General features: G+C 35.9%; 1 protein-coding gene across 8 annotated transcripts; it reads right to left on the bottom strand.

Moving 5' to 3' along the window:
- Window positions 1-28,603: 28,603 nt before the first annotated feature.
- POSTN (periostin) lies at window positions 28,604-63,044 on the bottom strand. Of its 8 annotated transcripts, XM_069602219.1 has the most exons (23): window positions 62,695-63,041; window positions 61,313-61,411; window positions 58,127-58,191; window positions 55,969-56,126; window positions 53,142-53,306; window positions 52,116-52,262; window positions 51,432-51,573; window positions 50,087-50,299; window positions 49,100-49,234; window positions 47,865-48,013; window positions 45,696-45,832; window positions 44,999-45,129; window positions 44,355-44,485; window positions 44,153-44,255; window positions 43,978-44,045; window positions 42,944-42,989; window positions 39,963-40,043; window positions 37,277-37,366; window positions 36,502-36,591; window positions 35,599-35,676; window positions 35,131-35,214; window positions 30,603-30,644; window positions 28,604-29,398 (listed from the first exon to the last, which is right to left on the bottom strand). In XM_069602219.1, the coding sequence occupies exons 1-23, from the start codon at window positions 62,811-62,813 to the stop codon at window positions 29,361-29,363; spliced, it is 2,511 nt and encodes an 836-aa protein (XP_069458320.1). In that variant the 5' UTR covers window positions 62,814-63,041; the 3' UTR covers window positions 28,604-29,360. The 8 variants fall into 8 exon arrangements, with proteins under 8 accessions (XP_069458320.1, XP_069458323.1, XP_069458324.1 ...); XM_069602222.1 differs by lacking the exon at window positions 35,131-35,214; XM_069602223.1 differs by lacking the exon at window positions 37,277-37,366.
- Window positions 63,045-72,089: the final 9,045 nt, after the last annotated feature.

Genomic DNA, 72,089 nt, shown 5'->3' with positions numbered 1-72,089 from the left:
AGAACAGAAAACTCAGAGCCTTATGTGACCAAATCACTGATGTCTTTTTTTTTTCTTTTGCTCCCTTAACTCTCCCCCTAGCTATGTATCATGACAGAAAATTTATATTCACAGTTTTGTGTTGATTTTAAGACCCCAAAAGACTTTCTTTCTCTGCCAAATATTTCAATTTCACTTAAAGTTTCTGTTTGGCACATGGTTTTCTCTTCCCTGATGTAATTATCTTGAGACTAAAGACTGTATCTTATTAATATTATCCTGGAATGCCTACCGCTGCTGCTGAACACGTAGTTGGTTCTCAGTAAATTAAAATTTAATTGCTGGTGGACAACATGCAACCTTGGCAGTATTCTCTGTTTATCAAGATCTGAAGCATACTACATATGGCATTCCATAAGCAAAGAGAATATCCCAGGTACAGGCTGTTGCAAGCAAAAGTTGAAGTGAGGGAAAAATCCAACACAACTCACATGGAAAAAAATCCAATAGCTCTGACTTTAGTTCACAAAAATATTCCTGTGAGAAAATGACAAGAGGCAGTTTCTTTTTTTCTTATTTTTATATCAGAATTTCATATAGTGGCTTCAGCCTGTGCAGACAGAAAACTTCTCCATCCTTCCAGATTATACAAAGATGCCCATGGCCCACCAATCCATAGACTCTTACTGTGAGAATATTTTGTTTTCAAATTATGTTAAAATTATAAACAAATTATAAACACATCTGTGGTATTTGATTCTTTTTGCCTAAACCCAATTGGTTTTAATTTCAGTGTCTCTTAGTCAGCTTACAACAAGTAGTAAGATTCTATTTTTTTATTTGGTGATGAGCAAGGATGATTCAGATTGCTGACTAAATTAATCAAAGGTCTGTGTGATGCCTTGGAAAAGAATGAGAAGAAACTTGGAAAACTTGAAGAACAGAAAAAAATTCTACCCATAGGAGCGAAGTTAGATATGTAAAATTTTAGATAAAAAGAAGGCCATGAGCCAAGATGTGTTTTAATGTCATGAAAGTAAGAGATAAGAGATAGCCTACTGTAACTGGCTTAGGCTTGGGAGTTAGAAAGCAGTGGCTTAAGTAGAAGTGATGCACACAACACTCTTCCTTTTTGTGGAAAAGCCAATGACCCATTCTGGAGGTATGTGTATATTTAAAAATGTATGTTCCTTTCCCAGCTCCCTTTTTTAAGGCTCTAATTTGCTGTTCCTGTTTCAAGTCACCTTGTTATACTCATGTTACATCCCTCCCAGGGGTGGTCCTTTGCTTCTCACTTTTCTTAGTTCTTTATTGTAGTTCTTCCTCATATGATTTTTCAGGCTAATTGGGAAATCTCAGACCATAGCAGGATCAACCACCAAGAAAATAGTGGTGGGCTTGAGCAGTCTCTATAGTGAAGAAGCATAAACTTCAAATACCAGAGTCTTTATGCTCAGCAGGATATTTTGTTCCTTGTTACTGAAAAGGAACTCAAGATGTTTTTGTCTTCAGAGATACTGAGATGTTTTAGTCCTCACTGATACCTATGGAGAAGAAAGCCTAACAGCCTTTATTATGTGTTCTGTGCAATAGAGGTGATACCAAGTAAAAACTCAGCCGTGAATTGAGATCTTGTTGTGAATAGCCACATTGACTAAAAAAATGAACTTCAAGTTAATATGATGGAAATCAATATATGAGTGCTGAATATGTGAACCAAGAGAAGGGTGGGTGGCAGTGAAGAGTTGGAAAGATACAAATAAACTCAAAGGTACAGATAATTGTACAGTGTAATAAAGAATTAGAAAATGATGAGTTTGGGTTATTTACTGTCATTGTTTTTAATGCAACTTATTTAATTGTGGGTTTGTACAGTTTATTTTTGTTGCTGCCTATTTTTAACAACCAACACTTAAAATTCCTGAAAATGAAACAGTGGGTTCTCCCAAGCTGATATCTGCCAGCACTAGCCTACTCCTAACTCTGTCTACTTTCTTCTGTACACCGATCATGATCTATTAATTGTGCCCCCATCCTTTATGTTTAACATGGTCAGGATTAAGTCACCAAAACTTTGTGTACAGGCTTAGTCACTCAGTTGTGTCTGACTCTCTGTGACCCTATCTACTTTAGCCCGCCAGGCTCCTCTGCCCATGGGATTCTCCAGGCAAGAATACTGGAGTGAGTTGCCCTGCCTTTCTCCAGGGAATCTTCCCCACCCAGGGATCGAACCCACATCTCTTATGTCTACCTGCATTGGCATGTAGGTTCTTTCCCACTAGCGCCACCTGGGAAACCCCTACTATTAATATATAACTTTAATACTGCATGTAAGAGACACATAGAGGGGTCAGTTATATGAGGAATATAATATTTTTTAATAAAAAGGAAAGGCTCTCTGTGTAAATAAATTTTAGTAACAAAGTGGTCATAAGTGGCCCCACAAATTAGGACATTGCTTAATATTACTATATGAAGAGCAACCGATGCACAAATTCTATAATAAATAGCACTCAAACTATTGAAGGCTAGGTCAACTATAAACGAAATTTAAAATAATGTCTGGCTAGCAACTCCTTACCATTCATTTATTCAAACATTTTAAATAGATACTGTACTTCACTATTATAAGTCCTCTGGTGGAGAAATACAGGTGCTGTAGGAAGACAGAGGGCTTGAAGTGAAGAGTTCTAACCTGCATCTTCATCAGCACAGACTCAATCCTGCCGCTTATGCCAGCAGACAGCCTTTGGCTAGAATAAGACCAGAGTAGGAGAGAGCCAGATTGTAAGCAAAATAAATGAGAGCACTCCAGATAAACCAGGCTGCAGTTGAGACAAGGCATTAAAGTGAAAGTGAGAGTGTTAGACTCTCAGTCGTGTTAGACTCTTTGTGACCCTGTGGACTGTAACTCACCAGGCTCCACTGTCTGTGGAATTCTCCAGGCAAGAGTACTGGAATGGGTAGCCATTCCCTTCTCCAAGGGATCATCCCTACCCAGGGATCAAACCCTGGTCTCCTGCATTGCAGGTAGATTCTTTACCATCTGAGTCATCAGGGAAGCCCTTGTTCTTTAACAGATCCTCGTATCTTTTGCAAGTTCAGTTTCTGTGTAGATGCTTGGAGGTGTACTTTCAATCTTATTGATAGACTGTTTTCTAAGATGCGTGTCATTTGATGGAATCTTTTTCATTGCCCTTCCCCTAGAATATAATACAATACCTTAATCTTTGTGCTTAGGTACTGTTTTTTAAACTTGGGCATGTTTTCTGCACTGTATGTTAATTATTGAGTCTGGTTCAGTTGCTCTGTTTTCCTACAGGAGCGCTGTCATTCTTAGTTTGCACTTCCATTTTCCATCCTCCATTTATATTATTGATTTTGGGCTTTTTTCCCTTTTTGTATAAGTCTTGTGTATCATTTTATACTTATTTTCTACATCACAGTTTTATTTCTTAAAAATAACCGTCTATTCTATTTCAGTCCAAATTTTTTTCCTACTATGCAATAGTTTCCTTGAAATCCTTAATTTATCTTTATTATTGCATCTATGAACTGTCCAAACTGGCCCATTCACTTGAAATACTTTTTCAACTTATATTGTTTTTATCAATTTGCATTTTGAAATTGTCCTCAAAATTAGCCCAAATCCAGTCAACTATTCAATAAACTTCCCTGGTGGCTCAGATGGTAAAGCGTCTCCCTACAGTGAGGGAGACCTGGGTTCGATCCCTGGGTCAGGAAGATCCTCTGGAGAAGGAAATGGCAATCCACTCCAGTACTCTTGCCTGGAAAATCCCATGGACGGAGGAGAGTAGTAGGCTACAGTCCATGGGGTCGCAAAGAGTCGGACACGACTGAGTGACTTCACTTTCACTTTCATTCAATAAATCAGATCTAACTGTGTAAAATTTAGGATGAGCCCTGGATTTTTAAGAAAGTATAGATTTTGTGTGTGCTGGGGCTCAGTGATCTCTGACTCTTTGTGACTCCCCCAGGGAGGAACTGTAGCCCCTCCAGGCTCCGCTGTCCATGGAGTTCTCCAGGCAAGAATATTGGAGTGGTTTGCCATGCCCTCCTCCAGGGAATCTTCCCAGTCCAGGGATCCAATCCACGCCTCCTGCATCTCTGCATGGCTGGTGAATTCTTTACCGTTGAGCCACCTGGGAAGCCCCAACAGTAAGAAAATACTAGGTGAAAATATCTGCATACCGACAACTGATTCTGTGTACTTACCCAATTGTTATCGTAGTCTCTCTTCCTTTTTTGGATGCAAATGGTTAAACCAAGCACCTTTCCAAATTAGAAACACAAAATACCATTCAGATAAGTCAATTTACACTGTGTTCTGCAAAGTAATTTGTACTTTCTCACTGAGTAAAATTTATCACTCAGCGATGTGGGAAAATAGCTCCTACTTTTGAAACTCAGCAGAAATACAATTTATTTTGGTTTAGATTCAACCTGAATACCCTGGTATGTTAATTTTATCCCTAACTTAATTTTTGCTCATATATGGGAAAAACATAAAAAATTTTTATGAACTGAAGACTCTCAACCATGTAGTCGTTAAAACTGGGCATAAAAACAGTCACACATTGATTGAATATTGTGATTCAGTGAAAAATATTTTGATATTGACCTCATGCTTTAAAAGTTGGCTCATAAAAAACATTAAACATCTTATGAAGTACATTTTTATCTTTCTGCTTTTATATAGAAAGCACATTAATTTCTTTCATTTTTATTTTGTCCCTTCCCATCTCAAAGGGCTGGGAGTCAGGGCTTGAGAACCCTGGTAACCTTTCCTCTCTCTTCTGAGGGTTGAGGGGCTGGCCTTTGTTATCAGGCAGACTTAGATTCAGGTCCTGCTCTGCAATTTATAACATGTATAGTCTGAGCAAATTATTTATCCACCCTCAACCATAATTACCTAATCAATAAATGAGGCACTCTAGGACTTGTTAAGTTGCTTCTATAAAGTAGAAAGGACTTTGACTGACAGGACTGTCGTAGAGCAAGCACATGGTTGTTGTTTAGCCACTAAGTCATGTCTCTTTGCAACCCATGAACTGCAGCACACCAGGCTTCCCTGTCCTTCACTATCTCCTGGAGTTTCCTCAAACTCAAGTCCATTGAGTCAATGATGACTGTGCTTATTATAGTATTCTCTCCTGTTGCCATGGAAATTCATCCCTTCACACAGTTTCTCTTCATAACCTTTGATAATTCCCTCTCCACTTTTCCATCCCACCTTTGAACATACCTCAGTCTCTCCTGTGATTAAAAAAGACCTCATGATCTTGTTTTTCCAAATGTTTGTCCTAGTTTTTTTTTTTCATCCACTTAAATGGACTTCACACCCCCACCCCATATAGTTTACATCTGCTATCTCCCCTTGTAACTTACCCTTTTATTTTATCAAGGTCTGTATATTGGATACTTACTGCTATTATTACAAAGTATCACAAATTTAGTGGCTTCAGTTCAGTTCGGTTCGGTTGCTCAGTCGTGTCCAGCTCTTTGCGACCCCATGAATCACAGCATGCCAGGCCTCCCTGTCCATCACCAACTCCCGGAGTTCACTCAGACTCACGTCCATCGAGTCCGTAATGCCATCCAGCCATCTCATCCTGTCGTCCCCTTCTCCTCCTGCCCCCAATCCCTCCCAGCATCAGAGTCTTTTCCAATGAGTCAACTCTTCTCATGAGGTAGCCAAAGTACTGGAGTTTCAGCTTTAGCATCATTCCTTCCAAAGAAATCCCAGGGCTGATCTCCTTCAGAATGGACTGGTTGGATCTCCTTGCAGTCCAAGGGACTCTCAAGAGTCTTCTCCAACACCACAGTTCAAAAGCATCAATTCTTCAGCACTCAGCTTTCTTAAAGCAATACAAATGTATCCTCTTATAGTTCTAGAGATCAGAATTCCTCCAGAGATTCTAGGCGAATCTTTTCCTTACCTTTTCCACCTTCTAGATACCACCTGCATTCCTTGGCCTGTGGCTCCACGTTTCAGTGACCCCTGTTTCTAATGTCACAGACAGCCTCTCACACTTACCCTCTTGGCTTTCTCTTACAAGAATCTCTGTGATTATATTGAGTCTGTCATAATAATCTAGGGTCATCTCCCATCTCAAAACCCATAACTTTGTCACACTTGTCAAATGCCTTTTGCCATGTCAGGTTACATATTCACAGGTTTTGGGGATTAAAACCATCCTTGACCCCTTTTCTTTCTCTAGGTCTGGAAGAATTTGGTTTTTGTTTATTCTGTGTACATGTATGTATAATTACAATTAACAAAGAATCAAAATATGCCCATGTTCATCTGTAATTATAGTAAAGCATCTGCTATGGGAGTATTACCAAGGGAACCAAGAATGACTTAAGAGCCAGACAAAAGTTCCAAGAGAATGTGACCTTTAAGTGGATCTTATTCACCTTCCTTGTGTAAAATCTTTTAATGTCTAGTTATTGTCTAGATAACTAGATGGATTCTAGGCTAAAGAGTGAATTCTACAGCTTTCCAGCTTAGCTCTCAGGGCTAAGGACTGTGTTTTTGTACACTCTGATTAGCAGCGTATTAGACATGTAGATGTAGTAGACAGAGGAATATTCATTGGAATATTCACTAGAAGGACTGATGTTGAAGCTGAAGCTCCAATAGTTTGGGCCCCTGATGCAAAGAACTGACTCATTGGAAAAGACCCTGATGCTGGGAAAGATTGAAGGTGGGAGTAGAAGGGGACGGCAGAGGATGAGATGGTTGGATGGCATCACCGACTTGATGGACATGAATTTGAGCAAGCTCTGGAAGATGGTGAAGGACTGGGAAGCCTGATGTGCTGCAGTCTATGGGGTTACAAGGAGTTGGACATGACTGAGCGACTGAACAAAAGACAAAGGAAGGGCTTCTCTTGTGGTTCAGTGGTAAAGAAACTGCCTGCCAATGCAAGAGACTTGGGTTTGATCCCTGAGTTGGGAAGATGTTCTGAAAGGAAATGGCAGCCCATTCCAGTATTCTTGCCTGGGAAATCCCATGGACAGGAGCCTAGGGGGACTGTAATACATAGAATCATGAAGAGTCAGACACGACTAAGCCACAGAGCACACAGGCAGTCAAAAGAAAGACCCTGCAGCTTAGCATTTGTTAACTTTGCAGTCAATATACCTCTCTCAGAAATTTGACACTTTCTCTTGCTTTTGTTTTCAATTAGAATTTAGTGAAGATTCTAACTGAGGGTATTTTCCTCATTTAGAATCCTCAACAAACTTTTGTTTTACAAAAATATTGAATTATCACTAGTTCTCCCACAGTGGTATTTGTCTCAATGTCAAATTTTTTTCCCCTCTGCTTCCTTGACCCAAACAAGACAAAATAATGATAAATGTAATACTTTGAAAACATTTAAATGGAAATTATATGAAATGTCTGTAGCACAAAGCGGTTCAAATGAGGAGCGATGAATGTCACACACGTGAGACATGAAGCAGCAACAATTTTATCATAAGGGCTGCCTGAGCGATAGTGTCTATAAGGCACCAGTAGTTACAAACTGTGCTTTGATTTCAGAATTTCAGGGAAATTAAAATGTGAAGAATATGTGCCTCTTAGAAGTGATGAAATATGGCAATTCTCTTTTTGTGTTGGATTCACAGTTTGATTTTTTTTAATTGAAACTGACTTTTTTTAACTTTAATGACTATTGATTAAATAACTCAGAATAAAAATGGAAACCAAAATAAACTTTCAGAGGAGGACACAAGAGCACTGGCAAAACGGGTAAGGGTAGTGATTCATTTGTGTTGTATTTTAATATCCCATGAAGAGGAAGATGACAAAAACTGAGAATAAATAATGTTCTTACTAAGTGGAAACTAATTAAAATGCTACTTTGGAAATATTAGTACTCTCAGGGAAAGGTGTTAGTTCATAATATGTCATAAAGTAAAAAATATTTTTAACAAATGCCACATTATGATTATATATTTTGTGGAAATACACATATAACATACGAGTAGCAAAAAACTGAAAATATATAGACCAAAAATGTGTGAACCCTGAACAGTTGGATAAATTTATGGTTAATGTCTTAAATTTTTTCTTTTAATATTTACAGCATTATTACTCTGTAGTTTTCCTACCATTTAAAAGGTTTTAATTGAAGTAAATTGGGATATACAAACGTAATCAAATTGTTAAGTGTGTAGTTTGGAGGCTTTTCACAAATTAAGGACACCAGTGTACCCAGCATCCAAATTAAAAGATATTATGCACCCCCTTCCACCCCCATCCATTCACTAGTTTGTAATAATTTAAGGGTATTAATATCAGTCATAGGCAGAGGCCTGTGTGAAGCATATGGTATTATGTTAATATGCAAATCTCTAAATTCTCTTCGTGGTTATACTCAAACCTGTGCAGTACACCAAGTTCCAATTGAAATGACTCAATTGAACTGGCTCAATTGAATCAGTATCTGTGAATGTTCTTTGTGAACCTAAAATGCACAGAGCAAATGCTAGTGATTATTATTTTATATTTCTCTGACCTCATGAGCAAAGACCATTGACTGACATTGCTTATGATTTTCTTCCATTTTTTCTTAGTTAACTGATATTCATTTGCACACTCTCAGGTTGATCATATAGTTCCTAGAATCTAACAGAACCTACAACTCAAGGCTCCTTAGAGGATGGCTTTCTCCTGTTCCAACATAGCGACTGAAGATTTGGTCATTTTTGTCTAAGTGGATGACTAGGCTGCAAAGAATACAGTTTAGTTTGGATGCTCTTTTCCTAAAGAGTCTGTGCTTGTCAGCTTCCCACACTGATCAAGCCAGAGACCAAGTCCTCATGAGACTGTGCACACAAGTAAATGATATTTGTAAAGGATTTCAGAGTTAATGGGTATGAAATTTGTAACAGTCTCTCAACTGGGGACTAGTCTTCTGGACAGATGGCAGTTTTACCCAGTAATTACTTCTCCTGATTTCCCCAGTTCCTCTAAGAGCAGAGTATTTTCAAAACTGGAAAACAGCCATACATTATTCGAAATCATGACTCTCAAAGTTTGAATTAACAAAGTACAACTAAAATAAGTTATGCCAATTTTGAAAATATATTAAATTATGATATGTGATAAACATGAAATCAGTTATGGGACGATTAAAGATATTGACCACCAATAGACAAGCAAGCCTATTCTTTCACTTCCTTCTCTAATAAAAATTTAGTATTAACCAATCAACTATGGGGCCAGATTTGTGTCAAAGAAGAAAACTTCTACAGAATTTAGGAGGCTTTAAAAGAATGAAGTAGTGCTACATGTGCCAATGTGGAAGATGTTCACAATATATTACTATTCCAAAAAAAATTGGCACAGGAAATAGGATTAACATGTTACTTTTGATGTATAAGATGAATAGGTAGATGACAAGTAGAGAGACATATAGAGATAGACCTAGGTATGTTCGTATATGCATAGCTTATTTTTTTAAGCTAGCACAGGGAATTTGGAAAGAATGGCAAGGAATGGAAAGGAGGTTTACTTTCTAAAAGTACAGACCTTTGTACTTTGTATTTTATGCCATATATGTTCATTACCTCTACAAAAACATATTTTGAAAAAAGAACACAGAGTGTTCTTAGAACACTTGGAACCCTGAGAACAAAACCTGTCTATAAACCCTTGATTCAAATATTTAAACCCTGCTCTCCAAGGAAGCTGACTTTTTCCCACTTTATCAGAGGCCACAAAATTTTCATATAACATATTTATTGATTTCTTCCCTAGTGCTTTTCCAAATGCGTATTAATTAGTGCCTATAACCAATCACTTATGTCACTTTTCAAGTCTATGAAAAGTCAGTGGACTCAATTAATGAACATGCTTTGGACCCACAATAAGGTTTTTGTTTCAATTAATGTCAGAGCCTGCATACAAAGGTCAATATATCAATCACTTAATCAGTTTATACTTGTTTCACATGTGTTATGTTTCATAGAGAAGCAGTTGGTATTTCCACGTCTTATAGGCTTTATTCTGGATTATGGTGAAAACTTTGGCATTAGTCTTTGATGGTTGGTATTCTGCTATGTAAGAGCCCCTGTTTTACACAATCAGACTTATTTTATTAGAAATTTTATTTACTATTTCTGGATTATTTATTTAGAACACAGAGAAGATTCAATAAAAGATAAATTACCTAACCTAAACAAAAAATTTTAATTTAAGAGATCATTGAAGTGAAACGCAATTGAAACAGGTGTTAATCTGAATTTTAACATAATTCTAATTGTCACCAGTTGGTTCCATAGAGTAGGAATTATATTTTTAACAAATGCACTCAATTTTATGATGTTATTTTTCCCCCTTTCTAGATTCTAAAAGGATGTATTTAGTTAGCTTCAACTTAACTGAATATTTCTGAAGAATTAGTTTTTATTTTGTAGCTTGAACACACTCTCCAAATTTATGCCAAACTGTTAACTCTTCCTGCTCTCTCACTCACTCTTGTGAGCCTTATATTTCTACTTCATTGAGGCCTCCTTTTTTTTTTTTTTTGTAGAATCTGGCTTCTCATGCAGCTCTTAGTTTTATTTCAAGTAAACAAGAAGGCCTCAAGGATGCAGACAGGATAAGAAATGGACTCATCCAGATATTTTAGAAGTGAGAAACAAGAGATGTGATAATTGATTGGCTTCATTTTATATTGAAAATTTTTTACATGGTTTTAAAAATTAAAGTTTACTTGATTTCTAATATCATTTAATTTCAAGTGTATAGCAGTTATTCATGTATATATATATATATATATATATATATATATATGTTAAAAAACTATAGCATCTTATTGCCCAAGAGGAGCTAAAATTTCCAAGTGTTTTACTATGGTTTTATTCTAAGTTTTCTCATATCAAGATGGATGTTCTTTCAGAAGCTAACAGCACAGGAAACATACATCATGATGGTAAATAACTCCCCAAACACAAGTTTGGGACCTAGAAACTAATCAGAAGATAACACAATAAGAAATACAACATACACTTTCTTTTTCTTTATCCCTTTCTTGCAATCTGAGGCTAAGAAACAAATTCTGAGTGTGTCTGTAGCAAGATTATTCAGTTGCCTATTGTTCACTTGCAAAGAATACAAGTTATGAAGAGATACTGCCTGAGTGAGAAAACAGAGGTGAATGGAACATATATTTTGAAGGGTTAATCAGTTTCAAAAATGTACGTGTAAGACTGTGTCAAAGGATAATTTGTTATTTTGCCATATTATTTAAGGGGTGAACTACCTTGAAACAATTTTTTTTTAAATAGTAAGACCAAAAAGTATCCTGCATCAAAATCTGCAGTGATTCTTTCACTTGATTTAGCCAAACCATAAGGAATACTAGTGTTCTTCAAAAATGTGCAGCCTATTTTGAGGAAAATATGGTTATTATTAGTGTTACTTTTTATCTTTCTCCAATCTTCTATCTGGTTCCAGTAGTGAATTTTACATTTTTGTTTGGTAAGTTTGTTGCAAATGTGCCAAAATTTGACATCTGCAATTCTTAGGATATGTTAAGAAAAACAAACTGTTCTTTTAATTAGGTATGATTTCAAACTCGTAAGCAAAACAATGAAGTAATTTTTTCCTTTTGCTTCCCAGGAACAGATAGTCAATAAGATCGGTAGTTCTCAAATAGGTTGGCATAGTGGACTTAATAATATTCAGCTGGGGGATATCTATAAATCGTAAATCCCCTTTTCTCTCCCCGGTACTCTTTCCAGTTTCCTTCCAGCTATTTTGCTATATTCAATTTTAAGAACAGTTGCCAGGCATTATGTTATGTTCAGGATAATAAAGTTCATGAACCCTTTCTCTTTCCTTCAAGGACCTTATGTTTTCTGCCGGTTTTGGCAAGAAAACCATGATACAGTGGGTTGAGTGTTATAATTGGTAAAATTTGCTTTATGGAATCAGAATCTAAAACAAATGAAATAAGGAAAGCTTACCACAAGAAGTGACATTTGAGTTGACAGTTGACAGATGACTAGATAATAGCTCGATATAAAAGGGTTCTTTAATGTGTAAGAGTATGTGTACTTATGGACATGGCTTGAGTACTGTGATTACTGCAGAGAACATTCTAAGCAACTGTGTATTCTAAGTGTATACAAAAGTCTGAAGCAGAGAGTTGGAATATGTCTATTTGGGAGAATGATGCATGATGGATGAAGTAGAAGATGTTCAAAAGTTTCAAAATGTAGGGGCTGATTTGCGGAGCTAAAGTAAGGAGTTCAGCCTTTGTTCTGAAAGCTTATGGTTGACTTTTTTTAATGGTAAGACATAATTGTGTTGGGGATTTTGGAAGATTACTGATAACAGAGAAGTAAAGGTGGGCTTCCCCTGTAGCTCTGCTGGTAAAGAATCTGCCTGCAATGCAGAAGACCTGGGTTCAATTCCTAGGTCAGGAAGATCCCCTGGAGAAGGAAATGGCAACCTGTTCCAGTATTCTTGCCTGGAGAATTCCAAGGACAGAGGAGCCTACCGGGCTCCCATCCATGGGATCACAAGAGTTGGACACACTTAGCAACTAAACCACCAAAACTAGAGGAAGTGAGAGGCTAATGTGGTAATCCAGATGAGAAATTATAGTAGAAAACATCATATCTTAAGACTGGTGGTGAAAAAAATAATGATGTAAACAAAATATTTTGAATTCATATTTACTTCAACTGGATGTGTAGAACATTTTCATGAGGTTTTTAAGATACATTTTAAGCTGTCTACCTCACAAAAAATTCTAATTGACAGTTTGTAATACAAAACATCTTGCTTTCTCTAATAAAGGATTGTTACTGAACCATTTCAATAAAAATATAAAAATAAAAGCTTTTCCTTAAGAAATCACTTCCCTTGACTCTTCAGCCCTCTCCAAGCACTGCCTCAATTTCAGTCCCCTCCAAAGACAATATTTTTCTCAAGAAAGTTGTATATTTCTGCTGCTTTCCTTCTCTTACTTTTCATTTTTTGTCAGTCTACTCTTGGCTTGTACTTCCAGTCCTGCTCTTGCCAAGACTCACAATGACATCTTGTTGGAATATTTAATGAGCTCACTCTGCCATCCTCTTTCTTACCATCTTCAGTTCAGTTCAGTTGCTCTGTTGTGTCTGAGTCTTTGCGACCCCATAGACTGCAGCATGCCAAACTTCCCTGTCCTTCACCATCTCCTGGAGTTTGCTCAAACTCACGCCCATTGAGTCAGTGATGCCATTCAACCATCTCATCCTCTGTTGTCCCCTTCTCCTCTCGCCTTTAATCTTTCCCATCATCAGTGTGTTTTCCAATGAGTCAGTTCTTTGCATCACGTGGCCAAAGTATTGAAGTTTCAGCTTCAGCATCAGTCCTTCCAATGAATATTCAGGACTGATTTCCTTTAGGATGGACTGGTTGGATCTCCACACTGTCCAAGGGACTCTCGAAAGTCTTCTTCAACACACCACTGTTCAAAAGCACCAGTTCTTCAGTGCTCAGCTTTCTTTATAGTTCAACTCTCACATCCATACATGACATCAAGAAAAACCATAGCTTTGACTAGACGGACCTTTGTTGGCAAAGTAATGTCTCTGCTTTTAAATATGCTGTCTAGGTTGCTCATAACTTTTCTTCCAAGGAGCAAGCATCTTTTAATTTCATGCAGTCACCATCTGCAGTGATATTGGAGCCCCCCAAAATAAAGTCTGTCACTGTTTCCCCATCTATTTGCCATGAAGTGATGGGACCAGATGCCATGATCTTCGTTTTCTGAATGTTGAGCTTTAAGCCAACTTTTTCACTCTCCTCTTTCACTTTCATCAAGAGGCTCTTTAGTTCTTCACTTTTTTGCCATAAGTGTGGTGTCATCTGCATATCTGAGGTTATTGATATTTCTTCCAGCAATCTTGATTCCAGTTTATGCTTCATCCAGTCCAGCTTTTCTCATGATGTACTCTGCATAGAAGTTAAATAAGCAGGGTGACAATATACAGCCTTGACATACTCCTTTCCTGATTTGTAAACAGTCTGTTGTTCCATGTCCAGTTCTAACTGTTGCTTCCTGATCTGCATACAGATTTCTCAGGAGGCAGGTCAGGTGGTCTGGTATTCCCATCTCTTGAAGAATTTTCCAGAGTTTATTGTGATCCACACGGTCAAGGGCTTTGACATAGTCAATAAAGTAGAAGTAGATGTTTTTATGGAACTGTCTTGCTTTTTGGATGATCCAGTGGATGTTGACAATTTAATCTCTCAATCCTCTACCTTTTCTAATTCCAGCTACCATCCTGCCATTACCATCCTACCATTGATCAATGCATTCCTCCACACTGTTTTTGAAGCAACCTGCTTCCCGTGAAACTACCATCCTGTTTTTCCTCCCATCTCTGTCACCACTCTGTCTTAATTAATCTCGTTTCCTAACTCCCCCTCTTCCAACCACCTCCAACTACTGAAATTCTTCAGGGTGCATATCTCTTCTTTCTTTTCTCTAACATGTCTCCTAATCTAATCCATTTTTTTTTTTTAAATTTCAAAAAACAGCATGTGACAACACAGGTATAATTTTTATCTCCTCTAGTTAAGAGTATCTGATCTGAATGCTAAATTCCTTTGTTCAAGAATCTATTTGTTATATCTATTTGTATGTCTTAGAAGTCCCAAGAGTTAATCAAATCCAAAATCCATCTCCTGATCTTTGTTCTCCCAGACTTTCCTATTTTATTAAAGCGCATCATCACTCACCCAGTTGCTCAAGCCGGGAACCTGGGGCTCATCCTTGATTTCTTTCTCTTTTTCTGCCACACAGCAAATGCATCACTAAGATCTGCCATTGCTACCTTCAAAATGTATTTTAAAACCATCATCTTCTCTTAATATTCATTACCACTACCTTTGTTCAAGCCACCAGGATTTCTGATCCGAATTGCCTCAATAGCTTTCTAACTGGTTCATTTTCCCTTTTACATATTGTAGATTGTATGTCAGATGTTCTTGCCTCGGCTCCATCCACAGAAAGCCTTAATGAAACTTTGCACCCATGTTCTGCTTTTATAAGGACTTCTCTTGTGGCTCAGACATTAAAAGAATCTGCCTGCAGTGCAGGAAACCCAGGTTTGATCCCTGGGTCTGGAAGATCCCCTGGAGAAGGGAATGGCTGCCCACAGCAGTATTTTTGCCCAGGAAATCCCATGGGCAGAGGAACTTGGTGGGCCACAGTCCATGGGATTGCAGAATCAGACACGACTGAGTGACTAACACACACACACACACACACACACACCGTACTTGTCTTCATAAATAGAAATAGTACCTGCTCTTCTTATACCTTCCTTTTTGTTAGTTGGAAGAAATATTCCCTATCTGTCTTTACCTCTGCCTTCAAAAGCATCACCAATCATTCTTTCATACTTGGATGGAGTACATATAAATATATTAGAAAATGAAATTAAATAGCTAAAAATATGCCTTATAGTAAAAATTTTGCAACAGAAAAGTATAATTTTATAACTAAAGATAATTATTTTTAAGATATTTTCAAAAGTTTTATTTTTGCCTCAGTTCAGTTCAGTTCAGTTCATTCGCTCAGTCGTGTCCGACTCTTTGCGACCCCATGAATCGCAGCACGCCAGGCCTCCCTGTCCATCAACAACTCCCGGAGTTCATTCAGACTCGCGTCCATCGAGTCAGTGATGCCATCTAGCCATCTCATCCTCTGTTGTCCCCTTCTCCTCCTGCCCTCAATCCCTTCCAGCATCAGAGTTTTTTCCAATGAGTCAACTCTTCACATGAGGTGGCCAAAGTACTGGAGTTTCAGCTTTAGCATCATTCCTTCCAAAGAAATCCCAGGGCTGATCTCCTTCAGGATGGACTAGTTGGATCTCCTTGCAGTCCAAGGGACTCTCAAGAGTCTTCTCCAACACCACAGTTCAAAAGTATCAATTCTTCGGCACTCATCCTTCTTTACAGTCCAACTCTCACATCCATACATGACTACTGGAAAAACCATAGCCTTGACTAGACGGACCTTTGTTGGCAAAGTAATGTCTCTGCTTTTAATATACTATCTAGGTTGGTCATAACTTTTCTTCCAAGGAGTAAGCGTCTTTTAATTTCATGGCTGCAAATTTTACTCAAATGGATCCCTGCTGTATATTATTTGTAGTAACCTGTTGTGTAACAGATTATTCTATCGTTTTTCTGATCATTCTTCCAGTTTCTTCAAAAAAATTGTATCAAAACCTCATTTGCCTGGATATTATTCTAATAGCCATAATCTAACCGTTCTCTTGAAGTCTGAAGTGAAGGTTATTTCCTCTATATTACTATAATATATATTTATAATATTATAAATGAACCTGTACCAAACATTTTAACAAGTGTTTAGTATTGTTCTCTGATTACTTTCATCAAATAAATTATTGCAAGCTGAATTACTGGGCCAAAGTATTGGCATGGTTCTAACTCAAAATGATCCCTAGGAAAGCTGGTCCTATTTATGCTTTTACCACCAGAATATGAGGGCACCCAGGTGAACTGTCACGATACAAGTGAGAGAAAACAACCCAGTAAAACCATCTTGCACAGAATGTTAACATGGTTCTAAAACAATTTGTGACTTCTATAATAGAATTAACCTAGTTATCAGAAAATTAGCTATTGTGTTAGGTATGTGGTGACCATAAGCCATAGGTTTCAGCGCTAATTTTTAGGGAAAAAGTCTAAAACTCATTAGAAGCAATAATATCCTATCAAGCAGATACTTGCTGATGTGAGTCGCAACCTGTGACATAATACAGATTTGGTAGTTCTTCGGAAATTCGCCTCTGGTCAATAAGGTAAATTTCATGTTTTTGATGATAAGGGTTGAAAATAAATTCCAACAAGTATTTTCTAAACTAGAAGAGATCATTTCCTCTTGAAACTACATGATATAATCTATTAAAATATCTTATAGCTGGAAGGATAAAAGAAGTTGATAGTAATTTTTTTTTAGATCACCTGGGTATAAATAAAGAACCCCTAGGTATGAAAAGGACTCAATAAGGCCTTGATGATTTTTCATAATTAATGTATGTTTTCATGTGGTTCTTATATTTGGAGGGGTGATTTATGTTCTAAAAGATTAAATTTTGCTTTAGAAGATATGAAGCATAATTCTTAAATGAATGTGAGAATGAAGAAAAAGTTCCGTGGCTCACATTTCCTTCCCTGAATCAAGGAAGCCTGTTTAGAAAAAAATCAATGAAGGCAGGTTCAAAGCATGTCAGGTAAAGAGGCTGTTGCTGTATAGGATAGGAGCAAACTCTACAAGGACAAATGGGGGAGGAACTATGGAAACCTCCAGCACATTTCATCTCCTCCTTTGAGAGAATTTTGAACTATCATTAATCCTTTCCAATTTTACCTAACCATATGAGTTAAAAGGGTACCACACTATCAAGCTCCCATGTTGCTCATCCAAACCTCACACTCTCTGCGAAGCGTGGACTGTCCTGATTACTCCCCTGTGTTGCCCTGCTCTTTCTCTGCTGACTTTAGCCCCAAAGTCCCCAACATGTTGCACACTGTTGTCACTGTGGGAGCTTTTTGTTGGGAGAAGTTATGTGCATTCTTCTTCCCACATTGTCCTGCCCACAGGGACTGGTCCAAAGAGTGAACACATCTCATGGAAGATCAATTGGTCTCCTTCCTAGGCACTGAAATATAAAACCATTCTTTCTTCTGCGGCTTCTAGAGTAATATTATCAGTAACCATGTTCCATACCATGGGTACAACCAGAAGCAAAAACAAAAATCCAGTACAAGCTGAAGCTTATTCACATTGAGTTTCGTATTCCAGTTCCTAAGGTTTTGGTCTGAAACTCTTTCTTTTTGAAACTTGCAGGTTATTTATTTATATTTGCTACTATATAAACTAATAATTTTATTATAAATGGTCTTTCTGTTGTTTACAAGCTAGTAAATCTTGAATAATATACACATGAAAATTAAAAAACACTTACTCCTTGGAAGAAAAGTTATGACCAACCTAGATAGCATATTCAAAAGCAGAGACATTACTTTGCCGACTAAGGTCCGTCTAGTCAAGGCTATGGTTTTTCCAGTAGTCTTGTATGGATGTGCGAGTTGGACTGTGAAGAAGGCTGAGTACCAAAGAATTGATGCTTTTGAACTGTGGTGTTGGAGAAGACTCTTGAGAGTCCCTTGGACTGCAAGGAGATCCAATCAGTCCATTCGGAAGGACATCAGCCCTGGGATTTCTTTGGAAGGAATGATGCTAAAGCTGAAGCTCCAGTACCTTGGCCACCTCATGTGAAGAGTTGACTCATTGGAAAAGACTCTGATGCTGGGAGGCATTGGGGGCAGGAGGAGAAGGGGATGGTGGAGGATGAGATGGCTGGATGGCATCACCGACTCAATGGATGTGAGTCTGAGTGAACTCTGGGAGTTGGTGATGGACAGCGATGCCTGGCATGCTGCGATTCATGGGGTCGCAAAGAGTCGGACATGACTGAGTGACAGAACTGAAAATTAAAAATGAAAAAATTTAGTTTAAAAGTAATATAAAATATTCAATTAGAAAATGTGAGAGCATAACATTTAATTTTTTTCCTAACTCCAATTTGTAGTGATCTATAATATTGAAAGAAATGGCATATTGTATTGCATTAAACTTAATATCATTTTGAATTCTGTGTTCATGCATTTGTATGTACTCTATCCACAAACCAGACTAGTATTTACTCTCAGGAATAAATAAAGTATTTACTGTTATGAATAAATAACAACTGCAGTATTTGAAGACTAAAATTTTACAAACTTCAGAATTGTCAGGAGCTTGTATTTGTGATTAGGTCTGTGTTAGTGACATATGTTTCATAACAGGGCCATCATTTTTGCCAAATGTAATTGTTCACTAACAATACACTATTAAAAAACAAATAATCTCTCAAAACCCCCAAATGGTAATTTCAAAGTAATATTTTTGTGGAAACTTTTCTTTTTTCTGAAGGAAAAAAAATAGGCCATCTGGAGTTCCCCAAACTGGGTTCAATCTGACATTGATCATGAATTTTTTCACTTTATCAACAGAAAAATGAGGAATAAGATTCGGCCAGAAGCCAAGGTCTTGTACATGGGAAGAACTAGTATACACAGGGTCCCATGATGGTTTGACTAATACAGAGAGACTATGAAGGAGTACCTAAATAAAACTTGTAAACTCAGATATTTTCCTATGACTAATAATGACCAACAGATGTGTGCAGATGAACAGCAGCTTGGGAAGATTCTGAGACCACTTCTTCCCTCCAGATGTCTTGTTTACAGCCTTAATTGTCTAAAAATGGCTATTAAAGATGGAGAGAAATTGGACTAATTCACAACTGGAAGCACTATAACTTTGATTTAGTAGAAATTGTTGACAAGTATTCAGTAAAATTTTGAGCAAATAAATACATTTATTTCAATCATCATTCACTAGATATAACCTATGAGAAATACACTTATGAAAAAAAGTAGCACTTTCTCTAAAATCTGAAGTTTTGTAGGAAAGTTGGCACAAATATGTAGCTTTATGTTTGCTGAATGAATGAATGCAGGAGAGATACAAGGTTGGCTATAACATGTGACAAAAGAGAGATTCCAATAAAGTCGTATAGGAAATCAGAACAGGAAGAGAAATTTTGCTGGGCAAATCAAGAGGGGTGCCATGGACAGTATAGGACTCAAGCTAAGCCTTCAACATGAGGAGGAAAGAAACATAAATATTTAGGAGTAGTGCAGTCAAGTTGGTATATCTAGTGTTTGTCAAGGCTAGTGTGAGGTTAGGTTAATTTGAAGGGCATTGTGTATGCCTGCATAAAAGTTTAGACTTCCATAGTTAATGAAAGTGCTCAAAGTGGCTAAGCAATGGAGTGATGCTGTCAGAGTTGAGTTTTAGGAATAAAAACATTTAAAAATTTTAAATATGAACTAAGACAAAAAATGCTAGTAGTAGGATGCCCAGTTGAAAAACTAATGGTGTTCAAGACCAGATTCAGGGAAAACTAAGAAAAGAGATTCAGTCTATCAAATCATTTAGAGCTCAGACTATAAAGCCATACTATGTGGACTCAAATCCTATTTCTGCTTCTTGCTAATCTGAGCATATTATTTAAACTCTCTGCGATGCAATGTCCTCTTCTCTAAAATATAGAAAACAATTATATCTCCCTCCTAGAATTGTCAGGAGTGTTTGTACAAAATGCTGAACAGGTTCTGTCATATAGTAATGCCGAATAGGTGTTATTTATTTTAAAAATCATTCTTATTATTGTATAACTTCTGGTTTCCAGTAGAAATGTCGGATTGTCTGGGAGGTGGTTGCTTATAAGTATGAAGTAGAAAGTCATAAGAGAGCTGTTGTGAGTTCATTGAGAAAAAATATATATTAAATATAACCAAGTGATGAGTGAGAAAAGTGGAAACATTAGAAGAAAGGCATGAGATGATGACACAACAGTGAAAGAGGCAGTGAGTATATGACCAGAGAGGCCAGAAGAATGAAACAAAGGATTCATTCAGAGCAGATGATGTAAGGCATTTTGGGAAACTAAGTCCAGGAATTAGAGATAGCTACTGGCTATCCCCCCTTTGACGTTGATCTCTTGTGCAAGAGCATGTCTATCTTCTTTAAGGTCTGCAAAGCTCCTAGTTGAAAATACAGGTAATTAAGGAGAGTACACTTCATCATGACCCCTAATTTTTGCTTTTTTTTGGTAATTATATTGTCTATACCAGCCCTTATGTAAGGCAATGATCGTACACACGTGGCTAAAACAAAGATCTCCTTCTTGATCAGGAAGTGTGAATGGTTTATGTCATGCAGACTCTGGGATGAGAAATTACAGCATGGAAGTGTGTTGTATGGTTTGTGTAGTGTAGGCAGAGGAGGTTGAGTGAAGCAAAAAAAAAGTGTGTGTTCAAAGGAAGAAATTATTAGAAGGATATGTGAAGAGAAGACATTGCAGGTCTAATATGAGGGGAAAAAATGAGAGGAAAGGCAAGAATAACTAAAATCATCATGGACTGTAATCAGTGATAAATAAATGATGCTTGAGAAGGTCCATAGAAGTCTGAAAAAAAGTTGAGTCTCTGGCATGTGTAGGGATATGTGACATGTGTTTATTATGTATAGTATGTGTTGTGTATCATGTATAAGGATTTACATGTTCCTTCATTTACATACAAATTCCATTAGCAATGTCTTTTCAATAATGTACACACACATCCATTTAAAAAACATTTTCCGATTACAAAAATCAATGTTAGAAAGTGTATACAGCATAGAAAATGATGAAGGGTTTATAAAATATCTGTAAAACTAATTTTGTTGATATTTTGAGGAATTTGTTCTAAAAATTTTTGCACTTACTGTAAGTAGATTTATTCACAAATTCGCTATTGAAAGCTTAGAATGGGAAAAGCCCAGGTGTAGACATTAAGATCTAGCTGTGGACAAAACAGTTAAGATCCCTACCCCCACGGAGTTTATATTCTAGTGAGGGAAGGGGAATATATAATAAACATTAAATAGTATCAATAAATTCTGTAGTATGTTTGAGTCTGATAAATGCTATGGGAGATAAAAAATACATAGGGTAAAAGAGATGTTAAGTGCTGTTCTTTTCCTACCCCTTGAATTAATTTTTCTAATACAGTTCTTATGTTTGGCAATAAAACTGCTTAGACACAACTGTCATAGAGAAACAAGACCCAAGGATTTTATTTGCTTTTTATGCTCATTTTCCTGAAGATGTACTTACACGGTGGCTAAGAAGATGACGAACACCAGAGAGCAGCTTTGGGTCTGCAGAGATAACAATGTAGTAATTTTTGGTTGCAGCAGGTTCTCTGCTGACTTTGATGGCTGTGTACTTGGACCCCAGAAATCTAAGGGTGTGAGAGACGATCCTTATATTATAGTAAAAGATGAGCAAATAGAAACTGTGGCACAAATATTTGAAACTCAGATGTTGGTGATACATAATGGACTGAAGAAAAAATTTAATTGAACTCTCCTAGAACAGGATAAATCATGATTTCAGTTTTTTAAAACCAAATGGTGTATTTTTCTGCCATATTAAGAAAAAATCCAAATTGATTTTATAATAGTGACTTAACCTAATAAACAGTTTCTAAAGTTTAACTGAATTAAGTTGGGACTAATGTTCAGGAATAATTAATTGAGGAAGGACTTATTAAAATTCCTTCAACTAAGCTGGATCCTTAATTTACACATTGTTTATTGATCTTGTTTCTGTCCGGTTTTTAAATTCGCATGGAATATATCTTATATTTTCAAGCTAATTATTCATACCAACCCCTTGAAGGTAGTTGTAATTATGGAAATTTTTGATCTATCTTTCCTGAAGTTCCAGAATTATCTTGTACATTTCAGATGTTTTTCTGTGTTTCCAAAACTTTTTCTGAGACCGCATTTAAGTTTAAGAAATCTATTAGTTAATGACTTTATCGCTGTAAATGGAAGTCATCTAACAGCCTTATTCACATATGGTCTAAGTTTTTCAAGCGTTGTTTTTGGAACCTAGGTTGGCTAGAAAATTACTGCTCTTTTCTCATCATGTTGCATAGAAATCTCATCAATGAATATTTAACAGATGTTTTGTAAGACCTTTTGGAGACTCTCAGAAGTGAAGACAATGAGGCTATTTTCAGTTACCCTAAATAAGTGCTTAAAACTTTAAGAAATACTGTTCTCAGTGTTTGTTGCTGTTCAGTTGCTAAGTCATGTCTGACTCTTTGTGACCCCATGAACTGCAGCACGCCAGGCTTCCCTGTCCTTTACCATCTCCCTCAGTTGCTCAAACTCATGTGCATTGAGTCCGTGATGAATGAAAAGAAATATATGTTAAGATGAACATAAAAAAGAAATCTCAATAAATAAAATTCAGCTACCATTTTCTCTTAGTTCTTTGTGTGTATGTGTTAGTCACTCAGTCGTGTCTGACTCTTTATGACCCCACGGACTATGGCCCACCAGGCTCTTCTGTGCATGAGATTCTCTAGGCAAGAATGCTGGAGTGGGTTGCCATTTCCTTCTCCATAGACAGTTCCTTATCAGTGTCTAATATATGAGTGCCTGTGCATAGCAATGATAGTAGCTATAAGAGATTCATCTTGAATTCTTTTCCTGTTACTCAGGATAGGTCTGTGTGCATCCTATCAACACATTTCCATCTGGCTCTTCTTATGATTAGCATCTTCCAGTTGGCTGCTCCTATTTAAAGTTATAGTTTATGATTATGAAATATAATTAATATAACTAAATTAAATTAGAGTAGATCTTATACTTACAGGGGAAAAAACAAAAATGTCCAAAGAATGGTATTCAGGAATGGGGCCTGGGCATCAGGCAACAAATGTCAGTGATGCGTCAGAGTCAGGAAACAGGCAAGGTGAGCTCTGTGATTGTTGCAGAGTTCTGTCCTGCAGGTTGCAACGCAGGAAGGGAGAGCCTCCAGGGGAGACTGGCTGAGTCATGGAAGTGATGAGAGGGAGCTGACTGTACAGGGAGACCAAGAAGGCTAGTGTTCACAGGACAGAGGACATAGCTGCACAGAGAGAGAACTTGAGAGAAATGCAGAGGGCGTCCGCGAGTATTCAGCAGAGTAATCATCAGCATGTGGTTAGAAATATTAGAAAATTTTTGAAATAATTATTAATTTTAAATAATGATTATTAATCATGCTATATTAGAAAACTAATAGAGACCAGAGGTGAGGAAAACATTTGAAAAGATTAGCAGAAACAGTATCTCACATTCACAAGAGCCTAGAAAAGCACCCGTTCCCACCAGTCAGATTGGAAAACCTCATAATTCACTGGGCACCGAGACAGCACTCAACAGGCCCATGGCTACATGGCAGTGAATAATTAGCCTCAGACTACGTAGATCGGGCGCTGCCTAGCAAATCTTAGGAGCAAGACCCAAACAGATTAAACTGTTTCCAAGACATGACTATATCCTAGAACAATATTCAAGACTATTTGTAAGAATGCAAAATATCTAGCACCCAACAAGAAAACAGTACAGTGTCTGAGAACCAATCAAAGTTTACTAGGCATGCAACAAAGCCAGTATATATGGAGAATAATGAGGACAAAATTCAACCCATTGAAGTGACTCAGAACTGGCGCATTGTTCCAGCAGCAGAGGACTTTAAAACAGTTACTATAATTATATTCCATATGTTCAAAAAGTTATGGAGAGACATGTGAGATATTAAAAAAAGGCCAAACTGAACTTCTAGAGATGAAAGCTGTAGTTTCTGAAAGGAAAAATTCAGGGGATAGATTTAGGGTCAAATTGCACATTGTGAAAGAAAGGGTTAATCAACATGAAGGTATGAAAGTAGAAACTCTCCAAAATAAAAGCACACAGAGAAAAAAAAATAATTAAAACATGCAGAACAGTGAACTGTACAACAACTGAAAAGTAGTCTAATATATGTAATTAGAATGCCAGAAGGGAGGGGACAGAATAAAAACATTGATACCAGTTTAAAAAAAATCAGGTTTGATAAAAATTCTAAAATCACGTATCTAAGAAACTCAATACATCCTAGGAACAAAAACAAGAAAAAACCACCCCAATGCACATCATAATCAAAATTTTCAGAAACACTGGCAAAGAGGGTAAAAAGGGCATGTTACATACAGAGCAAATAAAAAGAAGACAAGCAAGAAAACAGTGAAATAGCATCTTTAAGTCGGACACAACTGAGTGACTGAACTGAAAGCATTATAAATAAAAAACAGTCAGTCTCAAATTGCTTATGTAGCAAAAATAGTTTTCAAAAGCAGAGACAAAATAGTGATTTTTTTTAGACAGAAAAATTCATTTTATCACCTGTAAATCTGCACTAAAAGAAATGTTACCAAGGGGAAAATGATACCAGATGGAAATATGGATCTACACAAAGGAACAAAGAACGTAAGAAATCATCACTATGCTTGAAAATAAATATTTTTCTTCTTACTTCAATTTCTTAAAAAAAAAAACTGACCTTTAAAACATACTTAGAAAGAAAATTAGAAAGTACTTTGAGTAGAATAAAAATTAAAAAGTGAAATTTTATGACATATCATTAAGCAGTACTTAGTGGGGGAATTTATACCACCCAGCTATGGTATTAGAAAAATGAAAGTTTTTATGTCAATGACTTCAGCTTCTACCTTAGAAAACTAGAGAATCAAGATCAAAGTAAAATCGGATAAAGGAGAAGAAAGACAGCAATAAAGTTAAGAGTGGAAAATAGTGAAATAGAAAATAAAAACACATTACAGACAAACATAGGAAATAGTATTTTAAACCTATTTTAATACAGTCAGTGTGACATTTCAATTAAGATAGACAAAGATTAATGGAACAGAATAAAAAGAATAGAGAAAATAAACAGAAATATATCCACAAATATATGGATTTTTGACAAAGGCATAGAGCTGATCAGTAGACAAAGGATAGTTGTGTTTTTTTTTTTTTTTTCAGAAAATGGTGCTGGAATAATTGGCTTTTTATAGGAAAAAAGAACCTTGATTCAAACCTTATACCACAAGCAAAAAGTAATTCAAAATGGATAACACATCTCAGTGTAAAAGCTTAATCTAATAAAACTTCTGAAAGAAAACATACCAGAAAATTTTCATGACCTTTGGTTAATAAGAGATTTCTTAGATACAACACCGTGAAAGATGTTAGGTAGAATCCATGAAAGCAAAAAAAAAGATCAAAGATAAAGTAGGTGTTGGTATCTTCAGAAACAATGTTAAGAGAGTGAAAAGACAAGTCCCATATGGGGAGAAAATATTTACATCTTATATAGCTGATAAAGGACTTGTATATGTGATATATTAGAAACTCTCAAAACTCAAGAGTAATTTTTTTATTTTTGTAAATAAAGCAAACCAATTAAAATCGGCGAGCTCCCCTGGTGGCTCAGTGGTAAAGAATCCGCCTGCCAATGCAGGAGACGGGTGTGACCCCTGATCCAGGAAGGTCTCACATGCTGCAGAACAATTTAGCCTGTGTGCCATAACTACTGAACTGGCGCTCTAGGGCCCGGAAACCACAACCACTGAGCTCTGTGCCACAACTTCTGAAGCCAGCACACTTTAGAGCCCGTGCTCTGCAACAAGAGAAGCTCCCCACAATGAGAAGCCTGCGAAACACAACTGGAGAGTAGTCCCTGCTTGGCACAACTAGAGAAAAGCCTGTTCAGCAATCACGACCCAGCACGGCTATAAATAAATAAATAAAATTTTAAAAAGAAAAAATAATAAAACTGGCAAAAAAGTTGAACAGATACTTCATTGAAGAAGATATATAAATGTTAAATAAGCAGATGAAAAACATACATCAGGGAAATGCACACTAGAACCACAATGAAATCACTATACCACTCTTAGCATAGAGACAATAAAAAAGATGGGCCATGGCAGGTGTTGGCTAGAGAAATGGGAACTCTCAGATATTTCTGGTGGGAGTGCAAAACAATAGAATGCCTTTGGACTATGATTTGCCAGTTTCCTAAAACTTTAACCATACATCTTTCCTATGATCCTACCATTTCACTCCTATATATTAATGTAAGAGAAATCCAGAAAAAGAAGCCGTGCATACTATATGACTCAGTTTATATAGAGGTCTGGAAAATGCTGTTATCGGTAGTGATGGAAAGTAGATCAGTGGCTGCTTGAATACCATGATTTCAACAGGAATCTCTATAGAGCTTTATTTCTCAAAGTTAGTGTAGAAAACCTTGTACACCAGACTTAACTAGAAAGGGTTATTTTAAAATTTAACTGAAATTCAGAGCTGAAATCAAGCAGTGCAGAGTAAGCACAATTTCAAAAAATAAGTGTGTTTGTTTTATTCAAGTTGTGCTTGTTGGGTAATGAACATGTGGTAAGCTGAGTGATGGCCAGATGTAAGAGTACAGTGCAAAAGAAATAAGAAAAGTGATACAAAGTCCTTGAGCCTCATGTTTTTCACATAGAACTGGAGATAATACAACTCTTCAGAATTTTTAAAGGAATAAATATTGTATATAAAAGCATATACTATGCCGCAGTTTCCATTTGTAGAAAGTGCCCTGGTAGGATATTTATTCATTATTTATCTATTTTAAATTCTTATTTTATGGTTTTAAATGGTTTACTTTCATACAGTTTAACCTTATATCATTTTACTTGTATTGTTATTTCTATTTTATCAATAGTTTATCTTTTAATTTCATCTTTAAATATATTGACATGTATCAGTTGGCTATCCTTTACCAGAGATATGCTAGATTTTTGTATGTATGTTTAGCAAATACTACTTTTTTTTTCTTCTATGGTACAAAAAAATTTTAAAAAGCAGGGCCTTAGAACTTAAAGGTGCCAGTCTTTAAAAAGACCTCAAGTTCATCTCTACTGTCTATGATGACCATGTTCAAAGGCAAACTCTGCATGCAATACTCAGCTCATTATCAAAAGCAAACCCTGAAGGGGGTGAAATGAATGAATCCACGTACTCTTTGTTCTATGCAGTCAACCTGTGATCTTCCAGAAGGTTAGTAACAATATGCTGTCTGGTTAGAACAGCCATTTATCTTGATATTAGTTTAGTATATTCCACCAGCACCACTTTACATAATCACCTCCTTTGAATCATTTTGGTTAAGTCATGGCAATGGTCTGTCCAGCTGAAATCAAAGTCCAAAGATATCTATCTGAGTCCTCAGTTGGTAGGACATTTTATTTCTTGGCAAGGGCTCTTAAGTGCTGTGCATAAATCTCACCACCGTCTAAACTAGAAAGCATTCTGGAAAACCCATGCTATCTAGCAATTCTCCAGTCAGTGGCACTGTTAGAACTTAACACCTCACTTCCTTACCTCAACTGCTGCTCAAAGAACCAAAGCTTTTCAGCTACTTCAGATCTCTCCAGGTCCTTTAGTAGTACTCTAGCACCGAGCCTCTGACCCAAGAGATATCTTTGTTTTGGTTTTCCTCAGTTTTACAGTCCTTTGATTGCTAAATTCAACACATGGTATAATTTATTAAGCTATGACAAGTTGGTTTCTCAGCAGTATGGATTCTGATCCCTACCTGCTCTTATCTCTGGTCCAAGATAAGGATGACATTTATTGAGATCTGAGTAGATCAAACAAATCTCTTTATCATTCTCAGAAAACAAATAGTTTTCTTCTTCTCTTTTGTCATGAAATGGACACTTATGTGACTTCAAGTCTTCATTAAAGACATCTCTTTGGCTCCTTCTAAGTTAGCCTAAGCCTAGGAATACTTAATTGAAGTGTTTGTGTCATGCCGTTAATTCTTCTCTAACAGTCCATGGTACATTGTGGGTTACTGGTTTGTCTTTTTGCCCTTTGAAACAGTAGTTGTCTCATTCCTCTTTTGAATCCTCACAGCTTAGCACAGTTCAGGGGTTATATTATACACTCAGTTGATGTTTAACTATTGCTTCATTGTGTAATGGCTATTTATGTATCATAATAGTTTTAAAAATTCAAAAACCACTAAATTCATTCAATCTCCTTTAATGAGTATTTGTTATATATAAAAAAAGAGGTATAAAGTCCTGTTCCCAAGTCCAAACCTCTTATTAACTTAAACCTTGAGTTTTTTTGAATTACCCATTTGAAATAATTGTCTTTATACCTGAAAAATGGATTTGTTGAAATGTTTGAGATAAAAAATATGTATTGCAAGAAGCATAAGACAAACATTTCAAGAGTACAAAATTAGTTGTAGAAATAACATAATTTGCCAGTAAACCCACATTTTATTAGAAATGTGCAAAGCTTTTTGATGTAAAATTTTGGTTTTGTCATTTTTTAATACTGAGCACCCATTTTTATTTACCCATTTCCCACGGAGAGGTAACTCCTTGTATGCATTTTATCTCTCCATATGTAAATTCAAGGTTCAATCTTCTCAATGGGATAACAGGTCACAACTCAGAGATTTGAATTGTAATGAATCCAGTGACAAGGATTTTCTCTCATGGATTCCAAAGTCAGCTGGAACTCTTCATGTCAAGATGTAAAAGTCTGTAAGGTGTTATGTTTCCCTCAGATTCTATCCCACAGGAGGCTAAACCCACAATCTCCCTCATGTTTCTCATTCAGAAAGAAAAAATTACTGCATTCAGAATTGTTCAACAATTGCTCTTTTGTCTTGGCTCATTTCTTCACATCAAAGTGGCTTTCATATTTTTCCTTTAAGACTGGGTTGTTGGTTTAGGGTTGTATAAACTTTGTTGTCTGGTGTCTGGATTTTCACTGAGGACGATCTTCCCTTGATCGTCTTCTAGATGCTGATTAGGAAGAAGGCAGAGAATATAGATTGTAAATTGGATGAAATTATAGTGTTTAACAATATGATATTTGACTCATGTGTGTGGGTGCATGCTCAGGGGCTTCAGTCATGTCTACCTCTTTGCAACCCCATGGACTGTAGCCCGCCAGGCTCCTCTGTCCATGGGATTCTCCAGACAAACACTGGAGTGGGTTGCCATGCCCTCCTCCAGAGATCTTCTTGCCCCAAGGATCAAACCTGCGTCTCCTCTGCTGCAGGCAGATTCTTTATCACTGAGCCATCAGCAAAGCCCCATTTTATGCATAATTATATCTATAAAAGACTATTATTTCTTATTATAATAAATGTCAAATTATGTTTTCTTAATAATATTCTGTTTATGATGAAACCAAGTCATCTTTTGATCAAAGGTATATGAACATAATAAAGTTATGCTTTATTTCCTTAGAAAATTTGGATGATTTTTGCATGTTTAAAAGAAATCCATGATAAAGTTTTCACTTACAAATTATTTGTACAATTGAGTCTTTAGTTTCAAATGTCTATATTGAACTAAATTAAAATCAGATATGCCTATACATGCATTTTATAGAAAAGTCTTGCAATTTCTTTTGACTATTAGTATGTAATTCTAAGTTTCACAGAGGAAATCTTTGATATTTGATTGTACCAGAATATAAGATATCCTAAGTGGAAGATGAGAAAATACACATAAATGAAGTTATAAAGAAAGTTATAGTATATAGGTGATATATACATGTATATAATCTACACATTATATCAACATTTTGTACATAGATATATTAATCATTTCCTATAAGTGTACAATATATATAGCTTTGAATTTATTTTTGTCTCAAACCGCAGCCTCATCTTAAATAATAGTTTCACAGAGTTCTGGTGTACCTGCAACTTATTTTTACTCAACTTTGTTATTCAAAGATTTCTTTTCAAATTAACTCTACTTTAATCTACCCCAGTGATTCAATATATTTAACAGTTTACATGAGTATAATTTTCTTTCCTTTAATGTTTGCTTTTCTTACATTTTATTAATAGTGAGTGATATGAAAGGTTTATTTTCTGGTTCATATAATCAAAATACTTTGCTTAAAATAAAGTATATTAAAATACTCTCCTTTGTTTTGTCTTACTGTAACAGATGTGCCACTTATGCAAATCACCATAATCAATATATTTACCTTGAACTCTTTTGTTGGCTTGTATCTTTCTCACAGGTGTGTCTGAAATTAAACAGTTGTAGTTAAAAATACTTTGAAATTATGACTAACATGAGACAGGAAAACACAGTTTAGCAGAAAAGTGTAAAGTTTTAAATAAACATCACTTAAACATGTAGATTTTCTCCTGGAGTAGTGAGACTTTGGCATTGGCAACAGACATTTGTCTTCCTTATATCATAATGAATGTTTACTATTTTTGCAAAACATATTGTTTTATTATGTTATGTGGAGCCCCAGATGGTGTTCCATTTTTGCATGGAGTAAGTGACTTACATGACTTACTTTTCATCCTTTTTGTAAGAGGCATCACTTTATGATGAAAGGATGTCTAACATCCTATGAAGTTTAGCAGAAGTATATTCCCAGAGTTATGCACTCGTTTTTTTCCTAGTCATTCCTCTTTGTGATATATCAGACTTCTGCCTCTGTAAAATTCTCATTGTAATTTAATTTTGATTAACTTTTAATATGTGAAGTCTGCCAATAAGCAATTCAAGAAGTTTGTACCAATTCAATTCCTGAATTGAATTCCAATCCAACAAGACCATTTAAAAATTAAATAGTTAAAAATAAGAGCTCATATTTTAGAATTTCAAGTGTTCATAACAATGCAGTGTTCATACAATGCAATATTTTGCAAAATATTTCCCAGTTCTTCATTTTTTTCTTTTAACTTATTGACAAGACTACTTGGTCAACTGAAATTCCCATTTTCATTCTGTTGTTGGACATTTGAGATCAAAGAATAAATATGGTCCCTATAGTGACTTCGCTTCTCTGCTTACCTTCTTTATTTTTTCTCCAAAGTTTGACTTCTCGATTTTTATATATTATCTGTACTCAAAATGAAGTCAAAATTTTTCTATGATATATAAATATATTTCTTTCAATTCTCTGAAATCTCATAAAAGTAAGACATGAAACTATCACCAACAGTATTTTCGGCTGTATAATGTCAAGAATTTAAAAAAAAAGAAATATTAAGTATTTTTTGAAGAATTGTGTTTCTGTCTACATAGCACATTTCCAGCATGTCTTTTTATTCTGCTTGGATATGTTACATAACCATTTATCATATGCATTAACACTATAGTAAAATGTAGAACTATGGAAAACCTTCTCAGATTTGATAGTAAGGGAGAGTTTAGGTTAGATAGAAAAGTCTGAATTATGAGTATGCTCCAACTGATATATTTCCCTTAACTTCAGGTTTATTTGGCCACAAAAAAAATGTCAAGAAAAGATGGAAATATTGTCACGAAAAGATGGAAATCATTGTATAAAATGGACTTACTAATTCCAAAGAGCACTTATCATGCAACTTAAAACAAGATTTCAACATTACTTTTGAAAATAAGCACTTACACTCAGTTTTCTTTTATAAATTTGGCAGCATCTGATTAATGCACATCTAATTACCTAACTTGTTAATTTATGACTATTTGGCTATGACAAAATCAAAATAAGAAATATTCACTGTGGCAAACAAATATCTCTTGAAGAAAAGCTTAATTAAAATGCAGAAAATCAGATTTTCTCTCAGTGGCTCTCTACAATTTCAAACTGAATGACACTTGTATGTTGTGTTTAGAGAAGCAAAAGTGTTAAGGTAAACCAGTCATTGGAATGATCCCACGAAAATGCCCCTCCCCACCATGTTTCCTTAAACACACAAAGTGTTTCCACCCAATTATCTGCAAGATTGTTGTATTTTTACATAGCTATGACTTTGTAAATTTAAAGTAGAGCATAAAATATTACTTTGTTGACCATGTTAGTGTGAATTGACATAATCCTGATAGTAGCTAACATCACTGAGGACATTATTATTATGCAGTGAACATTATTCCAAGTGCTGTCCATATATTGGTTTATTTTTATGTAGGTAACATTACCATCCCCACTTCCCAGATTAGGCAAACAAGACAGAAACACATAAGTTTACTTAAGTTCAAGTGGGAGCCCAGATTGAAAGCCAGACCTAGGACCTGATCCTCTATTCTGTACAGAGGCCATAAATCTTCAAATGTTATACTGGCAGATTTATCAAAACCTTCTCAAACAGCTTTTTGTTGTTGTTCCTTTCTCCATAGCCTACTTTTCTGCAATTTTCCCTTAATTACTTCAGTAGTTTCAGTAAATGTAGTTCCATTTAAGATAAGAGTGAACAACTGTACACATTTTTGAGAAGAATTTTAGTTAAGGAGTCTGAAGTATTTAAATTAGAAATCATAGTATTAGTACCCAATTGACCATTTAGCCAAGTTTATAAACATGAACTAAATGATTGAGGAATACATTCAATTCATCAAAATGTACTGTATGTACCATAAAATGAGCAGTTCAGATAGAAAACTACAAGCTTTGAGATGAAGACCATAGTTTAGCTATAGATCAATATTCTGAAAGAAAAAAAAAAGCCTATCTTGCATGACATAATCTTTATTCACACCAGCTTCATTGGTGTTTCTTGGGATCTAGACAAGAGGACACTTGTTACTCAGTGTTGACCCAGTGGTTTTACAGGGCTGGAAAAAAGAAAACTAGAATGTCCAGTTAATGTCCAGGTATTAGTAACTATACCACTTATATTGTCTTCCTCACGAGAAAAGAATCCTTGGAAATGTTTTGATAAAAATTTATGCTGTGGCAAGGATTTACTGTATAGCACATGGGACTCTGTTCAATGTTATGTGGCAGCCTGGATGGGAGGGGAGTTTGGGGGAGAATGGATACATGTATATGTGTGGCTCAATCATGTATATTTACGGCACAGCTCTGCTGTGTATGCATCCGTAACTATCACAACTTTGTTAACTGGCTATACTCCAATATAAAATATAACATCTTTAAAAAAAACTATTAAATTTATGTTGTGACATTGACAAAATGAATGCTTTATAGGTATGTAGAGAAACCAAACACTGGAAGATTCAGGGATCAACCTCTGGGATGAACAGAAACCAGAATTAAAGAAGGATTCTATTTCTATTGATTAAAATTAGATTATCTTATTCTTGTAACAGGTATTATCTTCTTTTGGTCGAAGTTATTCTTCAAAACTCAGTTCGTTGTTTATAATGGACTTGATAACAGGGGCGTATTGAAGGGGAGGAAAACATACTTACCTGAAGTTTAAGTCTAAATAAATTAAAGCAATATATACAAGTGCAACTACTGGTTGGTTCATTCTCTAAAAAGCACTGCCATTCTACAAAGCTGCTTACTATGGCAAGGACTGAAAAAAAAAAGAATTCAACTTAATTTTCACAATATCTGCCTTTCTTCACTCAAATCTCCACCTTTTTTCTAGTAGAGTGTAAGCATTTAGGTGTAGGTGAGTAAATTTTGTATTATAGCTTATAGGAAACTGGTTCTACTGTGGCTTTGGGAGTGTCATATACTCCCAGCAGTCTGAAAGGAAGTCTTGTATTTTTCAGACACACATTTTTCTATTGAGGGGAAATTCAATCATTGGTTCAAAAAAATTATTTATTTTTACTATTGCTGAACAGTATCAATATTATGCAAGAGAGTCTGCTTATGTAAAAATAAAGAATAATTGCTAAATATAGATACAGTCCCAAAAGAAATGACAACTTCTTGGATATAGTACTATAATTTTTAAAATTTTAAGCATAAAAGCTAATGGGAACCATACTTTGGATAAACACTAAACTTAAGTTGTGTTTCTTAATTCACAGTATATTTCAAAGAACATATTTGATTTTTCTAGATAATTTAAATTCTTGTTTCTCTAAAACAATTTAAGTACTTTTTTTGTTAATAAAATGAATTAGAAATTAGTTTAGTCAAATTTCTTTGTGTAATTACCATTGAGAGCTTGTGTAAGATTTTGAATTCTTTTTCTTCTTTCCTTTTAAAAGTAGGTCCTTTTAATGCCATAGAGAACATTCCATATTTTAAAGATTAAAATTAATTTCATATGCAAAATAATTTACAGCTCCAGGTATAGATTATCACTTGAACTGTTAGAAGAAACAGATAACCCATTCCTGAGAATGTAGTTTTGGAAAATAAAATTGCTAAATGCAATTTTTTTTGCTAGTTCTATGCACTTAAAAAAATTCATAAACATGCCTTTTATTATGGTTGTGGGGGCAGTGAATACATTTTTTTAAAATAGAAAAATTATTTCAATTTGCGCTTCTTTTAATAATTACCAATTTTAAAAGCATCCCTCTTTCACATACTAAGAATATCCTTACAGTTGTCTGTATCAGAGCAAAAAAATATTCATTGCTCCCCACTGAACTTTTTAAAGACTGTTTAAGCTAGTAATTCTTTCTTTATACCTCTTACTTTAACCACCATTGACCCAATCAATCTGTTAAGACAGACTTGATGCTGTTTTTTAACCTAATTAAAAAACAAACAAACAAACCTGAATGCTCAGTCTTTAAAAAGCTGAAGAACTCAGTTATCAGAACCTGTTAAGTGGGTTAGTTGTTTCCCTTTTACTAACCTCCCTGAAGCAGTCTTTTAATTTCTTCATCTTCAAATAAATGACCATCACCACCTTCAATGAATTTGGTGACCTTGGTGACCTCTGAGAGGATACATGTTTACAGCAAAAGTTGGTTTATGTAATAAAAAGGCTGGAGATTTGATGTGATACATAATGGCATCTGCCAAACAATAAATTCCAGACCAACACTTGGTTCTTCTTGGTTTTTAGTGCTATTTTTTGATAAGCCAATTTTCTTACAAAGTTGTTGAACAGTATATAACAAATACAGAACAAACCCATCAATATGACTATCATCTGAGTTTCATTCCCTATCTTTGGATTTTTTTCTTGTGTTGGTATGGAACTAGAACAAAGGAGTGAGATAGAGAAGAAAATGTAAAAGGCCTCAAAGATTATATTAGAATTTGATATAAATAGATAGCTTAAGAAAAGTCACGTTCTTATTTTTCTAGACATACTGACCTTCTTGCAACAATTTCTTCAGCGTTTCTTCTGTTTCTCCACCTGTAGTTGAAATCCTAGTGTATTTTATTTCAGGACCTAAAGGAAAGACAGTTTACAAAAAGACCTGAAACAAGGGTAGGTACACTTCCTCTGTAACAGTTAGATAGTGAGTAATTTAGACTTTATGGGCCATATGGTTGGTGTTGCAACTATTCAACTTTTCCCTTGTAGTGTGAAAATAGCCATAGACATTGTATAAATGAATGGTCACATCATGTTCCAATAAAACTTTATTTACATAAGTATTAAAAGATGGCATGGGCCATAGGTGCTGACTGCTTGTTTAGACAAATACTTGTAAAATAGCTGAATTCAGAATTTTATGCTAATTCATTGGTGGCAGACTAATACAGAGGTTTACTGAAATTATTTATAAACTGTTTTATACTAACTTGCATATAGTTTGGTGTGTAGACCTTAAGATTAATGGAAAATTCAAAGGAGGGAATGGTTTTTCTTTTAGGATTTAGTAACTCAATAAATAGCAAAGTGAAGATAATATATTATATAATACATATGTGTATTCATAATAAAAACACATGCTTATAGATTTGCTCCCAAATTTCCAATTCAGGAGAAAACATAGATTATATATTTAGAGTTAGTATTATTTCTACCAAAAAAGAAATGAATAACTTCAGTAACCACCATGAAAATGACTTAAAAGTTCTTTAGTAATTCTTATAGAGATATTTTAGGATTAAATGTGATTTGCTCTTTGTAATCCAAGCATAGTTGCCTGGAGCATCCCATGGACAGAGGAACCTGGCAGGCTACAGTCCATAGGGTTGCGTTGAATGCACACACACACACACACACACACACACACACAGTGTTCTATAGCATTGAATTAAAGACTACCTGTAATGATTCGTTCTTCCCTTGTTTCTTTTTCAGTTATTTCCACAGGCACTCCATCAATGATCTTGGTGTATTTTTTAATAATTGGCTCTAAATTGGGGAAGAAAAATGCATTTGATTTGTCCTCGTATGGTGTGTAAATGGCCATAAGCTAGACATTTAATCAAATGTATTAAATGTACATTTGATTAAATGTATTTCTCACAGTAATACCATTTAGAAATCAATCATAATCATTTGGAGAACATATCTCAAATACATTCAGATAATAGAGGTAGTAGTCATGTCCTGAATCTTGGGTAAAGGAGAGAGTCAACTGTCAAGCTAACACTCCATGTCATACTCGTCTCCTGACTGTGCAATGAGCATTTATGGAGAATCCAAGGAATTACACATCATTAGAATGGGAACCTTATAAAAAGTCCAGGCTGTGGCTTATTAGTCTTATAGAATTTTCATTTTTTCTTCTAAGACCAACATGTTATCTGGTATTGATGTGATTGTTTTCATTATATTCATAATCATCCTTGCATATGCAGAGTAAGGACGGTTTTGTTGGACCTGGTGATTTAATGGTAAAATCGAATCCAACTAGATCCATTAAAAGGTAAACTATATTTTAATTGATTGGCTAATAAGAATCCATAACTAATAAAAGCTTTTCACCAATGTGTATAAAAGTCAAGAGAAAACATCACATATTCGACATATTTAAACCAGCACAATTTCAAAATGTTCACAGTGATCCTAAATAGTCTAGGGAAACAGAACGCACCTCCATGGATCACTTCAGTTACCGTTTCACCTTCTTTAATCAGTCTGAATTCAGGATCACCTTCAATTTTGACCTTTGGTATTGTGCGTCCTGAGGCGTCGTTTTAGGAGACAAATTATCATGTTAATGCAGTCCTTTAAATTTACCAGAACAGGAAATTTATTTCAACACTGGTGTTGCTGAAATGTCAAAGTACTTTCAGGTTTTATGAAATCGGTTTTAAATAGTTCCCATTGTCTTCAGATTGAGTAGTATTTAGGAGAACAAATGATTCCTGGGTCTATTAGTGTGCTACTAAAATGAATTTCATCAGCTTTAGAATTTAAACGAATGTTTAATTGATCCATTTATTCATAGTTATAAATTCTGTTCACACAAAATGTTATATATGACTATACTTTGTGAATCACACAGTATGTACAAATCTCAGTTGCTCTAATGATAGCTAGTGTAGATCTTACTTTACCATACTGATGTCTATTACTTGCTTTTCTTATTACATTTTAAATTTAATTTTTAACTACTCCGTATCTTACTGAACATCAAAAAAGCCCAACTTTATGCCTACCTTTAAGATACAATTTTTAGGTTTTATGGGAAAATGGGAGTACTTACCTTTTCTATGTGAATGCTGCAAATATTTACTAATTAATAGTTAAACAGTCCTTCAAATGCAAAAGTTGTGTTACATTTGACTTGCAAAATGATTTTGCTCCAAGAGAAAATCATTTTGAATGTTAGAAAGCTGATTACTACATTACTACATAGTAATTAGATGAGAAGTTCAGTACATTTAACTCATATAGTAACACCCTTTAACAGTTGAATGGAGCTATATTTCCTTATCTTTGAGAAGGTTTATTTGTTTGTCCAGAAATTGTCAATGTACACCATTACCCAGAATTAAATAGTCTAGGAAGATCTAAAGTAATGAAACAAGAGTACAGCTGATTCAAACAGTAAGTATTTCACACCATAATATTTGATCCATGGGGTCAAGGGACATTGAGTATCAAAACATAAGGCCAAGTTTTTAAGGTGTGGAAACTTCAAAGGGAAAGAACAGCTAAGGAGTTTAAAAGCAGGAAGTGAGTTAATAAAATATCCAAGGAAACATTTCTTTAGAAAAGCCTCAACTAGCATTTGAGAAACATCCTCCACCCTTAAGTTCTATGAAGGCAGGAATTTACTACCAAAAAATTTTTTTTCATATTTACTCTGGTGGGCACCTAGGAAAATACCCAGCACAGGATTGGTACAATAAGTATTTATCGAATTGAATTTCAGTTGATTTATTCCTAATTCTAAAATTTGGTTAAGTACCTTTTCTAAGAAACATCCTAATATATGTAGTAAGAATTCAGGAGTTACCAATGAATCAGCAAAAGTTTAAACAGTGAGAAGGAAATGCCAATAGCAATCCTAGGATGACAAAATTATAGATGGCTGCCAAGGCAAGTATTAATATTTGTCTCTCTCATTATGTTATACAAAGTCAAATTTCCAAATTTTTTAACTGAAGAGTTGTTAATGCACAGGGGACATGATCCCATTTTTCATATTAGTTCCCTTCATAGGAGGAACCCAAGTAGAGTTGATACTCCACTGTGTTTGTAATTGAAGAAACAGTAATACAGTAGAAACCTGTTCACAAAGACTGGGAAGATAGATAGGTTGAAAGAAGCTTGAAAGAAAAGAGATGAATCTTGGAAAACAAAAATAGTGCATCTGAATGATTTCTACTGAAGAAGATGTGTGCAAGTGATTATATACAATTTTAGGGAATCTAATTTAAAAAAATAGTACAAGAATTTTAAAATTAAGGACCATTTTATTTTTTCATTAAAATGATCAAGAAATATTTTCTAAACAAAAATTTCTGTGATTTTAACTTCTTAAAGCACCAAATTCTCTCTCTCTTTAAACAACCTAATTTTATTTATTTTAACTTTATTTTTTTGGCCATGCTACATGGCTTGCAGGATCTTAATTCTCCAAACAGGGATAAAGCCTGGGCTACCACAATGAAAACATTGAGCCCTAATCACTGAACATCCAAGGAACATCCATCTTATATATATATACATATAAGAATATATAATGCTATATATAAGAATATGTAAAATATACATACACATTCAAGGCTGGAATTAAGGATTCTAAGGTTTGATTCATTGTACCAACTACTTATTTCCTCTGTTCCTAGTGGTTTAATTAAAAAGTATATCATGTGTGGATGTACATTTTAAAAGTTTTCTTCAATATACAGCTTCTGTGCTCTCTGAGTCTGTTGAATAAAAAGATATGTGCACTTTTTTGGAGCACCTTCTAACAGTATGAAAGAGATTGATATGGGGAGACTGGAAACACAGCTATAAAGAGTACACTCTCTGAAAGAGTCCAGGTGCAGGGAAGAAAGCTCAGTTTAGTGAGTATCTGGGTACTAGTGCTAATGCAATGGCAAATTAAGTTCAAATGAAATCAGATACAAGCAAATGTACTGAAGGTATTAGGAATGCACATTTACTCTTCTAAATAAACTTGCATTCTGCATTCTGCTGTTAAATGAGCATGCCATCGATATGGAAATATTTAGCATGTTAGTTTCAAAAAGAATGTAGATACATTCATAGAAATCAGTCTATTACATGGATTTTTAAGGAACCATGTATACATTGATTTTTACCTTCTGTTTTGATAATAGGCTGAAGACTGCCTTCAATCACTTTAATTTTTGGTTCCACAACTTTGGTTATAATTTTAGTTGCTGAAAGTATAGAAAGTGGAACATAAATGATGCTTACATAAAAACAACCTGAATGAAATTGTCTTTTTTTCCCCTTTGGTCTTTGTTGGGTACTGAGGTATCAGATGTGATAATATGTTCAGGCAGTCATATACAGGAAATAATTCATAGTAATTATCTAGTATCTTCTCTTGTCCAGATGAACTCTGAAGTCCAGTGACTTTGATTTGTTCCAGTGAAATATATACTTTCTATGTGAGGAGTTCTACCTAGAAATCTACAAGTTTGAACTGCAGCACTAAAGCTCTTTACCTTCTTTTGTACTTCTTGAAAATACTGGCTGCATAGCAACAAAGACAAATAAACATGATTAATTTCATACAATTCATAGTATCTTAAATTGCATTGTTGGGTTCTTTCTCAATTAGAAGAAGACATTGAAAGAAAAAGACTTGAAATATTTTTCATGCATTTGATGACAGTGATATAGAAAGGAAAATTAAAAAAAAATAGTTCAGAATACTTAAAAATGGATTTTTTCAGTCAGCCAGCCGTGAGCTCTATGCAACAAATATGATATGATCATTTATTTAAATATTTGTTACAGGCTAAAATGACTATAATTTTCATCATCAGTTTTAAACTGAAAGCTAAGTATTTTGAATGTATGTTATCCACTCAACTGAAATAATTATGTGCAAAATATATTTAAAATAGTAGCCAACCATTTGGTCAGCTTTTGATTGCATAGATTAACTGAAAGTGTGCCTATGGAGTCAGATACCAGAGCTACTGACTTTTTATCATTTCTAATTACAGCCTTAAAAGATGGAGTCATTAGCTAAGGAACTAAAGCTGTCTGTGCAGTTGTAACAGATTGTGTTGACACACTAGAGGCAAAATGTTAGTACATTTGGATCTCTGTCACATTTTCACTTCAGGTGTTTGAAATTTGTATCTGTGTCAACTTTTTGAATTAATATGGATTCCAGGGCTTAATTGTGACTGTTTCAGTTCTTTCAGATTTAACATGTTGAGATCTCAAATTATGAAACTCTGAAATCAAATTGGTGAGCCCAGTTATCCATTCCACAGGTGGTCTGGCCACAGAGAAACCTTTCCATGAAGGTCAAATCCATAGAGGTCTCTGCTGCTACTATCAGAATGGGTTAATTAGCTTTAGCTTAAAAATACACTTCTTGTTAAGGAACTTGAAGTTTAGAATATTTATTTGGTTCCTAGTTCTGCTTCAGTTTTGCTTTTCTGAATACTTAAATAGTTTTGACAGGTCAAAGGATGAAGATTAAATACTGATTTTATTCCTCTCCACCTCAAATGTCATATATTTGGCAACATATACTAGAGAGCATTTTTCCCCCATACAATTTAATATGTAAGGTATTTGGGGGACAAGAATAGTACATAATAAGACAAAGAAATTTTAGAGACAGGTCAGTAAAGGAACATGAAAATGGAATCTTTGGTTTAATTAGTCTCAACCTTTATCTCAACTATGCTTCCAAGTAACAGCATACACGTCAGAGAGGAGTTAAAGCGACATTCCACATCAGAATGTAAATCTCAGAGCTCTTTCAAGAGCTGTGAGTAGGTAGACAAGATTCATTAGACTTGCATAATTTCATAAAATGTAGATTATTCTCTGTGAGTAGGTATCCAATGTAAGTAAAGGAAAATAAAGGACTTATAATATTTTAGGTCATTGTAAGCAAAATAGTGCATTGATATATAGAGAAAATGGTGAACCTCTCATGGATAAAGTAGGGAAATGCAGTGCAGGCATAATTTTTATGGAGGAAGATGACATAGCATTTCTGATGAATAGAGCTCATAACGTTTTCTGATTTTTTTAAATAAAATATATCTTTAACAAGACTGTATACTTCCAGACTGGAATTTAAACCATGTGGAAGTATAACTATTTCCAACTAAATCTTTGAAACAGTGCTGATCTGGCCTGATTCTAGGGTTGTCCATGTCAATATCACATACTTGAAATCAGTAAGAACAGCAGACATTTTGTTTTGCTCCTTACATCATCTTTATGCCTGTTCCATATCTGGTGTAAATCTTAAGGAAAATTTTCTTAATTGAATAACAGGATGCTCACAGTATAAAATAGAACAATTCTAGCCAAAATAAATGTACAAATGGGTGCAACGTTTTAGCTACTGATATGTTTTGAGTGTTGAACTGTAGAGTCAAAACAAAATGAAAAAGAATTTCTGCTTTGAAAGCTGCAGTGGAAAAGAGGGAAAGACAAAGAAAGAAAAAACTACACTGAATAAGAAATACTATGAGTTAACATTTATGCAAATGAAATACCTTTACCATGGTTAAGAAATAGAGGTTTAATTTTGATAATCTGGTAGAGTCAGGAATAAAAGAAACCTTGGAATCTAGAAACTCTAGGTTTATCACCTGACAATGTTTTTGTTCCTTCATCCAATTTTGAATGGGGAGAGTTTTTTGAACCACCAGCCCATAAACATTAGAATTCTCTGACAGTCTGCCCTTAGATAGCTGAGATCTTGAGAGTGGAGTGAGCTAGAAATGTTTCAACAATATTATTTCTATTTCCACACATTTGAATTTTCAAATAGCTCTGGAATGCATCTTAGCTGTCTTTTCCCTATATGTTTGTATGACTTTCTCCCTTGCATCTTTGCCATGCTAACAATTGAATCAAGCTGTGAGTGAAGAAGTGGTTCATTGGAGTTGAAGAGGATAGTCAAGGCTGAAAGGTCTCCTCCAGACTGCAAGCCCTGATGCAAGTGGGATGAGTTTTGCCATTGTTTGGAATTCTAAATACCAGATTATCAATCATCTCAGTAAACACAAAATTATTTTCTTTTTTTTACATCTTGCCACATATATGTGACAAATATTCATTATGTACTTACTGTAGACAGTTATGGGGATTTCTTTGAAGGTACTGCCACGAACAAACTGAAAACAAATATATTTAGTAACATGAAATGTAGTCATTGCACTAACATGAAATGTCGTCACTGTATTAACAAAATTGTGGCACCATGATTTTTAATTCCTACTAAAGAAGTGAAACTACCATTACATTTAGTAAAAAATGAAGTCTTCATGTCACCTTCAAATTTCTTGCTATTGGCAAGACAGCAAAAATGGTCGGATTTGTTACTCAGAGTTTTAAAAATTATAAAATAGCAAATCCCAAATTAAATGTTTATTAAATAATATTTCATATGTTGTCAGGCACTTTAACCCTACTGATATTCAACCCAGTGTTTATTCCCAAATATTCCTTTGCCTTGAATTATTGTGCTGTGTGCTTAGTCGCTCAGTCATGTCCAACTCTTTGCAACCTCATGGACTCTAGCCCACGAGGCTCTTCAGTATATGGGGATTCACCAGGCAAGAATACTGGAGTGGGTTGCCACGCCCTCCTCCAGGGGATCTTCCCAACCCAGGTCTCCTGCATTGCAGGCAGATTCTTTACCATCTCAGCAGCTAAGGAGACCCTAACTATTGTAATTAGTGACTATTTCTTACAAGTAAATATCTTTCCCTTATATTCTGTAGCAAAAATATTTGATGATAGAAAAATTATTGCTTTTATCTACATGTCCTATCTTCCCTACTGGATTGTAAACTATTGAAGAAATGATGCCAATGGTGTATAATCAACAAAGAGCAATGTAGTTAGGGTATATTTACTTATTAATGTATACATTTCTAGTTTTTTATGTTAAACCTGCAATATCTGTTAAACACATTAGAAACATATGCAATAGCCAGGCTCCTCTGCCCATGGAATTCTCTAGGCAAGAATACTGGAGTGGGTTGCTATTTCCTTCTCCAGATCTTTCCGACCCAGGAATCGAACCCAGTTTTCCTGCATTGCAGGCAGATTCTTTACCAACTGAGCTACAAGGAGAGCACTATGCAATAACATCTGTACCTTAATTTGGATGTATTTGATCAGTTTATTAAGTATTTCTAGCAGCTGATCATTTCCAACAGGTGTGTCTGTGAAGAGGAATATAAAGTGAATATTGTAAGAATCAATGAAATAAAAATCTAGGTTTCTATTGAAAAAGATTTATTTTTCATTAATCAGTTCAATAATTACCAACCTGCTGGATAGAGGAGTTTATCTATGACATGAATGACGCCATTTGTTGTCATGATGTCAGATTCTTTTGATTTCAGTTCATTTACCAGAAGTGTATCATTTACCTGTTAAAACAGGGGATAATGTCAATGGGAAATTTAATGAACATTAGGATAACTGAATATTAGATTAACACTCTCATAGATATATTCTAGAGAACTTACTCCTTTCAGATAGATTTTACTTCCTTGTGTGGTCTTTAAAATGTTAGTAACACCAGGTTCAAAACCTTTTCCAATGAAAACTCCTGGTGTCAGGTGATAAAGGATGATGTTTTGAAGAGCATTTTTGTCCCCTAGGAGAAAAATATATATATTTATTTAATAATATGTCATATATTTTGACATTTTGATATTATGATGACTAAGGGGAAAATATTTCTTCGTATTTATTTTCTTCCACTCTGTAATTTCTCATAATGTCATTGCTCTCAAGGCAGTAACAATGCTATGTCAAAACATAGTCTCTTCAGTCAGTTCAATCAAAATATTATCCAACTTACTGGAGGAAAAAAAATCAAATTATTTTTTTGAAATTGTGACTATTTCCTTCTCTGTCACCTCACTGTGTGGCCTTTAATAGAGACGACATAAGTGATTATCTAGCCCCACAACATGACAGTAAGGAGTTATTTGAGAACACTGATGAGGGAACCTCTACATAGTCTAAGTGGAATAAGAGGAGGAAGGCTAGCCATGAATATGAAAGAGGGAACTGTGGGGGGCCGACATCTAGGTAGGAACACTTGAGGAAGAAATGAGATCATGAAATCAAGGGGCAAATATATCTGGTGTTCACTTCTACTCACGAATCAGAATTTCCTTTTCTTCATTAGTCATTCCCTTAAAGGCATCATTGGTTGGTACAAATAAAGTCCAATCTCCAGGCTGTGTTAGGAGCTCTTTCAAGTCTGCAGCTTCAAGTAGACTGAGGAAGATGCTAGGCAGGAAGGACATATGTTTATTAGATTTAGTCTAGGTAAGCCTACCGACCATGCCTGAAATACAGTAGAATTCCTTTACGTGGAAAAATAAGAAAATGGCTCATACACTTTCATATGTTTCAAATGCAATTTACCGTTAAGGTTTATCATGGGGAAATTATTTAAATATGTGTATGATTTTTAAATTTCCAAACCTCTGTTTTTCCCCTGTAACACTTGATGAAGTCACATTTGGTAACACAATAGAAGCATTTGTTCATTTAATATTCTGCAAAATAGTCTTTGCTAATACACACTACCATTTTTAAAAAACATAATTATAAAAAATTTGCAAGGAGTAGTTCAGTCTATTAGATTGGTTTTTGTTTGTTTTTTACTTACCAAATCATATTCTGGAAGAAAACTAGTGTTAAGAATATATTTTAATTTTGAAACACTCGTATAAGCTTCTTATTCTAAATTGCATTCTCAGCAATACTGAATACTGAATGCATTTTGGAATACTTACTGTGAAATAAAACTATGTCAAAAGGCCTTATTCTCTTGTGCAGGTGAAGCTTACCTGAAGCGCTTATCCTGTTTCAGTTTTTCATGGAGGGATTTCTCTGCTGGTTTGATGATCTCTCGGAATATGTGAATGGCACCATTTCTTCCTTGCTTGCTTCCTCTCACCATGCATGAATTTTCAATGCAGACAGCCTAGCAAAGAAAAGAAAGATACAACTGTGCATTTCCTTAGTTGAAATTCCCTATGTGGAAGAAGCTCCCTAATAAAATTTCTGGATGGTTTCTTCTGAAAGGTCTCTAGGCTTATGATGCCAGAGTTTCTCTCCTCTGTTTTTAATGACTTGTCCCATCTGACCTGGGCTTCCCTGGTAGCTCAGCTGGTTAAGAATCTGCCTGCAATGCGGGAGACCCCGATTCTATTCCTGGGTGGAGAAGAGATCAGCTACCCACTCTAGTATTTATGGGCTTCCTTGGTGGCTCAGATGGTAAAGAATTTGCCTGCAGTGTGGGAGACCTGGGTTCGGTCCCTGAGTTCGGTAGATTCTCTGCAGGATGGCATGGCAACCCACTCCAGTATTCTTGCCTGGAGAATCCCTATGGACAGAGGAGCCTAGTGGTCTGCAGACTATGGGGTTGCAAAAAGTCGGACACAGCTAAACGACTAAGCATAGCACACCATCTGACCTCACTCATCTTATTCAACCAGGTTTTCTACTACTAGGCAAGCTACTATATGTGTAGGACAGGTAGTGTTGTCGATTGTTGTTGTTCAGGTGCTAAGTTGTGTCTGACTCTTTGCAACCCCATGGACTGCAGCACGCCAGGCTTCCCTGTCCTTCACTATCTCCAGGATATTGCTCAAACTCATGTCTACTGAGTCAGTGATGCCAAAGCAATTCCATATAATTCTATTTCTGTGTTTTCTGTCATTCCTCTCCAGGTTCTACTCATTCTTTCAGACCCTTTCTAGTAAATTTCTTTAATCATGAAGTTCAGTGACTTCACTGCCTCTTGTGATCTTTATATATTACTATGGTGTGGCATGTGTGTGTGTGCTTAGTCGTGACCAACTCTTTACTACCCCATGAACTGAAGTCCACCAAGCTTGTCTGTCCATGGAATTTTCCAGGCAAGAATACTGGAGTGGGTTGCCATTTCCTACTCCAGAGGATCGTCCCAACCAAGGGATCAAAAATGCAGTTCTTGTGTCTCCTGCAATGGCAGGCAAATTCTTTACCAGTGGCACCACTTGGGAAGCCCATATATTTCCATATATTGCTGTATTTTCTACGCAAATATTTACTATATTGATAGTAAAACCCTATCAAGTATAAGCTAAATTACTGGTTAAGTTATAGCACTTTGAACAAAACTAATATTTATATATGTATCATTTAGAATGCAGCACATTTTCTGTTTTGTTTTTGTTTTTTTTGGCCTGTACCGCACAACATGTGGGATCTCAATTTCCTCATCAGAGACTGAACCCACGCCCCCTGTGTTGGAAGCACAGAGTCTTAACTACTGAACCACCAGAGAAGTCCCTTCCGTATCATTTAAAAAGTGTGTCTTGACCTTGTGGAACTATGGTATGAAAACGCTGTGAGTCATGTTTGGTTGCAGGTCATCTTTGACTTCTTATGAATTCTTTTTACCTGTAACTGCAAGGTTGCCTGGAAAGAAACTGAATAGCATCACTTGCCAAACTGTAATTTTGATAAGCAATATCTTCTAGAAACTTTTCCTCAGATAAGGCACATTAGAACCATTTTATAGAGATCTTTATGTGCCTATAAAAGTTAACCATGAAACTCATTCAAAAGAGATTTAGTTGCTGAATGGTGACAGTACAGTTGAAGATCATCCTAAATATTTGACTCAGTATAAAAATTACCATGTAAACAGGAAAATACAGTACTCTATGAAACAAAAAGCTTATTTGAAAGGGGTTTTAGTTATTTATGGGGTTGAAACAATGCTTTAAAAAAAGTTATTGATGATGAAACAAATGCAAATTATCAGAATTATTAATGCATAGCACTTTGTATACGTTCCTCATAGTCTTTTCAAATATGCTACTCACTTCTCTGATCTTCCTATGAACTATTAAAATCATATTAGTAAAATTCTGAGGGACATTTGTTATAAGGACAGTCTTTGACAAGGGCGTATCTTTTGACATGTAGGCCAGTGTGGATATTTTACCTCTTTCTAATGCACTTACTGTACGGTACACGAAGACTCTGAGCTGTTTGCCTCCAATGGTCTCAAGTTTCTGTCCATTGTAAAGCTCATTAAGGCCAACTTTTACTTTCAATATATGATTCTGTAGAATTAATTTAAGAAGGCGCTGATCCATGCTCAGTGTATCATCTATAAGTAAATTCATTACAAAAGAATGTTATTTTATTTAGAAAGCATTACAGTTTCCCCTGTAAGAGAAAATCATGAAAATGGAAAATCCCTAATATTTTAGATCTTAAGGATCCTACACTTATATATGAGTTGACTAAATACTGAAGGCTAGAAACTCTATGCACCATGAGCTATTTCAATAGGTTACATCTCAGTGAGGGGCTACATGGTTTCATGTGGTTATTGATAAAGGTTAAACTTTAAACTCTAAGGCTGGCCAAGATTTTCTCTGAGAATTTGATGTCCATTAGTCACATGAAAAACAACTGATGAATCATTTGTAAATTTGCTTAAATTTCTGGAGACAGAGTCGGCGAATTATGTAGCCTCTTAAAGTTGGCTTGATGTCAACAAGTTACAGACCTTATTATTACAAAAAGGAAAAACAACATTTTTTAGAATTTGAATTTTCTTATTAATAACTTTCTATGTTACAATCTAGTATTTGGAAAAACATCAAAAATAATGATGATTATTTTTTCATTGTTAAATTTTGCCTAACAATTCACATATGTCTTTGTCATTTTTTCTGGAAAAAAACGTAAGGTTGTATTAATCTAACCACAGTCTTTTAATAGCAATATAAGGTCAAATACTTGTAATAATAGTTCACATCATAATATAGAAGTATATCATATTCTCCTGTTTTTATTTTCTCATAATTTGATACCTTACTTTCAAATCCTGAGTTGCAAAATGCACCTATGTATAATGTTGGTGTTAAACAAATCAAATTTATTTTTCTTAAGATCTGTTAATATATCCATTACATGTGCTGGAAATATGATCAGGTTCACAGAGAAACTGAAGACCCTTATCACAAAATTTCATTTCCTGTAGGCCATTACCTATTATAATGAAATGTTTTGAAATAAAGGGCTTTTTAATAAAAACAGTACTAATTCATTGTATATGTAGCCAGTGAAGAAACTAATCAACACCTCATAAAAGATCTATTATTTATTAGCAGACAGTCACGGTGCAGGAAAAAGAAAAAGGTGTGTAGAGGTGGGAAGAGCTGGAATGGCAGTGGCCGATACATACCAGAAAATGCGTTATTCACAGGTGCCAGCAAAGTGTACTCTCCATCTGGCCTCAGAGCAGATGCCAAGCCTAACTGGGCCACAAGGTCTGTGAAAGTGGTTTGCTGATTTCCAGCCAGCTCAATAACTTGTTTGGCTGTAAAATAAACCACGACCATTCAAACAATGTCATCGTTGTTATTACTATCATCATGAAATTAGTAAATCAGTTCTTGGCTGTTTCCATAAGCTATTTGCTGTGCTAACAATGTGATAAGAAGTCCTGCCTTTCCCTAGTAAGAAAGTTCTAGCTCCCCTTTTGTTTTGGCCGGGGGAGGGGGGGTGGGGGGGTGGGTGGGGGCGTGGAGGGGTGGAGGGGTGGAGAATTTCAAAGAATTTCAGAAGGAAAATATCTTTCTAATTTCATGCTTTGCAGTTTTCTTCAGTTCTCTATTGCTCATCCCTTGTCTCTCTGCTCTTGTGAGGGCCATAGCTCTTTCATTTATCCAAAAGTAACCATTTGGTTATATCTTTCGTTCCATTTTCAAGAAAAACTCTGGCACTGTAAGAATCTTTGACGATATTAGATATTAGAAACTCTGGAAAGCCAGAGTCTATTGCACTGGAATGACCATGACTACACAAGCTACCTATTTAGGACTCAGCTCGCTATTAGTTGTTGTTATTATTTTTTAAAAAAATATTTTATTGAGGGAAACATCAAACATATACAAAAGTAGACAGAATAGAATGGTAAACTCTTATGTAGCCATGACCCAGCTACAGGAATGCCCATTTAACCAGGGGTCAGCAAGTTATCACCTAAGAGCCAAGTCCAGCCCACTACTTGTTTTTATAAATAAAGTTTTATTGGACCACATCCCTGTTAGCTTTGTTTGTGCTTCACATGGCACTCCTCATACTGCACATTTATTTCCCATAGGCCTATACTTTAGACATCATGATTGATAAACAGCAGTAGGTAGAAGAATGGGAAACTGTTGCTCACCAGAATCGGGAACCAAGACCTGATCAATCAAATGGATGACACCGTTATTTGTCACAATATCTTTTTTGTTCACCATTTTTATTCCATTCACTGTTATGCTGTCACCATCACATCCTATCTCAATGGTGTTTCCTTCCAGGGTCTCAAAGACCGCTCCTCCCATGATAGCCTCTGAACACTGCAGGGTGTTTAAAATGTGGTACTTCATGAGAGCTAGAGGATGAAGGAGAAGGAACATGCTTTCAGATCAAGGAAAATAGCATTTGACCCTTAACAGATGTCTTTCACTGTGGAACCAAGTATTCCTCAGAAATAGAATGCATATATAAGACCTAAGTACTGACCTAAGGGTTTAAAATTTTGTTTGTTCTCAGAATGCTTTTTTTCATCAACTCTCCAGTAAAATTAACTCAGTTTGGTAAGAAATAAGCAGAAAAGAAGATCAACTGCATGAAATTATTTGTACAGTACAATGTGTTAGATCAAGTTCCATTTATCATAAGAAGATAATTTCTGATGGAAACTCAAGAATAATTTCTCCTTTCAGAAAGCCTTCAGAGTATTTGTTAGTGATGCCTGTTGCAAACACCTAAGTAGTATCTTGCTTTAACTACTCATGACAGAACAGCTGAACAGGCATACTTTATTTTATTGAGCTGCACTTTTGTGTGCTTTGCAGGTGGTGTGCTTTTTTCAAATTGGAGGTTTGTGGCAGCCCTAAAGACAACATCTAGAAAGTAACCAAAGCAAAGATGGTTTCTTGAAAGACTTCAGAAGTGATCTGTGCCTAAACTCTATTATGTCTATATTTTCACCAAAATATCTCATCATAAATTGGTTAAGCCTGTTTACAGTAGGCTGCATAAGAGAAATGTGCTAGTCACAATTTAAAATCTAGTTGAAACTATCAATAAAAAGGGAGTCTGGAAAGAAGCCAAATTCTGTGTATGAATAAGTAGTGGCCAAAGATAACCATGGAATTTTCTCCCCTAACTTCAGTGTAAATTTAGAATTAAAACCACTGAATAATATATATAATATTAAACTTGGATGATCTAATATTTCAGCACTTTCTAATTCTAATGCCTGCTACTTATTTACTTGAAAGCAGTGCAGAAACATGTGATTTTTAGTGTACCCCGAGTACTTAATTACTTGGATTATTAAATTAATTATTTAATTACTTTGTCTACTCTTTCAAAGATTTTTGTCGTCTGCCTCAAAATAAAAGTTTTTCTTTGCCTTTGCTTATAAAAAATAATAGCATTGGCAGGACTTAATCTCTTTTTCATTTCCTTTTCTTGGAATCCTGGGAGGCTTCTCATAGACAAAGACACTTAAGTACCTTCTGAAGCCACTTTATCTCCCATGATCCTCTCTAGAACTCCTCGTGGAAGTTTCTCAAAAGCTTCATTGGTAGGAGCAAAGAGTGTGAAGTGACCATCTCTCCCGAGCGCCTCCAATATATCAGATGTGATGGCAGCTGCCTGAAACACAAATGTGCTTTTCAGAGGCTTGTATGTTGCAAATTCAGAAAAAAAGTTACAAGACACTCAGTCTAGGCTGACACCAGAGAGCTGACCCTATAGAAAGCTGTAGAAATTATATCTTACTCTTGTTAGATCTTTAAAAAAAATTATTATTTTTTGCACAAACAGCCATGTTATTTCGAACTTTCTACAAACTGTATTTTAGATGGGAAAGTCTGCTAATGCCTGTGTGACTGAAGCAATATCCAGCAGTTAGTGTAATAACTGATGGACAAATTCTAAATGTGTCCAATACACTTCAGTTACATAACTCATCATTCTTTATTATGTCCACATAAATATTATTCTTTCATATGAGAAGATAAGTTCTTCTGTGTAAAATGAAAACCTTTTCATTTCAAGAAATATACTGCCTATGTGTCTGCTAGAATTGACAGTCTTTTGTTAATTAATAGCTTTTTATTATTTTTTTAGAATCTGATGGAGAAGAGGAGAATTTCAGTGGTCCAAAACAATCTGCTGTTACTTCTTGGACATACCCTAAAAGATGAGAGCTCATCTTCTGCTTCAATGAAGTCCTGAATTGAGGTACCAATTTGTGTAAGGACACGGTCAATGACATGCACCACGCCATTTGTTGCAATCTGGTTCCCATGGATGATTCGAGCACAGTTCACAGTGACAACCTGCAATTATTTGGGAAAATCAGATTGCAGAAATCACAGCTGTCTGTTGACCATTGAGACTGCAAGCCCATTTCCCATGTCTCAAGTTTATTGGTAAATGTAACATGAAAGAACTGACATTCTGAATACAAATGCTGAGGATGGAGACTTACAAATTACTGTGTCTAAAAAAAAAAAAAACACCAAACACCCCAAAACTAAGAGAAAATGGAACCAGTTGAGAACCCAATTGTACTTAACATGTCTAGAAACATAAGGCAAAAACATTTTTTGAATTATTGTTTTTATTGCTCACTTTTTTTTATAGAGATAGTCATACACTATTTCTAATGTAGGCCAAGTTCTGAGACAGAAACAATTATTACAGAAATGTAATCAGTTCTATTTCAGTGATTTCCTGAATATTGCTTCATCAGTGATCCTTTCTGTCCCTGGAAATCTGACTACTGGAAGAGCCCCATGACCTTGCTGGAAGTTTCCCACAATGACTTTATCAAAACATGCTTATCAAAACCCACAAAAATCTAAATTAGTATAGTCGCAAGGGGATGAATAAAAGAATTCTCATTCTCTGATTATTCTTTGATAAATTCTTATTCTTTATTTTTCTCTTATTATTGATTATTCAAACACATCAGCTAATAAAATTTCCCTTTGTAGAACATCTAAGTCTACTGTCAACAAACTGTCCATTTAATTTCTTCCTTGCCAACACTCATTGGTAGAAATCAGTCACTGAATTGGAAATTCACATGCTTTACATGTAAGGAAAAGTTTATTCACTGACATTTTATTATTTCTGTAAACCTTACATAAAGGTCATAGAAAAAATCAGGGGCAGTGTTATTGATCAATGTACTTTTTATTGCATAAACTTACCCCATTAGGATAATGGTTAATGAAGAGCCCCAAGTTGTTATACATTGAAGGGATAATCATGCCATTTTTCAAGTCCTTGGTCAACATTCTCTTATTAACCATGTGGCTATGTAAAGCATTCAGTAATTCAACATTCACATTGCTCTCCAGACCTCTCCGGATATCCTAGGAAAAATTGAAATGGCAGAAGTTTATTTTATTATAGTTAATTATTAAAATGCCTGTAATCACACTGTTTCTACTCTCTTATTATTGTCTCATTGAATTACCCAGATGGTCAAAACAAGTTGAAATAAATAACTTAAAATTATATTATTTCAACTGACTAAGAAATGTTATAAGTACAGGTACTCAGTAAAGTCTTTCCGATCTTACAGAGTATTTGGACATTTTTAGAGACAAAACAAAAATTTTAATGACTATATTGATGAAGAGATGCTCTTGCTGTCAAGGCTTAGGGGGTATGAAATTATCAGATATTTAAAATTTTAGGGTGGAAAAAATTAAAAATGGCATTATATTTGTATACATACAATATTGTAATTTTAATGTGTTTTATGTTTATTCTATAACATTCAAGAATTCAACCATTCTGTACCTTTCATTTATTCAATATCATATCATACTATACTTGGTGTTATGAGAAATACAATGATAAGTAAGGTGAAATCTTGATCTTTGAGGTACTTATCCTATGTGTGTGCATGTTAAGTCACTTCAGTTGTATCTGACTCTTTGAGACCCTATGGACTGTAGCCCACTAGGCTGCTCTGTCCATGGGATTTTCCAGGCAAGTGGGTTGCCATGCCCTCCTCCAGGGGATCTTCCTGACCAAGGGATTAAACCTGTGTCTCTTGCATCTCCTGGATTGGCAAGCAGGTTCTTTACCACTAGCTCCACCTAGGAAGCCCACGGATGCTATAGCAGCTGGTAAATATAAGCATGATTAGATAAAGGACAGACGGAGGAAATAAATGCTTTCTAGGTCAAATGAAAATGGCCAGCAATCCAAAGTTTGAAGACAGGTCTTGCAGGATAGGTAGATAGGGTAGGAATGTTGTAGTGATCTCTCTAAGTCCAACTGCTGGCAAAGAAAGCAGAAGTTGTCCAGTGTGGTTTTATGTTTCTCAGATAATAGGGAGAAATTTTAGAAAAGTGTATGGGACAATGACATAGAAGACTTTAATTCCCAAGCAAAGAGTAAATTAAACTGGCAATAGAGAGCCACTAAGCCCCTTTTGCGGCATTAGAATACAACAATTAGCCCGGGCTTTAAGAAGGTTAATCTGGTGGCAATGTGTAACAGAAGGAGAGTATTACGAGGATGAAAAATGAGCTGTGGATGACTAATAGTAGTTTCTAAGAACTGAAGAGGGGAGAAGTAAGGATGACTCATAATTTTAAAGTTTGAACTCTGAGATTGGGGTTGCCAGTTATGGAAACAGCAGAAAAGCAGTTTTTGATGGGGAGAAAGTGGCATCTGTTTTGGATAACAGTTTGTTTAAAAATATAGATGGTGTATCCAAGGAGAAATATTAAGACAGGTGTTAGAAATATTCTTCTGGGGATCCAGAAACACAGACTTCATGGTTCTGTGCATTAAGTGAAAGCTGAAGCCATCTGAAGTGCATATGAACTGCAGAGTAGAGTTCCTAGAAGAGGCTTTAATAAAACCCATTCTTAAGATGAGGAAGAAGAGGAGTCTGCAAAAAGGGCCAGCAAGGTGGTTAGAGATTTGATCAAAGACAACCAGAAGAGGGAAAGTTCTGTATTTGTAAGCAAGTAACCTCACAGTTAATGTATCAAGGTAAAATCCCAAAGAATCTACCTAAGTTTTACCAAATACTATATGACTCATGAGTTTGAGTAAGCTTCAGGAGTTGGTGATGGACAGGGAAGCCTGGTATGCTGCAGTCCATGAGGTTACAAAAAGGTGGACATGACTGAGTGACTGAACTGAACTGACATGACTCTAGTAGTAATTTTCAGTTCATCTTCATATCAAGTAGAAAGTAGGAATATATTTCTATACCAGTTATATAGATCTGGATATTGAGTCATAACTTAGTGTGCTATAAATCAGACTATGCATAGAAAAACCTGAAAATTAAATGCATAATTTACAACCCTTCATTTAAATATCCATATACACTTATGTCAGTCTTTAAACAGTCATATACATTTATATACAATTAAAATGATAAATATATATTTAATAGAGCTTATTAAAAATAACATTTCAAGAGGCTTCTTAACTTGCCTTTCTACAAGATACATCATCTAAAATTACCTATAATTCTCCACAACCAAAAGGGAAAGAGAAAAGGAGTAAAATGGAATAATAATAAGTGCTTGTTCAATCTACTGTTGGTTTGCCTTTTTTGTTATTAGTCTATGAGCCTGCTGGGCTGTTATTCCATTCATGGAGGTACTAAAATGATTTGCTCCTTTTTAGTTTGTTTTTTGCATGTTCATTCATGTCCAACTCTTTGCGACCTCATGGACTGTAGCCCGCCAGGGTCCTCTGTCTTTGGGAATTTTCCAGGCAAGAATACTGGAATGGGTTGCCACTTCCTTCTCCAGGGGATCTGCCCAATGCAGGGATTGAACCCGCATCTCCTGCACTGGCAGGCGTATTCTTTGCCACTGAGCCACTTTTTCCTTACCCTCAATTAAGGAGCATCCTTAATACCCTCATCCTTTTATGTATCATCATATATGCACAACAAAAAGATATACAATTTCTATTAATTTCTAAGTTAATAAATCAATTGAAATAATATAACAATAACAGAAAAAGTTATATTCATTAAAAATAATGAATTACAGAATCCAGGTTGTCCCAAGCTTCGTTACTCGGTGCGAAGTAAGTGAATGATCCCTGTCCTTCAATCTCCTCCCTCAGTTTTGAGACATCAGAATAGTGCTGTGTGGTGGTAGCTCCCACAATGCCCAGGGTTCCATAAACATGGTCAATAGGCATCACTGAAATAATCAAGAGATGAGTAAGTACTTAGGAGAAAATGTCAAAAATGTTATTTTACAATGATTTAACCTTTACAAGAAGTCCCTCAAGATATTTAATGGATGATTTTAGCAACACAAGTCTGTGAATCATCAGTTTTCTATGAAAGTTGCCTTTTGAACGTCAAATGATAAAGTACTATTGTTGTTGCTGTTGTTTGATCACTCAGTCCTGTCCGACTGTTTGTGACTCAATGAATTGCAGCATGCCAGGCTTCCTTGTCCTTCACTATCTTCCACAGTTTTCTCAAACTCATGTCCATTGGTTTAGTGATGCTATCTAACCATCTCATCCTCTGCCATCCCCATTTTGTTTTGCCTTCAATCTTTCCCAGTGTTAGGGTCTTCCAGGCTCCTCTGTCCATGGAATTTTGTAGGCAAGAGTATTGGCATGGGTTGCCATTTCATACTCCAGGGGATCTTCCCAATCCAGGGATTGAACCTGCATCTCTTGTGTCTCCTTCATTGGCAAGCAGATTCTTTACCACTGGTGCCATCTGGGAAGCCCCAAAATACTTGTCCTTTATGTTGAAGGTCAAATAATTTTAAATTATTATCCTAGTTTAATATTTTATCTATTTAGTTGTCAAATCTGCTATGTCTGTAAGGGTTCAATCACAATTATCACTAAGTATCTTTGATCATTTCATTGAAAAAAATTTCCTCACTTCTCTCTGAGAGTGGCCAAGGTAATAATTTTTTTCATGTTGGCTTAAAGCTCCTAAGTAGTATAATACTTGTAGGTGTAAGGATCATAATTATATACATTTGGATCCCTGAAAGAAATATGTAGACCTACTTCTTTTCATCATAATTTCAGGAAGAAAATAGATTAAAATATCTAACACTTCCAGAAATCTCCTGAACTTCAGAATGAAAATTAATATGTGAATGTTAGCCTTTAGGTTGGGTACAGCCAACTTACTCTTCATGACCTTATTTGAAGTTTAGTATGATTTGGATCATATCACAGGAGAGATGATTCTTATCTTTGTGACAATAGAAAGAACAGGTATGCAATTAGTAAATTAAATTACAAAATCAGGATTTAAAGACATCCCAACAGAATGGGGAAAATGAGTCCAAATTAACAGGTTAAATGCCACAAACAAATTCCTGTGGAAGACTTGATTCGATAGTATTCATATAAAACAGACCACTAATCTGTATTAATTAATTAAAAATTCAACATGAGCTAATGGCATAACATGGTTACCAATGACATCAACAAAAGTTCAGGAGCTCCCTACATTGACATATTTGTCTTAATATTCTCTCCACGGCCTGGTCACACATGGGTTGTAGACACCAGTTTTGGATCCCAATTAAAAAAAAAAAAAAAAAGACTGGATTAGAGGTTTTCCATGGGTTGCTGTCCATGACAGTAAGGGCTCCAAAGTCTAGATCCCATTCAAACTGTGGGTGATGAGCCCACAGAAAGGAAGATTCTACTGGGGAAAAGAGAGTAGCTGGAGGAAGGGTGTGATGACTTGTGTTAAATATTTGAATGGCTGTCATCTCAAAGAGGAAATAGATTAACTATTTTTTCTCAAGTTGGCGAGTTACAGGAAACCAACTTTCAGTACGAAGAATCTTATAAAATCAGAGCTGTTGAGCAGTTAAATCAGAAAAGATGATGCCTTGCCAAGTAGTCAACCCATGTTTCTAGACAAGTTCAAAAAAAGGCATTTTGTAGTGAGGATCTTCGTCTTGAAGGAACGTTGAACTAATTTAAATTTGGAATAAGCGTCTGTTGTCCAGCATCCAGTGTACAAGATGTATGTTTTCATGCTTTATTGCCATGATAAACTAGTGATTAAGATATGGAGAATATATCTAGGATTTATCAGGGTGCTAAACACACACACACACACACATATTGGCTTCTCTAAAAGCTAATTCAACTCTTTTTTCCTCACACAAGACAAATTTTTCATTTAATTCTATAATTGATACATTACCTGCTGGGCAGCCTTTCATTCCTTCCATCCTCATATAACCAGGGCAGCATTCATATAACACAGTCCTATACATTGGAAGAAAATTAATATTAAAATGGAGGCACTGCATAGGATACATTTTGACTAAGTTAGCAAAACATATCATTTATTGCCATGACTTATTGATAATTTAGATATCAAGTTTGTTGTTCTTTTGTTTGTTTATGACATTGTTGTTTAGTTGATAAGTTGTGTCTGACTCTTTGCAACCCCATGAAGCAGCAGGCCAGGCTTCCCCGTCCTTCACTATCTCCCTAAGTTTGCTCAAACTCGAGTCCATTGAGTGGGTGATGCCACCCAACCATCTCATCCTCTGTTGTCCCCTTCTCTTCCTGCCTTCAACCTTTCCCAGTATCAGGTTTTTTCCTAGTGAGTTGGCTCTTCACATCAGGTAGCCAAAGTATTAGAGCTTCAGCATCAATCCTTCCAATGAATATTCAGGATTGATTTCCTTTAGGATGGACTGGTTTGATCTCCTTGCTGTCCAAAGAAATTTAACGAGTTTTATCCAGCACCACAATTCAAAAGCATCAGTTCTTCTGCGCTTAGCCTTCTGGATGGTCCAACTCTCACATCCGCACATGATTACTGGAAAAGCCATATCTTTGACATTTTTTGACATTAAGGTAGTCATATGAGTTTCACCTCATGGCATGGTGGAAAAGTTCTAGGATCGTGGAGCCAGAATGAAGTTTGGTTCTCAGTTCTACTACCTAGTAGATGTGTGACCTTGAGCAAATCATTCAATATATTTCTGTCAACTGATACATAAGTTCCTAAAGATGACTTTGGAATTTTTAGCAGCTGCAAGCAGATGGCAAATCAGGCATTCTTCCTGTCAATATTATTGATTTCTTTGGTTATTTAAAACTAGCATTTACATTTATTCCAGAGCACAGATGTCAATGTGTTTGTGAAAATGAAGTTAACAGAAATAAGCTAATATAATTAATCAAAGAAGACATGTTATATTTCTGGTAAAAAGCCAGACTTCAAAGCAGGAATTTTTTTTTAATGGAAAGCAAGAAGGATTCTTGGCATATGCCTTGTACAAGCCTTGGCATTTCTAATATATTTAGAGGATTAAAGTAAGATTATATCAGATTTCCTTAACTTCCAAGAAGGGTGTAATAAAGATTTCCCTTAAATGTTTCAGAAAGCAGGTCCTCTCTTTTGTAGTTAGTGTGCATTCCAAATAAGCCTCATGGTAATCAAGAATATAAAGAACAAAGGGAGAAGAATCCAGAGCTTTGGCATTCCCAACTAGGGCCTGACCTAAATCATGGCCAGGATCCTTGTAACCACTGACTTACATTGCAACTGTGTCAATGACTAATAAGTCTAGCAGATGTCTGCAAACTAATAGGAATAATGTCCTGGTCAAGAAGTAACATTAGTTACAATTACATTAAGCCAATGTGTGGGAACAGGCAGCAGTGTCCTGTGGGGTACTAAACTCGATTACTATGGAAAGTCCAGCTAAGGCTGTATGTTTTGAATACATGATTCTTAGTAGAAATAAAGATAACCCTATGCATTTTAAATAGTATCTGTTCATATCTCCTTTTCCCACCAGCGTATATCCAATTTGCTTAAAATAATTTAAACTTAAGGATGACTAACATTATGAATTAGAATTATTTAGTAATTTCACATTTGTTCATTCATTTTACCTTCAGAGCTTCCCTGGTGGCTCAGATGGTAAAACGTCTGCCTACAATGCAGGGGACCGGGGTTCAATCCCTGGGTCGGGAAGATCTCCTGGAGAAGGAAGTGGCAACCCACTCCAGTATTCTTGCCTGGAAAATCCCATGGATGGAGGACCCTGGTAGGCTACAGTCCATGGGGTTGCAAAGAGTTGGACATGACTGAGTGACTTCACTTTCTTTCCCTTTCTTTCCCTTCAGAAAATGAATTAAATTCACCTTTCAGGTGAATTTAGGTAAAGCATTGAAGACTCCAAAAGGTGATGTGATTTAGTATTTGTAACCAATATTATTAAGTTAGGAATATATTTTTAACAATACCCTAATGCTTTCACCTATTTAGGGTATCTGAAGTTTAACGATGATGTATCTCCCATATTGTGGTTCTCAGGGTATCCTTCACTGAAGGTGGGGTCCAAATTAATAGGAAGCAGGCAGGAGCCATTTCCACTGTTTTCTTGACCAAGGATGACATCTCTGACCTTTTTGATCTAGTAATTTGTTCTGTCTAGAACTCAGCTCCTTCATCTTAAAATGAAGAACTTGCCAATATGTATTGATTAAACCAATAAGCTATTAAGTAATAAAAAATGTTTTCCAATTTTAAGTTAATCAGTGAAACAGATAACTAAGTTGGGGAGTAATCATCTTTTTTGGTTATTGAAATAGTAGATATAGTGGTGGGCTTCCATTATCACCTTTGGAGACTCTGAGAATCTGACAGTTTGGGATGGAGTGACTGGATTAAATGAAAAGATGAAACTTGAATCTTTTCCAACTTTAATCTTTGATGAAAACTCTGGGGTAAAGTGAAGTATTTTAGATAATTTCTAAATGACTGGAGGCAAACAATCTTACCTTAAAATCCTGATTTTTCAGATCAATCTGTTCCTCTGGCCCACTTTTTAATAAAAGGAGAAAACTGAGATAATGAGGTTAATTGACTTCCCCAAGATAAAAAAAGCCAAACCAGGAGGAGAAATGACATAGTCAAACCCTCAGTGATTCCATTCAAATTCTCTGTGATTCTATACCAAGTCACGTGGCCAGTGGCCATTTCCTTTTCCAGGGATCTTCCTGACCCAGGGATTGAACCTAGGTCTCCTGGATCACAAGCAGATTCTTTACCAACTGAGCCACTAGGAAGCCCCAAGGTAAAAGAGGCCTAACCAGGAGTAGAAATGACATAGCCAAACTATTACAGTGATTCTATAGCAGGTCACAGGGCCAGTGCCATAGAATTAAGGAAAAAGTTAGTTTTATGAGCACAGGGAGAAATGCAGGAGAAATTTCTTTATTCACAGTGATCCATTTTTTTTTTTAAGCTACCAATTTTGGAGAGTATTTTCAAAAGAACAGTGTGTGTTTCTGTCCAAAGAAAGCCATGGGCATCGCAGTGTTGTCTTTGGAACTGGCACATTAAAGAACAGATGAGACTTACGTTTTTTTCCCACAGATGGCACCTTGATACCAGTTCCTGCAGGTACTGAAGTATTTCTTTTTGGTGCCCAAAATCTGTTGAAGGGCACAGACATTTGGACTGGAAGACAGAAGTAAGGAAAGAACATTAATGTCATAACATTAACAAATAGCTTTTCATATCTATAGGTCAGGTGGTTAAAAACAAAGAAAGAAAAAGAGAAAGTTAATATGTGGCTTAGATTTTCAAAGATGTGACTCCAGTCATGAGCAGATCTCATTCTTGATCCAATCCTACTGAGTCATTAGAAAAACTAACTGTGAGAGACGGAGAGGAAATTGTACACTTCTGGGAATACAATGCCAGTATTTCAGAAGTTAATCTAATAGATTTTAACAATATGTTTCTTATTACTTTTAATAGTAGGTGATGCCCTGACCCTTTTAAACCAAACATGTACTCACGTAGGGCATGGGAGTGGCTTCAGGGCCCTGGAACAATGACAGATTAGACAGCAAAATAGACAAGTTTTACTAAGTCCCAAGATACTGTACTCTGTAATTTTCTAGGTAAGCAATCACAGAAGTAAATGAATGTTAAGATTAACTTAAATAATATGGCTGCCCAAAGGAAAATTTATTTCTTTGCCTGGAAGTAATTAGATTAAAACATTCTCTGCCAGAATTTTAAGTGTTTTTCTCCCTTAAAGAGATGCGAGTCTTATTTGCTCTGTAAGGCAAGGGAACTTGGAAGCATGATGAAAAATTCCTCTGAGACACAGGCAGCAGTGCCAAGATCCATTTCAAAAATTAATACTAAATGCTTGGTTAAGTTACTAAATTGTCTGATAACTTTGAGAAACTCAGTTGTAGTTTTTTCTATGAAATCAAGTTATTGCAAATTTTATAGAATGCAAAATTTAAAAGCATTCTTAAATGCTTCAAAAAACTTCAGAAAACTTGTTACATTATCTATTGTGTAATTTTCATACATAAATGAAATTTTCCCTAACATAATGTGAGATATTTCAAAGTTATTTATGTAATGAGAGCCTCTAGCTACAGATTCTTTAATTTTGAAAACCTCATTCTGGAAATTTAGAAGGAAATAAAACACAAATAAACTGAATCATAAAGAAATGCCCCATTAAATGTTGCTAACTAGACTAAAATCTTGCAATGTTTCATAAAAAGCAATTATACACAAATTATTTGGACAGTAATTCTTAAAGTTTAAGACATGTACATAAACCACAGATTACTCATTTGTTCCTTTTTCTTATTACAAATAAGTAGGAATAAAACCCTGAGGTATAAATAAGAAACTTTATGTAGAACTATACATACAACAAGCTAAGGGGGTGGGGGTAGGGAAAGGTTTATAAAATCAAACCACTGACTTACCCCTGATCCCGGCCCCTGATACGGCTGTGAGCCAAGATCTTGTCATAGTGACCATTGGCATTTGCAGGGTTAACAACCAGCAGCAGGAACAGAGAAAATACTGGTAAGAAAGGAATCATCTTTAGTCTCTCCGCTGCAGTTAGTTCACGAAGAGAACTGGCAGTGGGCTTTGGAGAGCTCAGAGCTTATATACATGTCAGAGTTCTGGGAGGGAGCTCTGTATCAACCTGGGAATCTGAACTCTCTCCAAAAGGCATCAGCAACTTCAAGTTGCCAGCTAAAATCCGCTTTTGTCAGTTGTGTTAACTGAGCAAACTGAGCCTCCTTTTTCTTCTCACTCTCCAAAAGACATTTATTTTTGAATGATTTATTTTTCTCTTTATTTTACTTCCTGACTCATTTCAGGTTCATATTTCCATCTTATTCATTTGTAATTTAGAGGGCTTTTATGGGAAATGATTTCATTTAGACGTTAAGGATCATTCTGTAATCCATACCTTTCAGAGTCCTTGTCCCCATGCTCAGTGAGAGCATGATTGGATCTTATCACATCTTGTCATATTCAGTTCACAGCCAAACTGAAAGGTTATTATTTTTCACCAGTAAGCAAAGGTAGATGTAAGTCTGATAATCACAAGGCAGTAACGACTGCTGATTAAAAACAAATGTTGTCTAGATACAAACTTTCACAGAGTATGAGATTAGAATTTTAACTTGATGGTGAAACATGTAGGAGGGATCATGTTTTCACTAAACTGGGGGGATACGTCCCATTTCACTTCTCCTTTCAGATGTCGAGGCATAGATGGAGTTAACACACATCCAGTTCTGGCAAGTTGCCCTAACTTTTGAAATGAAGCAGCAAAGGAAAACCATGTGCGCTTTGTTGTTTTTTCCTTACATACAGGGCATGACGTTGACCATTTCTGGAGAGCACATCTACTGGTAACCACAGGGCAAAAGCATGCCCTTTTGGAAACCACTATTACCAATCTAACTGAAAGGGAATAATGCAATATGTGTTAAGAAACAAGGGCATTGCCGGAATTCTGCTTCTTCTCTTTTACAAAGAGTAACTAAAGTCTCAGTGTTACGCAGTGCATTTCCTAGCCAAGAGAATATCCACTCTCACCACCCCATATATGATACAGGAAATGTTCAGAATGCTTTGGATGAAAGAAATCTGAACATCAGAAGTCAAAAATTACCTGCAATAACTGCAGTCTCCCTGGATAAACAAGTCATACATTATCCTAAAGTAAAAGTATAATTCAAATACATTCTTGTTGCAAAGTATTCCCGCTATAATGGTCCATCAGAGTTGATTCCCCACTGGCAATGTAGAGAAATCTGAAAATGAAACTGTGTTGCCCAATTGGATAGACTTTTAAGGGGGACTGGAATGGGCCAGAGAGGATTCCAAGGACCAGGAGAGTTATATTAAGCTTGCTATAGGATTTTGTCTTGGGGCACTGAAATAATTCTGCAATGTGCTGCTAGTTTATTAAGAAAGCATACAATAAAATAATAAATTCTAAAATATGTTTAGAGGCTTCTTTTCAATTTGAAAACCTTGATATTAAGGTACAGAAAACGCAAGAGCAATTCAGAAGGAGAACTGGAGAGAAGATGGTAAGAAGTAAATTATATGCTTTCCCTGGTCCCTCGTGGGAAGGAGAATTAATCTATCACTTATGTTCCTCTGAATGGAATTATTTTAATTTTAATGTCACTGGTTTGCTTTATATAGTAGGTTTAAATAGTAGGTGATCAGTAATTGTTTATTGAATAGGATGGAAAAGCTTTTATGAAAACAAGTTCTGATATCAATATATTAGCTATTAGATTATTAATAACAGTTATATAAAAGTCTTCAATTCTAGGCTGGTGAGGCAATATAATGTAGATTGAGTATCTTAAGATATAATGGTAGAATTTTAGAATTACAGAGAAACAGATCAAACTCAAAATACAGAAACCTCTCCAACATCATCACTGTAAATATTAATAGTCATCACTCTTTACTGAGATGCTCTCTGCGATTAATGCAACCCTTTTCGTTTTAGACAGCTGTAACTGTTAATAAGCACTTTTGTGATGAAGCTGAAATCTACTCATATCCAGTGGGGTTGGACTGGAGAAAAAGGACTGAGGTGTTCAGTGGAAGATATAAACTTGGTTAATATGTATCAAGAGTAAAAAAGTTCTTTAAATCTGGTTCAGAATGATAACACATAGACTTATGAAGATAGGCGTGAAAGCAAAATTAATAATATTCTGTTGTTACCTACTTTCTTAACAGTGCCTATAAATGGAAAATATATTGATTATTTTCAAGAACAATTTTGAAGTATTTGTTCCTGTGACCACAATTTTATCCGTGGGAATCAATGGCTTCCATTCATCCTGATTCCTTCAGTGGCACAAATGGACAAATAATTGCATGAAAAAAGTCGTGAAAATGGAAAGGCATTTGTATTTCAAAAGGCGACTGTTCTCTTCTGAAAGGAGTTAGAGATTTACTTTTTGTAAGAAGCATGGTATATGTTCATATTTTAAAAAGAGGGTTCTTAAATCTTTCTTTTCAGAGTTTTGAATAATTGAGTCTTAAATGTAGCCATCCTGAGCATTATATTTGGAACTTGTAAAAGTCCCATGGACGTCAACACATGTTAGCCCTCAACAAATATTTACATTCAGGATGAGTAATGCCATCAAAGAGGATCTTGAAAATGAGGACCAGATTGTACATCTAAATTACATGTAAATTTAGAGGTTGGAGAACATTCCAAGAGAAGGAACATTTAGGGTAAAAAAAAAGCACTGCAATTTAAAATGCTGAGCTTATCCCAGAAGTGCGATATTATAAGACATTATATAGTGGGAGGAAGTCCAAGCAACTACTTTAGCCAGCATCCTGGCTTTAAGGAAGCTAATAATGGAACTATGGTCCATCAACAACTTGGTGTAGGGTGAGGGAAGGAAATAGTTTCAGAGAATGGGAAGAAAACACTGTCCAAGCTGTAGAGAAAAGATTTTAAAATCTTGAGAGCAACACAATTCTCTCCTTTCAGAGAAGTCACTAAGGGTTAATCTCTTGCTTTCTCTCCACACAGGACCCTTATTCTTCTGTTTCATGAAAAGATCCTGCCCCTGTGTTGGCTACATAATTTTATCAGCCGTCTGGAGGAAGATTGAAACCTTGGCAATTGTCTGACTTTCAGGGTTGCAGAGTTTGACCTGGAAATGTAAGTCATTACTGAAAAAGAAATGATTTACAACCAAAGAAAAATAATGTGTCTGAAGGAGATGTTTGTTTCTATCAGGATGCTAATTTACTGGCAGTTTGCAAATCATCAGGTGGGTCATTGTAGAGGCCTTGTAACCTCTGGAGACTGTGATGTGATTAAAGTATTGTGCTTATTATCACCAGGATGTGAAAAATGTTAGTCACTCAGTCGTGTTCTACTCTTGGCGACCCCATGGACTGTGGCCCGCCAGACTTCTCTGTCTATGGAGTTCTCCTGGCGAGAGTACTGGAGTAGATTGCTATTCCCTTCTCCAGGGAATTTTCCCAACCCAGGGATGGAACCTGGGTCTCTCACTGCAGGTCGATTCTTTACTGTCTGAAACACTAAGGAAGCCCTATCACCAGCCTGTAACAAACATTAAACTTATTCTGCACACTCTAGGATTGGACATGGCCTATGGATTCAACAAACCTAGATACTCAAGCCAAGAGCAGGTTTTTAAAAAACAGAATGTCCTTGGTATTGCATGATCTGGAGTGATCCAATAATTGAATCGAATTATCCAATAATTTAAAATCTCGTCTTGTTTTCTTTTTTCTTTTCTTTTTTTTTTTTGTGGAATCTTGATGTTTCTTTAGTACTGCTTTTCTTTCCTATTGGCTCATTTGTAAAATACCAGTAATAGAACTTACTTGTAAAACACCTTAAGGCTTTGAAGCACCTTAGCTTAAAAGGACTTTCTTGGGGACCTAATTCTCAGTGTCCAAGCACATTCACCAGTGACGGGTACAGCCTTCCTTGGTACCTGGGTTTGCAGCCTTGTAAACTGAAGTTCTGACAAAGACCCCAGAGATGTTACTTCTCTCAAATGAGAGAAAACATTTTCTTAAAGTGATTAGATTATGCTGAACTCAGTAGAAGGAATTCAGATTAAGCCCCAAATTAAATTTTGCAATTTTTTCCTCATTAAAACACTCACATGACCAAAATAAAATTGAACATTAATGGCCAACTTAAAAGAGGTCAGAAGGGCAGTATTATAGATTCAGATATTGGTGGCTAACACCTTGTAAAGCCTATAAGAAAGGTCACTTCCCCAGCCATCCACCCACTGGATTTCTTCCAGTGGATTTCTTCCTCTACAGATCTTTGCCCATAGATCTTCAGGCATGCCCTGGCCAAACATTTTTAAGATAATGAAATCATATTCCAAGAAAGATATGACTTAACCGGATCCCAAAGAAAGCATTAAATGACCTCTCTTTTAATGTTAATTCATTTAGAAATCAGTTGGCTTTCTGTGGTAAATGTGGACAGTGTGCTATCTTTTTATAAAAATGTACTTAGACCTTCATTTTCTTTAAAAATCTGTCAGTGACAGATTTCACTCCTATACTAAGTAACCATTGTTTCACTATTTGTCCTTATTTAAGCTCCAAACTTTTGGAAATTTTAAAATGGGAGTGTATTAGAAACACTTCTTATTACCAGTATTTACTTGTATTTCTCTGGAGACATCTAGTGGAGAAAGTGCAGTATATGTTTCCAGAAGCACAGATACATTTTGATTAAAATAATAATTAATATGAACTGGACATAAAAAAATCTTAAACATTTTATGTGCATTTCAGAATACCAGGCAACTAAAGATTAGCAATGATCTCTTACATAAAATATTTTCAAGCTGATTTAGATTGACTGCAATAAATGATCTCAAATCCAGATAAAAAGTGAAAAATTTGGTCTTGTGTTTGTATGTATATGTCTGAAGAATGAATCACTTCATTGTTTTTTTAATCTGAGTTTTGTTGTTGTGCTACAGTGACATAGACTAGTGACAAGGATAAGAAATTGTGATGGACTTTTCTATGTCAGGTAACTGATTGGAAATGATCAATTCTGCAGTTTATTTTCAACTGTTGGTTCCTCCTCATGTTTCTTGCCTGCTTGATGCTGTTGACAGGTGCCTTTGATCTTTTCTCTCACTGAGATTTGAACTAAGTCCTCATTTCAGAGATAGTTAAGACTCTAGTCATCATCTGTCTCCCACTTACAGATAACTTCTAATATCCTTTTAGACCAGATTGTGAGATGGAGGGATGGATAACTGCTGCTGTTGAAAGAACTCTGTAGACATCCATCACTTAAAGTGCTAGAATTTCAATGTCCTGTCCGGCATATGTGTTCTCCTAAAAGAATGGTCTGAATTACGCTAACACCATCATTCACAATAATCTGTTTATCACCTCCTTTTGTCCCTCTGAAACAGAAATATTCTCAGGCCTCATATTTAGCCCTCTGTCTGCTGATATCTCCTCCATTTATTTGTCCAATGTTGTCATTGTCCTCAAATCCTCAACTTCTGTGTCCAGTGTTTGTAATGCATTGCCTATATTCTCTCCCTCTCTCCATACCTGAGAAGTTTCTCATACTTCTTCCAGGAAAACAACCCAAGTTGAGTTACTTCTCACATCCCTTTCTCTCTTTCTGTCTTTTTTAAAGTATTTATTTGTTTGTTTGGCTGTGTCACGTCTTAGTTGCAGCAAGTGGGGTCTTCGTTGGGTCATGCAGGACCTTGCACTGTGGCGCTTGGACTCTCCAGCTGTGGCACGCGGACTTTCCAGTCATGGTGCGTGGGCTCAGTTGCTCTGAGGCATATGGAATTTTAGTTATGCAACAGGGACTGGACCTGAGCCCCCTGCATTGCAAGCAGAATTCTTAACCATTGGATCATGAAGGAAGCCCCTACTTCTCATTTTTCAACTAACATCTGTCTGCTAGCCTCAAAGATTGAGGCTGCTTTAAAATAAACTGATTTTCTCCACTTCTCCAGATATCAATCTTATATAATAACTTTCCAATTGCAGAGACTGAGCATTTTTGCTATTGGAGATTCTTCTTTCTCTCCCCCTATATCATGAGATTTCCCAATTTCCTTTTTCAAATTTCCTCAAAAATGTCACTTCTCTAAATGCATGCATTGCAGAAGGTTTTTACTTGCTACAATTTTCTTGTGTGCAAACTAATCTTGAGGTACTATGTTAGCACTGTGGGGAACAGAAATGGAAAGACCTCCTATTCTCCTTGTTTAACAAATGCCATTTTTATTCTTGTCCCCAGAGATACCTGTAGTTGTGGGGAAAATGGAATTAGACGAGTCTTAGGACCTAAGATTATATCTACATGTACAACTTATACAAGGGTTTGGACATAATAGTCTCCCAGGATATAACGAACCGCAAAAAATGACCTTATTAGAAAGAGTTCTGGAGAGAAAAGTCATTCGAGTGGTATAGAGAGTAATTCTATGGTTCTTATTCAGATAAAAAAAAAATAAGGCTTATAGTAGTTGATGGCAGCTTTTACCTTAAATGAGACAAGAATTTTTTATTAAGTCTGTTTTTCATTTTCATAGACACACTCATAATTGCATATTTTTTACCTGTAGCAAGTCATTTTCAGTTTAAGTAAGTGTGAGTGCTCAGTAGTGTCCAGAACCCATGGACTATAGCCCACCAGGCTCCTAGTGCATGGATTTTTCCAGGCAAAGTCTTAAATATGCATGTGTGTGTGCATGTGTGTGTGTGCATGCGTGTGTGCATGTGTGTGTGTGCATGTGTGTGTGTGTGCGCACACGTATGCACACGCTCAGTTGCTCAGTTGTGTCCTACTCTTTGTGGCCCTGTGGACTGTAGCCTGCCAGGCTCCTCTGTCCATGGGATTCTCCAGGCAAGAATACAGGAGTGGGTTGCCATGCCTTCTCCAAGGGATCTTAAAAATAACAATAGTAGCTATTTATTATAATGAATATATTGATGTACATCAGCAGTTTTTGGAATTCACACACAAAGTAAAATGTGGGAGAGAAACTTTACTTTGGGTGGGAGTTGATAGTGCTGGAAGAAACTTTAATAGCCAAGCAGTAAAAAAAAAATAGAGGCTGTAAATTAATATTTCTTCAGTCAGAGTATTTCAGTCAGTTCAGTTCTGTTGCTCAGTCGTGTCCAACTTCTTGCAACCCTATGGACTGCAGTACGCCAGACCTCCCTGTCCATCATCAACTCCTGGAGTTTTCTCAAACTCATGTCCATTGAGTTGGTGATGCCATCCAATCATCTCATCCTCTGTCATCCCCTTCTCTTCCCGCCTTCAATCTTTCCCAGCATCAGGGTCTTTTCAGATGAGTCAGTTCTTTGCATCAGAAGTCTCAAAGTTTTGGAGTTTCACCTTCAACATCAGTCCTTCCAATGAATTTTCAGGACTAATTTCCTTTAGGATGGACTGGTTGGATCTCCTTGCTGTCCAAGGGACTCTCAAGAGTCTTCTCCAACACCACAGTTCAAAAGCACCAATTCTTTGGCATTCAGCTTTCTTTATAGTCCAACTCTCACATCTATACAGTATTTAGGGAATTTCAATTTTAAGACAGATTATGTTTTCAATTGTATTTAAACACCTATCAGCACATATTTTTACCATGCAGCAGTGACTTTTTCGCCAGCTTTTTTTTACACCTTTTCTCCCCCCACCCCAAGCTTTATACCCAAAGGTTAATGAGTATAATGAAAGAACAAATCATTTGCCCCAGTTGACCCACATTTTGGACATTTCTGCTTTGGCAAAACCCCAGTTGAAGGGAGGGAGCTCAGTTAATTTCTCTGGGAGTTCCAGTTACCTAGCTCTGCCTAACACACCATTCTGAGCTTGCTGCTGCTAAGTCGCTTCAGTCGTGTCCGACTTTGTGCGACCCCATAGGCGGGAATAGCAGTGGATTTCTCTGGGTCTGGGAATTCTCACAGTGCACAGTGAAGATCCATCCTGCTGTGCTGTCGGCAGCTTCAGCTGGGGAGGCCAGAATGGCTGGTCAGTGGCTGCCAGCCGCCACCCGAAACACCTTGTACTGAAGGAGGCTCTATTGCCAAGATGGTGTCTTCACTTGGAGGCCAAGCACATTGGCAAGGTGGGCTGGAAGGCTGAGCTCAGCTGGCACTGTCAGCTGGAGCATTTCCCCATGGCCTCTCCAGTTTGTGGTGGCCTCAGAGTAGTTAGGCTTTGTACATGATAGCTGCATGATCCAACTAACATGCATGTTTTTTAATGAGCTGACTCTGAGCACACACGATGTTCAGTCACAGTAATAATGACTGAAAGTGTCACAAGTCAGTCCAAATGTCAGAAGAGGGCTCATAGACAACACCCCTCAATGACAAGAGGATAAAAATACTTATGGCAATGGGAGAATAGCATTAGGCCCTGGGACTTCTGGTAGACCTAGAAATGCCTACAGAGTCCTCTAAACAGTGGTGAAATCAGATCATGTATGTGGAAGAACTATATACCTAATAGCTTTATTTCCTATTTTATTTTTTGAAAATCATCATGCCAATCGTGCTTTAACTTTCCATTCTCCTGGATTACAGTTCTCTTTAGAATTTTGAAGCTTGGACTAAATAGCGTGTAAAACACCTATCCACCCAGGAAGGAAATGGCTTTGAACTTTTGAAAGGACGTGAGTTTTAATGATGGAAGAAAATTTAGAAAGTATTTTTGAAATCAGGATATGGAATTCTAAACTGGGTAACTTTAGTGTTTGTGTATCATATTACAGATTTAACTGCCTGACCCCTAGTGGTTGCAACCACTTTTTGCAACTGTAAAGGAGATAAATTTCCTTCAGAGTTTGTTCAGCCTTGACTAATTCCTTTGAGATTTTTATTGACAAAATAACAAATCCAGGAGGTAGCAGATGAAAATATTTTGGCTATAATAACTAAAGTCCTAAAAACTGACTTTTAGCTTAACTATATATTCACTGACCCTTTAAAAATGTGAGGGTTTTATAATTATATAGGGAAAAAACATTGTGACCATTCCCCAGCTAACTTGGGCTCTAAAGTACTGTTATATGAAATGTCTAGATTAATGCTTGTTGACCCTAACTGTACATTAGAATGACCTGAAGAGCTTTTTAAAAGTGCAGATAGCCAGACCACCACCCTAGAAAATAAATAAATGAATAAATACTTTCCCAAGAAATAATAATAAACAGCCAGGATTGGCAGCCACTGGTTCAGATGTTCTGACACAAAGTGTACTAGTTGGATTTTGTTGTTGTTCCTTTAAAGTTAATCAAAGAAATGCTTT

This window comes from Ovis canadensis, chromosome 10 (assembly GCF_042477335.2).
Source record: "Ovis canadensis isolate MfBH-ARS-UI-01 breed Bighorn chromosome 10, ARS-UI_OviCan_v2, whole genome shotgun sequence".
NCBI classification, from domain to species: Eukaryota; Metazoa; Chordata; class Mammalia; order Artiodactyla; family Bovidae; genus Ovis; species Ovis canadensis.
Note: the sequence above shows the minus strand (reverse complement) of the source record. Positions and strands in the feature narration are given on the sequence as shown.

What these genes read in the sequence shown, in the direction of transcription:
- POSTN (XM_069602219.1), bottom strand. Translation starts at nt 62,813, where the DNA reads ATGATTCCTTTCTTACCAGTATTTTCTCTGTTCCTGCTGCTGGTTGTT. An exon ending in GCCATCTGTGGGAAAAAAAC is followed by an intron (nt 58,192 to 61,312) that starts GTAAGTCTCATC and finishes TCCAATGTATAG; the next exon opens with GACTGTGTTATATGAATGCT. An exon ending in AGAAAAGGAAATTCTGATTC is followed by an intron (nt 44,486 to 44,998) that starts GTGAGTAGAAGT and finishes TTTTTCTCCTAG; the next exon opens with GGGACAAAAATGCTCTTCAA.